General features: G+C 37.9%; 1 protein-coding gene across 1 annotated transcript; it reads right to left on the reverse strand.

The window, feature by feature from the left end:
- Nucleotides 1–33,362: 33,362 nt before the first annotated feature.
- Nucleotides 33,363–35,701, reverse strand: LOC132006434 (cytochrome c oxidase assembly factor 8-like). Its single transcript, XM_059384208.1, has 2 exons — nucleotides 35,679–35,701; nucleotides 33,363–34,259 (listed from the first exon to the last, which is right to left on the reverse strand). Exons 1-2 carry the CDS (start codon nucleotides 35,699–35,701, stop codon nucleotides 33,641–33,643), a joined length of 642 nt encoding a protein of 213 aa, XP_059240191.1. The 3' UTR covers nucleotides 33,363–33,640.
- Nucleotides 35,702–64,026: the final 28,325 nt, after the last annotated feature.

Raw genomic sequence — 64,026 nt, forward strand, 5'->3', positions numbered from 1 at the left:
GCTCTGGTCATGATCTCAGGGTCCTGGGATCGAGTCCCACATCGGGCTCTCTGCTCAGCAGGGAGCCTGCTTCCTCCTCTCTCTCTGCCTGCCTCTCTGCCTACTTGTGGTCTCTGTCTGTCAAATAAATAAATAAAATCTTTAAAAAAAAAAAGAATATAAAAGTAGGTTTTCACAACTGACATTAGGTCCCATTTGTTTATGTGATGGCCAAGTGCATTGCTCACAGCTTCCTAACATGACAAGGAAGGAATGTGGACGGTGGTGTGGGTGATCAGCAATCTCTCCTTGTTTCGCCTGTGTTTCACAGTTACCAGTATCCTTGTAATCGTTTGTTGACACAAGGGAAGCTCTCAGAAGCTTCTGAGTCTGATTTGACTGTCTGATTCTTTGTGCTATCTCACTACCAAACAATATTCTACATGACTGCTCCAGTTATGCTTCCGGCAGCAGTGTAGGAGAATTCCTGTTGGTTCCATTCTTGCTAACACATGACACTGTCTTTTTATTTTAAACATTCTGGAGTGTGTAAGTCCTTTGACTTTTTTTTTTTTTTCCAAATTGCCTCTACTCTTCTTTCATATCTGTCTTAATTATAAAAGCACCTTGTCATTTCTACAACAAATTTGCCTAAATTTTGACTGAGATAGTATTAAATTCATACACAAATGTGGAAGAAAGGTCATGTTTTCAATATTTAGTCTTGTGGGTTGAATTGTATGCCCCTAAAAGTTATGTCGAAGTCCTAACCCCAATACCTATGAATATGACCTCATTTGGAAATGAGACTTTGTGGATGTCATCAACTTAAAGTGAGGCCAGACTTGATCAGGGTGGGCCCTAAGTTCAATGACTGTATCCTTACAATGGTATCATAGTTGATTTTTAGACCTCTTTCTTTCCAGATATATATTCACTAAAGACTATAAATTCCCTTCTAAGTACAGATTTTGGCTGTACTGCATATTTTTCAGTATGTTTGCATCTTCATTTTCATTGGCTGATTTGCCATTTCTTCTTTGACCCACATAATTTTGAAATATTTTATTTGAAGAATATCAATAATTTCTTGTTGTAGCTCTAAGTTGAGTGCTAGTTGAATTTTGCTGTGGTAAGAGAACATATTCTAAGTGGATCATTTATTTATTTATTTTTTAAAAGTGATTTTGGTCCTTTGGAATTTATTGATACTTGCTCTGTGACCCAACATGTGGTTTAATTTGGTAAATATTCTCTATACACTTGGAAAGCATGTCATTGCAGCCACTAGGGTCAGTGTTTTATATAGGTAGATCAACTTGTGTTTTTCAAGTTTTTTTGATCTTTAACTAATTTGTTGTTGTTGTTGTTCTGCTTGTTCTATCAACTATTGAGAAAGGTATGTTAAACTCTCTTAGTATCTTTGTGAGTTTGCCTATTTCTTCTTTTAGTTCTGCCAATGTTTCCTTTATTTCTAGGTTATATTATCATGTGTGCACAGATTTAAAATTGTTATAGATTCCTGCTAAAATGGAACTTTTATCATTATGAAATATCATTCCTCTTCTAGGATAATGCTTCTTGCCAAAAAGTTTACTTTGTGTGATACTAGTGTATGCACACAACCTCTTTGGGTTAGTAATTGCATAGTACATCTTTTCTCAGTTTTTATTTCTAGGCCCTTTATATTTAAGGTGTGCCTTTTATAAAGAATACAGAATTAAGTTTAAGTTTTGTTTTTTAGATCTACCAATGTCTGTCTCTTAATTGGACTGTATAGTCAGACCAAACTTACTGTAATTACTTAAATATTTTTCTTTAAATCTATAATAGGATTGTTCTACATTTTTCCAATCCATTCTCAGTTCTTTTCTCTCTCTCAGTCTCTCTTCCTCTTTTGTAGACCTGCTAGTACTAAGGTTTCTTGGTTTTTGTTTGTTTGGAAATGGGTTTATATAATTTTTACCTTTAAAGGTATTTTTACTGTGTATAGAATTTTAAAGTATTTTGAGGGTATTAGTCCATCATCTTTTGGCTTTCATTATTTCCTTTGAGAAGTTTTTGCAAGTCTTATTGTTTGTATTTTGAAAGTAATCTTTAATTTTTTTCTGTTGGATGCTTTGCAAATTTTTTTATACCTTTGATTTTTAGCAGTTTAGTTCAGTAAGTAAACCAGATGCATTATACTCTGATGTACTCAGATATGATTTTTAAAAAATATTTTATTTATTTATTCATTCACTTATTTATTTAGAGAGAGCAAGTAGGGGGAAGGGCTAAGGAAGAGGGAAAGGGAGCATCTCCAATGGTCTCCCCACTGAGCATGGAGACTGACATAGGGCTTAATCTTAGAACCCTGAGATCACGACCTGAGCTGAAGTTGAGTTATATGTTCAATGGACTGAGCCACCCCAGCACATCCAGATATTATTTTCTTAGTATTTATCCAACTTGGAGTTTGTAGTACCTTTTTGATCTGGGGATTGATATCTTTCATTATTTTTGGAAAATTTATAGCAGTATTACTCCAATGATTCCTTTATTCCCATTCTCTTTTTCCTTCTTTTTTTTTTTTTTTTTCTAGAAGCCCAATTACATGTGCAACATATTTTTTTATTGTACTCCTTTGGCTTCTTAAACATTTTAGATTTTCCTTTTTTTCCCCTCTCTTGTGATTCATTCTAGATATTCTCTTTTTACAAAAATCTATTTTTTTAAGATTTTATTTATTTATTTGACAGACAGAGATCACAAGCAGGCAGAGAGGCAGGCAGAGAGAAAGGAAGTGAAGCAGGCTCCCCACTGAACAGAGAGCCAAATGCGGGGCTTGATCCCAGGACCCCAAAATCATGACCTGAGCTAAAGGCAGAAGCTTTAACCCACTGAGCCACCTAGGTGCCCCACAAAAGCTTATTTTTAAGGGCAGTTTTAGGTTCACAGAAAAATTGAATGGAAGGCAAGAGATTTCCCATATATCCCTTTGCACCTGGGAATGCATTGGCCACCCCCATGACCAGCATCTCCCTTAGAGTGGTATATTCGTTGCAGTTGATGAACTTCCAATGACCCTTCATTATCACCTGAAATCTGTAGTTCACCTTGGGGTTCACTCTTGACGTGTGGGTTTGGACAAATGTATAATGATGTATGTTCATCCTTATAGTATCATGAAAAGTATTTTTATTGCCCTAAAAATCCTGTGTACCACCCATTATTCTTTACTCTCATCCCATTCTCTAGCAGCCACTAATCATTTTCCTGTCTCCACAGTTTTGCCTCTTCCAGAATGTCCTATAGTTTGCATAGTGTATATATATGCAGCCTTTTTAGATTGTCATCTTTCACTAGGTAATATGCATTTAAGTTACCTGCATGTTTTTACATGGCTTGATAGCTAACTTCTTTGTACCACTGAATATTCCATTGTCTGTTTGTGCCAAATTTTATCTGTTCTCCTACTGGAGAACATTTTGTTGCTTCCAAGTTTTGGCAATTATGAATGAACTGCTGTAAACATACATGAGCAGGTTTTTATGTGTACATAAGTTTTTAATTCCTTCAAACAAATACCCAGGAGCACAATTGCTGGATTGTATGGTAAGAGTATGTTTGGTTTTTAAGAAACCACCAAATGGTCTTCCAAAGTGGCTGTACCATTTTGCGTTCCCATCTGTTGTTCCACATCCTTGCCAGCATTTGATGTTGTCAGTGATTCAGATTTTAGCCATTTTGTTAAAGTGTGTAGTCATACCTCATTGTTTTAATTTGCATTTCCCTGGTGGTATATGTGGATTATTTTTTCATATGCTTATTTGCTATCTGTGTATGTGTGAATATAAATAAACAAACAGATGAATAAATAAAATTTGTGAGGTGCTGTTAAGCTCTTTGGCCCATTTTTAAATTGAGTTGTTGTTTTCTTACTGTTAAGTTTTAAAAATTCTTTCTGCATTTTGGATAGGAGTCCTTTATCAGATGTATCTTTTGTAAATGTTTTCTCCCAGTCTGTGGCTTCTCATTTTCTTGCCAGTGTCTTTCATGGAGCACAAGTTATTTGTTTTGTTTTGTTCTTTTTAAAATTTTAATGTTGTTCAGCTCATTAATTACTTCTTTCATGGATCATACCTTTGGTGTTATATCAAAGTCCTTAACCCCATATCCAAGGTTATCTAGGTTTTCTCCTATGTTATCTTCTAGGAGTTTGTAGTTTTGAATTTAACATTTAGGTACACAATCCATTTTAAGTAAATTTTTATGAAGGGTATAAAGTCTATGTATAGATTCATTTATTTGTATGTGGATGACTAGTTGTTCCAGCACTTTCTTTTCCCCATTGTATTGCCTTTGCTAGGTTCTAAAAAGATCAGTTGATTATATTTTTGTGGGTCGACTTCTGGGCTCTCTATTCTATTCCATTGATCAATTTAAAAAATTCTTTTGTTAATACCACACTTTCGTGATTATTGTAGCTTTATAGTAAATTTTGACATTGGGTAACATCAGTTCTTCAGTTTTGTTCTTCTCCATTATTGACTCTTCTGGGCCTTTTTTCTCTCCATATAAACCTTAAAATCAGTTTGTCTACTCCACAAAATAACTTGTTGAGATTTTGTTTGGGATTGTGTTGAATCTGTGGACAAAGCTGGGAAGAACTGATGATACTGAGTCTTCCCATCTACTGGGTATTTTATTTTGAATTATCTTTTTGTCATTACTTCTATAATAAGTTGATTAAAACTGTGTTTTCCAGTTTCTGAATTTCTATTGGATTTTTAAAAATCATTTTTAGATGTTAAATTTTCCCTCTTGATTTTTATATTGACAGTATGAGTCAAAGCTGTTTTAAATTTTGTGTCTGACAAGTTTAATATCTGGATTTCCTATGGGTCTTTTTTTTTTGTCTGTTTTTTTCCTTTAATTTTCAGGCAATTATTACCTTTTTGATGTCTGATAATTTTTTATTGAATGTTGTACATAGTATATGAAAAAGTATAAAAAGAAGTTGAGGCTGTGGACAATGTTCTCTTTCTCCAGTGATGATTTTCTTTTGCTTCAAAGGCAATTAGGCCAAGGACTGATTACCTAAATTCAGTCAGATACTGAGATGTTTTTAAGCTAAGCATCAGTCTTTGTGAGGACAGGCTTCTTCTGACCCAGAAGAGTGAGGGGTCTTCATTTGAAGTAAAGTTCCATTCAAGACTAAATAGCCTGAATATTCTCATTTCTGAATCATTCACTTTTGACTTAAGGAATACTATTCACAAAGTGATTTAGGTCTGGTTGACCTTAATCAATTAACTGTGGCAAAGGTAAGGGGACCATGCTGATTAGGTTAAGACAATCAGGTCCCATCCCTGGAAGTGGGCTGAAACCACTTCTCCAACTGTCGCCTGGTAGGTGGAAAGGATTCAGGGAGAGATCTACAGTCTGTTATGCATGCTGGCTACAAAGAACATTCAATCAAGACTTGGGAAATCTGAGTTCTAGGCTTGACTTTACTACTGATGCTAATATATAGACTTGGAGGAGGCATATTCTGTCTTTAAACTTGAAAGTTTCAGAAAAATAAGGAAGTGGGATTATGTTTCTTACAGATGTGCTTTTATTTGTATTGGGGGCGCAGTGGGACCTCATTTCACTTCAGCAGGGTAGCCTCAGTGTTATTTGAGGTTCTGTGTAAGATTTCACTTGATTTAAGAGCTTCTCAATTAGGGTTTTAGAAGGGAGGGGGATGGGGGAATGGGTGAGCCTGGTGGTGGTATTAAGGAGGGCATGAATTGCATGGAGCCCTGGGTATTTTACGCAAACAATGGATCATGGAATGCTACATCAGAAACTAAAGATGTACTGTATGGTGACTAACAACATTAAAAAAAAAAGGAATACTGAAAAACCAGTGGACTAAACAATTTTAAAGTCTTTAGTTTTATTCTTCTATAGATGAAACATAGTAGTCTAAATGTATTTTTTTGTGTATTTTTAAGTTTTAAAAACAAACTTTAATCACAACTCTATTTAAACAAAAATGACAGTAATCACAAATTCCTTTTTTTAGGGGAAAATCATAAATGCAGAAACTTTATGATGGTACAGTGTAATGTGTCCAGGTTTGCCAGGAACATGACACTGTTAATGAATTTATATATTATATATAATAAAATATGTAATGAAATTTATTTATATAGTGAAAAATATATATATACACACATATATAATGAAATTTCCTATAAGAAGTATATATAATGAAATTTATATATTTTATGTAATGAAATTTATGTATAATGAAAATATATATAAGAAATATATATCATGAAATTTATATAGAGAAGGTATATATTTATATATACTTATCATATATATATAATATACATGCTCATAAAATATAATGAGTAAATAAACCTATCTTCACATAATAAAATTATAAAACATTAGTCCTTAGCTGGCATGGAGGGCATGTGGTAGATAGAATTCTGATGCCCCCAAGATTCCTGGACCCGGGTATACATACAACTTATCACAATTGTTGAATCAAGCACTAATGTTGGTAGCACTTGAAGAAATTTTTCCAGATGTAATTAAGGTCCCAAATCAAGTGACCTTAAAACGGACAGTTTATCTATGTGGAGATGATATAATCACATAATCAGTTAGCAAGCTTTTATAATCTGAGTCTATAGGTTAGAGACAGAGGTAGTCAAAGGTTTGAAGCATGAGGGAGATTCAGTGTGCAAGAATTTCTCCACTGCTGACTTGAAGATGCAAGGGACCGCATGACAAGGAAGGCAGGTGGCCTGTAGAACATTCCCTGGCTGAAAGCCAACAAGGAAACAAGGACTTCAGTTTTACAACCACAAGAAATGGAATTCTGCTACAGCCACTGGGCTCGAAAGATGTATTACTTTGCCAGGGCTGCCAGGACAAGATGCCAGAGATGGGGTGGTTCAGACAACAGAAATTTATGTTCTCACAGTGTTGGCAGGGTTAGTTTCTGGTGAGGCCTCTTGATTTCAGCCTGGTGAGACGCTGAGCAGAGAATCTAGCTCTGGGCTTTTAGCTTCCAGAACTGTGAGATAGTAAACCTGTGTTGTTTAAAGCCACTGAGTTTGTGGTCATTTGTTATAACGCAATAGAAAACTAAAGAGGGTCACCTAGAAATTCTAGGCTAATCTCATTTTATTCATGAAGAAAATCGTATCCAAAGAAGCACAGAGTAAAGCAGTTGTGGAAGTTTACTCTGCCAGTTAGAGTTGTTGGGGGCAAGGACTCCCCAGTAAGCACAGTCTAGACCCCTTCCACTCTAGTGTTTACTTCTTGACTTCCTGCTGATGTGGCCAATGAGGTTCTGTTCTAAAAAGAACATTTTTGCCTCAGATTCCCCTTTCATCTGCTTTCTGGAACTATGCACAGGAAAAATATAATTTTCCCCTCTTCTTAGTGATTAGGAAAGAAGGATTTCCATTCTAGAAATTTCTGTTCTCTTCATCATTCCTTATTACCACCTCACTCCAGAGATTTAACTCCCAACTTCTAGAACAGTCTTCATTCTGTTTCACTTCATGTGCAGAATATATGTAAGTGAAGTCTGTAGACCCTCTCTGAATCACCTCTGGTACTTGCCAGAAATGCAAAATCTTGACCCTGTTCCCAGAGAGATTTGGATTCAGTAGGTGACACAGATGCACACTGAGTTGTAGAAACACAGTGACATCCTTTGTGCTGCAGTGTGTGCCCTTTCCTACTTGTTGGCTCCTCAGAGGAGAGAGAAAACATCTGTTCATCATTCTATGCATAATAAGCCATAGCATAATTTTGATTACCTCATTCCCACAAGACTCTTGTGAGATGGATTTATCTTATCATTGGAAAGTGTCCAATGCTAGGAACCTCATATTCTTACCTCAGCATTCTGCTTGTTTTCCCCAGGCTGTCACCATTACCTCCTTCCCTTTGTTCTGCTTGCTGTAGCCAAACCCATTACTACTGAAGAAGAATGATTATTAGGAATCCCCTTCATGACCCCCATGCTCCCCCTGCCTTGATTGAGGATCTTCTGTTTGGGGGTTGCCCAGAGATGGCTTGCCTTTTGAGTGCGTTAATGTCAAGAGCTTTGTGTTTCAAACCATAATCAAGGTTTTAGACTGGATCCCTTTCTCGGATGTTGAGGGGAAAGACCATACAATACTTTGTTAGAAATAAAAGTTACTACCATTTCCTCCCTGTCAGCATTATGGAGGTTCATTCTCAGTCCTTTCTGAGTGACAGGAGTCTTCTGCTGTCATTTCCTTCTTTGGTTCCTCAGTCATCGAGGTGTGCTTGCTCTTAACATTTATATTTCCCTGTGTCAGGCTGTTTGCTATCTTTAGGGCAGATGGTCACACAAAGTTCTATGGTCCATTCGACATATTATGCAAGAAATTTATGGTGTTTGGGGATCTGAATGTCATAACATTTTAGGAACCAGTGAGCAGGAGGATTATTCTATCATGGGCTATTCTTTTCATAAAGATGTACACTTTAAAGTGGAAAAGTCCTTACAAAATAGCTTTTAATACTGAATGGAAGGGTGGGAGGTAATTTGGGGGAAACTTAAAAGTAATTAATCTGGAAGCCAGCATTATGGGTCATAGCATAGTTCATTTCTGTTTATAAGTACATTTAGAAGTGGATCTTTTGGGCTGTTTAAGAAGTTACAGGGCCCTTGGGGCACTGGGTGGCTCAGTGGGTTGGGCCTCTGTCCTCAGCTCAGGTCATGATTCCAGGGTCCTGGGATCGAGCCCCTCGTTGGGCTCTCTGCTCAGCAGGGAGCCTGCTTCCTCCCCTCTCTCTCTGCCTGCCTCTCTGCCTACTTGTGATCTCTGTCTGTCAAATAAATAAATAAAATTTAAAAAAAAAATCTTAAAAAAAAAAAAAAAAGAAGTTACAGGGCCCTCTTTTTCACTGTTGACATAGTTGTCCCAAACTCTGTCTGTTCACATGGTTGACCTTTGGAGATTAAGGGTCTTGAAGAGCTAAGTGGATTGAAGTGCAAATTCTATGAGTGATTCTCTGAAACTGTAGGGAATAAAAAATATAGATATATTCCAGGCTCTCGGCTGCTCAGTGGTGCAAACTTGCTGCACCTGAACCTTTGCCAACTTAGTATCGTTATGCCACAGGTGATGGAAAGTGCTTTTACCAGAAGATGGGCCAGGTTAGCTGGGGTCCCAGCCATTGAGTATGACAAGGGGAAGTCTACTCTTGAGAACATACTCCTGTTAGACCAATGTTTCTGGATCTTTTTTTTTTTTTTTTTCAAGAGATGATGAAATGTGATTTTATTGTGAGATTGACTGGTTTTACCTATTGGCACATCATTTGACTTTTAAAGATTGTATTTATTTATTTGACAGAGAGAGACACAGTGAGAGAGGGAACACAAGCACGGGGAGTGGGAGAGGGAGAAGCAGGCTTCCCACTGAGCAGGGAGCCCCATGCGGGGCTTGATGTGGAGCTTGATCCCAGGACCCTGGGATCAGGACCTAAACCGAAGGCAGATGCTTAATGACTGAGCCACCAGGCATCCCACGCCTCGTTTGACTTTTAGAAAGCACTGAGTGCCAAGCAAAATACCTCTGTGAATAGCCTTTGGACTTTTAGGCCACCAGTGTGCAATCCAAATACCCTAGTTCTTCATAAAGCTAAAGGAAGTATCTGGAGACGATGTCCTGCCTTGGGAGCTATTCATTGATGACTTTGAAACTTTGTGTCTAATCATCTGAGTTTATTTTTATTAACTCTATGGAAATGGCTTCAACTGATTTGACCTAGAGTGATATTAAGTCAATTAAAAAAATTCGCTCCTCTACTCCCCCATCTTCTGAAAACCCTTTATCTTATTAATCATTCCTTGCATGTATTTTATGTTGAGGGATGCTGTGATGTATCTTCCAGATCCCTGTTCTGGATGGAAGCCCTCAGTCCCCTAGCTGCCAGGAGTGCTGGCTTGTCACAACTTCTAGTGGCATCTCTCTTTGGGAGTTTTGGGCTAAAGGGAGCTGCTCATTCACCAAAAGTTAAACTTTCTCCTGCATGTAGGGGGCAGGGGAGCAGTGTATGCATTCAGTGACTGGGGTGCAAAGGCCTGGACAATGTGTGTCAATATGGACCAACTCTGAAGATCCACCCCAGGTCAAGAGCTTGTCACAGGATTGGCAAGGCCCCCCTTGAGAAGTTTTGTATGTCCGACCTGGTGCTAGGCGATGCTGTTACAGAATTGTCCCTAGGGGGGCTAGGTGGCACTGCTTAACCATCTGAAACAAGGTGAGTGCCATTACAGTAATGAACAGCAGGGTTGGACAGGTGGTGAGGGGGGCCTGAACTTGAGAGAGCTATGGAAACTGTTACTAGCATGAAGTGTTATTAGGATCCAGATAGATGGCAATTAACAAGAGTATTGCATAATTTATACTATCAGGAGAAATTAGGGATGGATGATCAGGAGGCTTATATCAATTAGCTCAATAAAATCTCACTGTCCTTGCCCAGTTTTTGGACTGAGTCAATTCTCACACACAGAAGCCATTGACTGAAGGAGAAGGCGGTTCCCATGAGGAAAAATGCTGAAGGATTATGAAAAGTATAAGCATTAAGGAACTTCTCAGTTTTCTTGCAAAGGGATCATGGCCATAACCCTATACTAGGGAAATCCTATGCTGCGGAAAGAAGATTTTGAAGACTATTCAATGTAGGGTCCAAATTGATACTGATATCAGGGGACCTAAAAGATTTATGCCTTTCATGGAGAAAGACAGTAAGTAGGTGGGGTCCAGGTAATAAATGGAGTCCTGGCTGGGTCCACCTCACAAAGGGTCCTGAATGCACTCTAGTGGGCATTTCCCCAATCCCAAATATGTAATTCGAATGGACACTCTTCTAATCAGTCCTTGGGTCAGAAACAAATCCATAAGGGAACTTAGGAAATATTTAAAATTGAATGAAAATGAGAATATAATACATTTGAAATTTAAGATGCAGCTCATGTCACGTGTAGAGGGAACTTATATTTGAAAAAGAAGAAAGGTGTTCTGTTGTCTTATTGGAAGTCGGTAGCGCTCTCACATTGTTTCTTGGTCTATGGTGAAGAATGGTCATATGGGAAGCCTCAGAAGCTGTCCTTCACCCTGGCCAAGAGACTCCAAAATATTGCAGTCTAGGGTTATTTCAGATATGGATGCCCCCCTCTAAACTTAGAAAAGGCAGAAGTGGTCCTTTGTGGTATATATACACAATGGAATACTATGCAGCCATCAAAAGAAATGAAATCTTGCCTTTTGCGACAACATGGATGGAACTAGAGCGTATCATGCTTAGCGAAATAAGTCAAGAAGTGGTCCTTTAAATCCCTGTTTGTTTTACCAATCTTGACTCTACAAAAATGAAATGGTTTCTGGAAGATTAAAATAAACTACCATAAATGTAGTCAAGTAGTAGCCCGTTGTGGTGACTATGCCAGGCATATCAACAGATAAACCCAGAGCAGATTAAACACAGCCTCAGAGAAATGATAGGTATGCAGTCATCAATACAGTGAATGCCTTCTTTTCAGCCTTAGCAAGAAAAAGGGTCAGAATCAGTTTTCATCTGTGTGGACTGGACAACAGTGCACATTTATGATCTTGCCACAGGTCTATGCTAACTGTCCTTCCACCTGTTGTAATACAGTCTGAAGGGACTGAGATCATCTGGACACTATGCAAAACTTCACTTTGGTTCATTATGATGAGATGTTTATTAGGGAGAATGAGAAATAGGTAGTAAATACATGGGAAAGCCTAACAGTTCCGGGGGTGGAGATAAATGCTATTTATCACCACTGGGAATGAAGTCAGTATGCAAAGAGAAGCCTAGAAAAGCAGAACCAAAAGAAGATAAGGTAGAGGAAGAGGGGGGGGGTTGTAGAGGAAACCTTGAATATACCTTTCTACTCTTGGACTTTCTAATTATGTGAGTCAAGGACTCAATTTTGGTCTAGGGATGGATTGAGTTGAAGTGATGTCTGCAAAAGTTCATTTTCATCGCATTAAATTAAGGAAACATTTTGACCTTTTTTCTTTAGGGCAAATGCAGTTTAGAGACTTCCAATGCATTTTCAAATGAGCTGGACCCGTTTGCTGTTCCCTCTATTTCACTCCATTACTGAGAAGAGAAAATTAAGCAGTCTCCTTTATACAGATCTCATGTGCATGCGTGTGTGTGTTTTATAGAGTAGGAGAAATATTAGTAGACAACTGGCTCTGTTATCTAATTATTAGCAAAAATTATTTCAGAGAAGTCATTCTAACCAATAATATTTTAGTAAGCATTATCCTATAGCTAAAAAATATATGGCTTAAGATTGAGCAAATCAACTTATTTATGCACAGTTTATTTTAGAGGGTTCATCAGAATGACAGAATTCTTAAAGGTAGATGCATTTTGAGTACTTTACAGAGATTTATTTCTCTTTTGTAGAAATGAGCACTTGGTAATACTTGCTTTAAAAGTTTTCTGGGTTAATATTATTGTGGCTAATCTCTATGGCAATAACCAGTTAGCAGTAACAATGAAAAAAAGATTTGTTCACAATAATAATAAGAGGGAGAAAAATGTCTATGAATAACACGAAAATGAAATGTGTGAACCTCTGTGGAGAACGTTGCAAAACTCAACTGAGAGATATAAAAGAATTGGAATAATGTAGACATAAAATGTTCTTGAAAGGGATGAGGATTTTTGTGAAAATGTCAGGGTTTTTTTCCAAATTAACTTATAGTATTAATGCAATAAAAAGTCCAACAGGATATTTTTCCCTTGAAAATTGAGATTTTTTTTTCTTTTACTATCACTTGGAAGAGCAAACAGGTGAGAACAGCACTAAAAATGCTGAGAAAGAAATAAAATATTATAGAAGCAATCTTACTGGAGTGTATTTAAAATATTTGTTATCACTTATAAAACTATAGCTATTATATCTGTATGGTACTAATAGTAAGTGAATAGATAATTTAGAAAAATAACTTGATGTGAATAAGACTTAATGCCTGAAAAGGAGGCAAAGCAAATCAGTAATAAAGAGTAGGATTATTTAATCATTACTTCTAAAATTACTAGAAAATTGTTTAGAATTTTCTCTTACCAAATGATCATCTATTTTCTGATGGATTAAAACACTAAATGTCAATAAAACATGAAAATGATAGAAACATGGTTGAATGTTATCTGATCTAAGAATAGGAAAGAATTTTTCTTTTTTTTAGCTTGCAGGCAATGAAAGAGGACTGATAGACTTGACTTCTCACGTAAAGATAATTTTAAAAAACCCTTTTTCTATTTAAAAAATACAAAAATAATACTCTGAAATACTGTATTTACCAGAACTGACATGGAAAGATCCTTTATTTTTTTTTAAGATTTTATTTATTTATTTGTGAGAGAGAGAGAGAGCCCAAGCAAGGGGAGTGGCAAGCAGAGGGAGAAGCAGGCTCCCAGCTGAGCAAGGAGCCTGATGTAGGACTTGATCCCAGGACCCTTCCTTTAACTACTAACAGCCTACTGTTGACCAGAAGACTTACTGATAACATAAAAAACTGACTGGCACACATTTGGCATATGAATTATGTACTATATTTAGCTAAAGGTAGTTGCTTAACCAACTGAGCCACCCAAGCATCCCTGACATGGAAAGACCCTGAAGATACATTGTTAAATACAAAGTTAAAAAGCAAACAAAAACAAAACAAACAATACAAAGTAAAATGCATGTAATACGTTGGGAAAGTCTTTCTTTCTTTTTTTTAGGGGAGGAGGGAAGTATTTCTAACAGCTACAAAATCCCTTTACTTTCAAAAAAATCAAATTAATATAAAAAAGAATGAGGTACTCTTTTATGTTTATACAGTTGACCCTTGAACAACAGGAGTTTGAACTATGAGGGCCCATTTATATGCAGATTTTAACAAATAAATGCAGTACAGAGGTGCCTGGGTGGCTTAGTCTATTAAGAGTCTGTCTTCAGTTCAGGACATGATCCTGGAGCTGCTCATCACGGAGTCTGCTTCTCCCTCTCCCCCTCTCCCTGCTCATTCTCTTTCTCTCAAAAAAAAATCTTAATAAAAAATATATATTATATAATATAAAATATAAATATATATATAAAATATATATAATATAATAAATACAGGACAGTGTTGTAAATATATTTTCACTAGTATTTTATTATAAAAATATAGTATATAATTTATATGGCGTACAGAATGTGTGGCAGTCAGTTGTTTATGTTATTAATAAGTCTTCTGGTCAACAGTAGGCTGTTAGTAGTTAAATTTTTGCAGAGTCCAAAGTTATACATGGATTTTTTGACTGCATGGGGGTTTGGTGCCCCTAACCCTGGCATTGTTTAAGGGTCAGCTGTAGTTATCAAAGAGCAAATGTCTAATGCTTGAGCATACTTGCATACTTGCTCTGAGTATAAATTGTAATTATACTTGCTCTGAGTATAATTGTAATTGTAATTACATGCCTATATTATATTTAGATAACATATATCGAAAGCCCCCAAACTATTAATATTATTTGACTTGGCATCTCCCATTCTCAGGATCTTTCCTAAGGAAATGATACAAGATACAGATTTTCATAAAATAATTTTAGCATCATTTCTAATTGGACAATTCTATATATCCAGCAAAACGATTTAAGTGTCCAATGAATGGGAAATGATTAAGGTAAATTGTGTTGTGTCCATATAATGAGATGATGAGCAGCCATTTAAAATTATGCTTATAGAGAAGTTTTATTGCTTATGTTACAATGGAAAGTAAAAAAAATTAATATACACATTTAAATATATGGTTTCAATGGTATAATCATGGAAATGCGCCCTAGCTTTAGTTCAGCAAGCTTTTCGTGGTTGGATTAAGAATGAGTTTAAAAATTTCTTTTATCTGTTTGTAACATGGGCATTTGAGAAAGAAGCGAGTTGTTTGTTTGTTTGTTTTAGCTATAAACTCATCAGCTATCTATTTCACGGAAATATCTAGGGCTTTTTGTTTTGGAGGTCTGGCCTTTTATGACTCTATGGTAGATTTAAGGGGCTTTTTTTTTTTTTTAAACCACAAACTACTACTAATAAAAACAGGTTTCTGAAGGCATGGTTGGAAATGGAGAGGACTTTAAGAATGGGGTATGAGGAAAGAAGGGATGGCCTGACCTAGAGAGAAGTGGATGGGATAGAAGAGTGGGGTGCGCCTGTGCTGCCTCTGAGCACATTGGCGATGAAGGATCCTGGGGGGAGGAGGCCGACCGAAAAGGGAAGTTGATACACGTGAGAGCCATACAGTAAGGAAGGTCCTGTACCTCTTGGGACAAATTTTATGCTTGGTGAACAGAAGGTAGATTCAGATATATTTTTAGGCTAGGACCATTCCCTAGTGAGTGGATATGATGCTTTCTGGTAATGACATTCCTCTACTTTTCTGTTGTTATAGTCACTGCAAATCCTTGCATGGTCTTTAGAATGGGCCATGATTAGGTAGAGTATATTCCTCCAGGGAGAAGACTGGTGAGCAGTGGGGCGGTAGGTGAGTACTTAACTTCATTGATCTATGGAGGAGATGGATCACTTAAGTCTGGGGAAAGTTCTCATTGTAGATACCCATTTCATTACTTAAAGAAATCATTTATTGTTTTTAGTCCACAGTTATAAAAAGCAAAACATCAGAGAACTCCTGATGACTTAAAAGCCATAGATTGAATATATGTACAGAATGAGATAATTCAAATAATATATTAAGGCATGAAATAGGAACAAAATATCACTTCCCATTTCACCCTGCATCTTTCTCTCTCTCTAAAGGTTACGGCTTAGCCTTTTCTGTATCCCTTCAGGGAAAAAAAAAATTATGCAGATACTGGCATGTGTTTATGTATTTTTCAATAAGTATTTATTGAATGACTTCTCTGTACCGGCATCATTTCATTTAATTATTATTTTTTTAATTTGAGTGTAGCTGACATGCAATGTTACATTAGTTTTGGGTATACAGCTTAGTCAATTGACAAGTTTTTATGTTATGCTATGTTCACCAGAAATATAGCTACCCTCTGTCCTATTATGTTGCCTTTACAATATTGTTGACAGTACTCCTGATTCTCTGCTTTTTATGCCCATGATTTACTCACCTCATAACTGGGAAGCTCAAATCTCCCTTTCCCCTTCATCCATTTTGTGCAATTTCCCATCTTTGATCCTTTGGCAACCATCAGTTTATTCTCTGTATTTGTGTGTGTGTGTGTGTGTGTGTGTGTGTGTGTGCGCTTTAAATTTTTTTTTAATTAACATATAATATATTATTTGTCCCAGGGCACAGGTCTGTGAATCATTGGGCTGACACATTTTGCAGCACTCCCCATAGCACATACCTTCCCCAGTGTCCGTAACCCAGCCACTCACCCCAGTGAGTACTCCTACTCACTCCCCCAGCAACCCTCAGTTTGTTTCATGAGATTAAGAGTCTGTTCTGGTTTGGTTCCCTCCCGATCCCATCTTGTTTCCTTTTTTTCCCCTCCCTGCCCCCATGACCCTCTGCCCTGCCACTGAAATTCTTCATATCAGAGAGATCATATGATAATTGTCTTTGTCTTACTGACTTATTTCGCTTAGCATAATACCCTTTAGTTCCATCCACATTGCAGATGGCAAGATTTCGTTTCTTTAGATGGCTGCATAGTATTCCATTGTATATCTGTACCGCATCTTCTTTATCCAATCATGGACATCTAGGTTCATGGGATATTCATAGGACATCTTTATCATATTGATGGACATCTAGGTTCTTTCCATAGTTTGGCTATTGTGGACATTGCTGCTATAAACATTTGGGTACATGTGCCTCTTTGGATCACTACATTTGTATCTTTAGATAAATACCCAGTAGTGTGATTGCTGGTCATAGGCTAGCTCTTTTTTCAACTTTTTTGAGGAACCTCCATACTGTTTTCCAGAGTGGTTGCTCCAGCTTGCATTCCCACCAACAGTGTAGGAGGGTTCACTTTTCTCTGTATCCTCATCAACATCTGTTTTTTCCTGACTTGTCAATTTTATCCATTCTAACTGTTGTGAGGTGGTATGTCACTGTGGTTTTGATTTGTATTTCCCTGATGCTGAGTGATGTACAGCACTTTTTCATGTGTCTCTTGGCCAATTGGATGTTGTCTTTGCAGAGATGTCTGTTCATGTCCTCTGTCCATTTCTTGATTGGATTATTTGTTCTTTGGGTGTTGAGTTTGAGAGGTTCTTTATAGATTTTGGATATTAGCCCTTTATCTGTTATGTCATTTGCAACTGTCTTCTCCCATTCTGTCAGTTGTCTTTTGATTTTGTTGACTGTTTTGCTGCGCAAAACCTTTTGATCTTGATAAAGTCCCAATAGTTCCTTTATGCCCTTGCTTCCCTTGCCTTTGGTGATGTTTCTGGGAAGATGTTGCTGTGGCTGACATCGAAGAGGTTGCTGTGATAGTGAACATTTCTGCCATGTTCCTGACCACAGCAGAGGTTGCTGTGTTTTCCTCAAGGATTTTTATGGATTCCTTTCTCACATTGAGGTCTTTCATCCATTTGGAGTCTCTTTTTGTGTGTGGTATAAGGAAACGGTCCATTTTCATTCTTCTGCATGTGGCTGTCCAATTTTCCCAACACCATTGGTTGAAGAGACTTTTTTCCATTAGACATTCTTTTCTGCTTTGATGAAGATTAGTTGACTCTAGAGTTGAGGGTCCATTTCCAGGCTCTCTATTCTATTCCCATGATCTATGTATCTGTTTTTGTGCTAGTACCAAACTGTCTTGATGGTTGCAGCTTTGTAATAGAGCTTGAAGTCTGGAATTGTGATGCTACCAACTCTGGTTTTCTTCTTCAACATTCCTCTGACTATTTGGGGTCTTTTCTGGTTCCATATAAATTTTAGGATTATTTGTTCCATTTCTTTGAAAAAAAAAATGACGGTATTTTGATAGGGTTTGCGTTAAATGTGTAGATTGCTTTAGGTAGCATAGATGTTTTCACAATATTTGTACTTCCAATCCATGAGCATGGAACATTTTTCCATTTCTTTATGTCCTCCTCAGTTTCTTTCATGAGTACTTAATAGTTTTTTGAGTATAGATTCTGTGCCTCTTTGGTTAGGTTTTTACCTAGGTATCTTATGGTTTTGGGTGCAATGGTAAATGGGATTGACTCCTTAATTTCTCTTTTCTTCTGTCTTGCTGTTGGTGTATAGAAATGCAACTGATTTCTATGCATTGATTTTTCTATCCTGACACTTTACTGAATTCCTGTATGAGTTCTAGCAGGTTTGGAGTGGAGTCTTTTGGGTTTTCCACATAAAGTATCATGTCATCCGAAAAGAGTGATAGTTTGACTTCTTCTTTGCCCATTGGGATGCCTTTAATTTTTGTTGTTGTTGTTGTCTGATTGCTGAGGCTAGGACTTCTAGTTCTATGTTGAATAGCAGTGGTGATAGTGAACGTTTCTGCCATGTTCCTGACCTTAGCAGAAAAAGTCTCAGTTTTTCCCCATTGAGAATGATAATTGCTGAGGGTTTTTCAGAGATGGCTTTGATGATATTGAGGTATATATCCTCTATCCCTATACTTTGAAGAGTTTTGATCAAGAAGGGATGCTGTACTATGTCAAATGCTTTTTCAGCATCTATTGAAAGTATCATATGGTTCTTGTTCTTTTTTTTAAATTAATGTATTGTATCACATTAATTGATTCACAGATGTTGAACCACCCTTGCATCCCAGGAATAAATCCCACTTGGTTGTGGGGAATATTCCTTTTAATGTACAGTTGGATCCTATTGGCTAGTATTTTGCTGAGAATTTTTGCATCCATTTCATCAAGGATATTGATCTGTACTTCTTTTTGATGGGGTCTTTGTCTGGTTTGGGGATCAAGATAATTTTATCCTCATAAAAAGGGTTTGGGTGTTTTTCTGCAATTTCTGTTTTTTGTAATAGTTTCAGGAGAATAGGTATTAATTCTTCTTTAAATGTTTGGTAGAAATCCCCTGGGAAGACGTCTGGCTCTGGGCTCTTACTTGTTGGGAGAATTTTGATGACTACTTCAATCTTCTTACTGGTTATGGGTCTATTCAGATTTTCTATTTCTTCCTGGTTGCGTTTTGGTAGTTTATACATTTTTAGGAATGCATTCATTTCTTCCAAATTGTCAAATTTGCTGGCGTATAGTTGCTTATAATATGTTCTTAAAATTGTTTGTATTTCTTTAGTGTTGGTTGTGATCTGTCCTCTTTCATTCATGATTTTATTTATTTGGGTCCTTTCTCTTTTCTTTTTGATAAGTCTGGCCAGGGGTTTACCAATCTTACTAATTCCTTTAAAGAACCAGCTCCTAGTTTCATTGATTTGCTCTACCATTGTTTCAGTTTCTATTTATTTGATTTCTGCTCTGATCTTTATGATTTCGCTTCTCCTGCTGGGTTTAGGCTTTCTTTGTTGTTCTTTCTCCAGCTTCTTTATGTGTAGGGTTAGGTTGTGTACTTGAGACCTTTCATATTTCTTGAGAAAGGCTTGTATTGCTATATACTTTCTTCCCGGGACCACCTTTGCTGAATCCTACAGATTTTGAAAGTTTTGTTTTCATTTTCATTTGTTTCCATGACTTTTTAAAAAATCTTCTTTAATTTCCTGGTTGACCTATTCATTCTTTAGTGGGATGCTCTTTAGCCTCAATGTATTTGAGTTCTTTCCAACTTTCCTCTTGTGATTGAGTTCTAGCTTCAGAGCATTGTGGTCTGAAAATATGTAGGGAATGATCCCAATCTTTTGGTACTGGTTGAGACCTGATTTGTGACCCAAGATGTGATCTGTTCTGGAGAATGTTTCATGTGCACTAGAGAAGAATGTGTATTCTGTTGCTTTGGGAAGGAATGTTCTAAATATATCTGTGATGTCTATCTGGTCCAGTGTGTCATTTAAGGTCTTTATTTCCTTGTTTATCTTTTCCTTAGATGATCTGTCCATTTCAGTAAGGGGGGTGTTAAAGTCCCCTATTATGATTATATTATTGTTGATGTGTTTCTTTGATTTTGTTATTAATTGGTGTATATAATTGGCTGCTCCCATGTTAGGGACATAGATGTTTAAAATTGTTTGATGTTCTTGTTTGACAGACACTTTAAGTATGATATAGTGTCCTTTCTCATCTCTTGTTATAATCTTTGGCTTAAAATCTAATTTATCTGATAGAAGGATTGCCATCCTTGCTTTCTTTTGATGTCCATTAGTGTGGTAAGTTGTTTTCCACACCCTCACTTTAAATATGGAAGTGTCTTTGGGTCTAAAACAAGTTTCTTGTAGACATCATATTGATGGATCTTGTTTTTTTATCCATTCTGATATCCTGTGTCTTTTGATTGGGGAATTTAGCCCATTTACATTCAGGGTAACTATTGAAAGATATGAATTTAGTGCCATTGTATTGCTTGTAAGGTGACTGTTACTGTATAGTGTCCGTGTTCCTCTCTGGCTGTTACTTTTAGGCTCTCTCTTTGCTTAGATGACTCCTCTCAATATTTCCTGTAGGGCTCATTTGGTGTTTGCAAATTCTTTTAATTTTTGTTTGTCCTGGAAGCTTTTTACCTCTCCTTCTATTTTCAATGACAGTCTAGCTGGATATAGTATTCTTGGCTGCATATTTTCTTGTTTAGTGCTCTGAATATATCATACCAGTCCTTTCTGGCCTGCGAGGTCTCTGTGGATAGGTCTGCTGCCAATCTAATATTTCTACCATTGTATGTTACAGACCTCTTATCCTGAGCTGCTTTCTGGATTTTCTCTTTGTCACTAGACTTGTAAGTTTTACTATTAGATGTTGGGGTGTGGAGCTATTTTTATTGATTTTGAGGGGGTTCTCTGTGCCTCCTGGGTTTTGATGCTTGTTCCCTTCGCCAAGTTAGGGAAATTCTCTACTATAATTTGCTCCAGTATACCTTCTGCCCCCATCTCTCTCCTTCTTCTTCTTCTGGGATCCCAGTTATTCTAATATTGTTTTGTCTTATGGTATCACTTATATCTCAATTTCTCCCTTTTGGTCTAGTAGTTTTTTGTCTCTCTTTTGTTCAGCTTCTTTATTTTCCATCATTTGGTCTTCTATATCACTAATTCTCTCTTCTGCCTTATTTATCCTAGCAGTAAGAGCCTCCATTTTTTTTTGCACCTCATTAATAGCTTTTTTTGATTTCAACTTGGTTAAATTTTAGTTCTTTCTAAAGTTCTAAAGTTCTCTGATACCTTCCATGCTTTTTTTGAGCCCAGCTGGCACCTTGATAATTGTCATTCTGAACTTTATTTCTGACATATTACTAATGTCCGTATTACTTAGGTCCCTAGCCATTGGAACTGCCTCTTGTTTTTTTTTTTTTTTTTTGCAATGAGTTTTTCTGACTTGTCATTTTATCTGGATAAGAATAGATGAATGAGAGAACAAAACACTAAAGGGGTAGCAACAACTGGTGAAGACATACACTAACAAAATCAGAAGACAGCTGAAACCAGGGGGAAAAGTAAGGGGGGGGGAGAAAAAAATATATGTATTGGACTAGTGAATACAACAGAGCCACACATTTGATTTTGGGTGTATTTGGTCTGTTAGAACAAACTACCTCCCAATATTTTAAAGAAAGAAAAGCTTATATATATATGCACAAAAATAAGGGTAAACATGATGAAGGGATGGAATATGACAAAATTAAAGAAGATTCTAAGAAAGGAGGAGGTTGGTTGAAAAGAAGTTAGTTGAAAAAAGAAGAAAAAAGAGGAAAGAATGTGATCAAGCTGGAGAGTAGAACAAAGCCATGTTCTAGGTTTAGGCTATATTTTTAATCTATTAGAAGAAATTGTATCCCAAAATTTTAAAGAAAAAAACACCTGTATGTATACAAATGATAAGGCTAAATATAATGAAGGGATAAAATATAACTATAACAATGAAAATTTGAAAATATTTTAAAGAGATATTGATAAGATAAAATAGTCAAAAAAGTTAAAATAGAGGAAAAATTTAAAAAGTAGAATAAGAAAAAATTTTTTAAAAAATTTAACATTGAAAGACTAAAGAAACATGGGATAAAAGCCAGGAATACTGTGTGTTGCCTTCCCCTAGCATTGGAGACCCACAGTTCTCATTGATTGGTGAACGTGCTCTTGGCTGGATATTATTGCTGATCTTCTGGGGCAGGGGCCTATTGCAGTGATTCTGAGGTAGAATCACTGAGGCCTGGGGTGGAATTGCTCTGCCCTTACCAGAGGCCAGGCTAAGTAATCTGCTTGGTTCACTCTCAGTAGCTTTTGTTCCCTGAAAGCTTTCTGTATAGTTTTGGAGGATGGGAATGAAAGTGGCGGCCTTCCAGTCTTGGCCCTGTAGGAGTCGAAAGCTCAGGGCCCTACTCCTCAGTGCACCCTCAAGAGAAAAGTAGTCAATCTCTCCCATTTTCGTGGTCTCCGGCCACAGTCCGAGCTGACCCAGCCTATGACCAAGCATTTCTGTCTCTGGTGCACAGCCCCATTTGGAGTCTCCAAACCCAGCAGATTCCTGCTGTGTGTCCCATGCTGCTCCTCCCAGAGGAGGAAGGAAGGGATACCTCTGGATCTGCCACTTGTGGAGTCCCAGCTCTAAGAGCAGTGGCTTGATTGTGCCTTGGAATACAGTTTAAGGTAACCCCGAGCTGAGAGCCCACTCCTTGCCTTCGTCTCTGTAGCTGGCTTCCCCACTCTAGTACCTGGGAGCTCTGCTGCAGTCAGACACCCCTGGTCTTTCTGTGACCCCATGGGTCCTGAGAACACACTGTCCCCAAGAGGGCTGTACCCATGCTTAGCCTCTGCAGTGATGTTCCTCTGGAGTGACATCCCTCAGTGGAGTGACTTCTAAAAGTTCCAATTTTGTGCTCTACTGCTCTCTCACTTGCAGGGATCTGGCCCCTCCTCCCATGGTCTGTCTTCCCATGGCTTCAGATTCACTTCTCTGCACACCCTACCTTCTGGAAAATTGTCACTTTTCTGTTCCTGGAATTGCTGCTCTTTTTCTCTTCTATCTCCTGTTGAGTTTGTAGGTGTTCAGAATGGTTTGAGAACAACCTAATTGAACCTAATTGAACTCCTGGGACCTGATGATATTTCAGTCTCCTACTCTTCTGCCATTTTGTTCCACTCTGTGTGTGTGTGTGTGTGTGTGTGTGTGTGTGTGTGTGTGTGTTGTTAGCCACTGTATAATACCTCATTAATTTTTGATGTAGTGTTCATTGATTCATTAGTTGCATATAACACCCAGTGCTCATCACAGTACCTTAATACCCATCACTCCGTTACCCTATCCCCTTACCCCTCTCCCCTCTGGAATCCTCAGTTTGTTTCCCAGAGTCCATAGTCTCTCATAGTTCATCTCCTTCTCTGATTTCTCCCCTTTTGGATTTCCCTCCCTTCCCCTGTGTCCTCTGTGCTTTTGCTTATTCTCCACATATGATTGAAACCATATGATGATTGTCTTTCTCTGCTTGACTTACTTTACTTAGCATTATCCCCTCCAATTCTATCCATGTTGGGACAAATAGTGGGTATTCATCATTTCTGATGTCTGAATAATATTCCATTGTATATATGTACCATATCTTCTTTATCCATTCATCTGTTGAAGGGCATCTTGGATCCTTACACAGTTTGGCTATTGTGGACATTGCTGCCATGAATATTGGGTGCATGTGCCTCTTCTTTTCACTACAGCTGTATCTTTTGGGTAAATACCTAGTAGTGTTATTGCTGGGTTGTAGGGTAGCTCTATTTTTAACAGCTTGAACCTCCATACTGTTTTCCAGAGTGCCTGTACCAGCTTGCATTCTCACCAATAGTGTAAGACAGTTCCCCTTTCTCTACATCCTTGCCAACATTTCTTGTGTCCTGTTTTGTAATTTTTGCTATTCTAACTGGTGTAATGTGGTATCTCTTCATAGTTTTGATTTGTGTTTCCCTGGTGAGTAGTGATGTTGAGCACTTTTTCATGTGTCTGTTGGCCATTTGGATGTCTTCTTTACAGAAGTGTCTGTTCATGTCTTCTGCCCATTTTTTGACTAGGTTGTTTTTTGAGTATTCAGTTAGAGAAGTTCTTTATAGATTCTGGATATCAGCCCTTTATCTGTAATGTCATTTGCAAATATTTTCTCCCATTCTGTGGGTTGCCTCTTAGTTTTGCTGACTGTTTCCTTTGTTGTGCATAAGCTTTTTAGCTTGATGAAGTCACAAAAATTCATTTTTGCTTTTGCTTCCCTTGCCTTTGGAGATGTATCTTGAAAGAAGTTGCTGAGGCCAATGTTGAAGAGGTTACTGCCTGTGTTCTTCCCTAGGATTCTGATGGATTCCTGTCTCACATTGAGGTCTTTTATCTGTAGATCAATGGAACAGAATAGAGACACCAAAAATGGACCCTCTATGGTCACTGATCTTTGACAAATCAGAAAGAAAATATCCAGTGGAAAAAAGACAGTCTCTTCAGTAAACAGTGCTGGGATAATTGGACAGCTTCCTATAGAAGGATGAAACTGGACCATCCTCTTAGGTGTAAGAGGATGTTTCATTCTTCTATATGAAGAATGCAAAGATATGCAAATACAAACTCAAAATGGATGTTCTCTGTATTTGTAGTTCTGACTATGCTTTTTTTTTCTCTTAAGAGTTTATTTATTTATTTGTGCAAGTGCACACATGTATGCCCGCACAAGAGAAAGAAAGTTAGCAAGAGCTTGGGGGGGGCAGAAGAAGAGTGAGAGAAACAGAGTCCCTGTTGAGTGGGGAGCTTGATTTGGGCTTGATCCCAGGACCCTAAGTCAAGACTTGAGTAGAAGTCAGATGCTTAACAGACTGAGCCACCCAGGTGCCCAGATTCTGCTGTTTGCTTAATTCATTTTTTTCAATTCCACTTACAAGTAGAATCATATGATATTTGTTTTTCTCAGTCCAACTTATTTCACTTAGGATAATGCTGTCCAGGTCCATCAGTGTCATCTCAAATGGCATAATTTCATCCTTTTTAATAACTGTATAATACTTCATTTAATTTCTTTATCCATTTGCCTGTTGATAAACATTTAGGTTACTTCCATGTCTTAATTATTGTAAATGACAATAGTGATACACACATACACACACACACACACACACACACACACACAATAAACAGAGGGGTGCATATATCTTTTGGAGTTAGTATTTTAGTTTTCCCTGGGTAAATACCCAATAGGGGAATTACTGGATCATATGGTATTTACTGGATCATATGGTATTCCTAATTTTAATTTTTTGAGGAAACTCCATACTTTTTTCCACAGTGGTTATGCCAATTTACACCTTTTCCTTCACATCCTTCCCACCACTTGTTTCTCATCTTCTTGATTTTAGACATTCTAATAGGTATGAGGTGGTATCTCATTGTGGTTTTGACTTGCAGTTCCCTGATGATCAGTGATGTTGAACATCTTTTCATGTGTCTATTAGCCATCTGTATGTCTTCTTTGGAAAAAATGTCTATTTAGGTCCTCTGTCCATTTTTTAATTGGGCTTTCTTTCTTTCTTTCTCTTTTTGATGTTCAGTTGTATGAGTTCTTTGTATATTTTGGATGTTAACCCCTTATCATATATGTCATTTGCAAGTATCTTCTCCCATTCAGCAGATTTTTTTTTTGATGACTTCCTCTGCTGTGTTAAAGCTTTCTGCTTTGATGTAGTCTGAATAGTTTATTTTTGCTTTTGTTTCCTTTGCCTTTAGAGTTGTATCTAGAAAAATGTTGTTACAGTTGATGTTAGAGAAACTACTGCCTATGTTATCTTCTGGGATTTTTATGGTTTCAGGTCTCATGTTTAGGTCCTTAATCTATCTTGAGTATATTTATATATGGTGTTAAAAAAAAGTAGGCCAGTTTCATTCTTTTATGTAAAGTTGTCCAGTTTTCCTAGCACCATTTATTGAAAAGACTTTCCCCAAGTGTTTATTATTGTTTCCTTTTTGTACATTGACCATATAAATGTGGGTTTATTTCTGAGGCCTTTATTTTGTTCTATTGATCTATGTGTCTATTTTTGTACTAGTACCATACTGTTTTGATTACTACAACTTTGTAGTATATCTTGAAATCTGGAATTGTGATACCTCCAGCTTTTTTCTTTCTCAGGATTGCTTTGGCTCTTCAGGGTCTTCTGTGGTTCCATACAAATTTTAACACTATTTGTTCTAGCTTTGTAAAAAAGAAAAATTCTATTGGTATTTTGATAGAGATTGCATTGAATCTATAAATTGCTTTGGGTAATTAGACATTTTAGCAATGTTAATTTTTCCAAAGCATGAACATGGACTATCTTACCTTTTGTTTGTGTCATTTTTAATTTTTCATCAATGTTTTATAGTTTTCAGAGTCAGGTCTTTCATCTCTTTTTGATTAAGTTTATTCCTAGATATTTTAGTCTTTTTGGTGTAATTATAAATGGTGGTTTTAAAATTTCTCTGAGACTTCCTTGTTACTATACAGAAATACTACTTGTTTCTGGGACTTAATTTTGTATCCTGCCATTTTACTGAAAATTTTAATTACTTCTAGTAATTTTTTATGTGAAATCTTTATGCTTTTCCATGTATAGTATCATGTCATCTCTGAATTGTTACAGTTTAACTTTTTTTTTTAATTCAATATGGAAGCCTCTTATTTCTTTTTCTTGTCTGATTGCTGTGGCTTGCATTTCTAGTTTTATGTTGAATAAAAGTGGTAAAACCCGACATCTTTATTTTGTTCCTGACCTTAGAGGGAAACTCTCTGTTTTTTTTCCATTGAGGATAATGTTAGCTGTGGGTTTTTCAAATATGCCCCGTATTATGTTGAGGGATATTCTCTCTAACACTATTTTGTTGATAGATTTCCTTTTTTTTCCCCTTTTTTAACCATGAGTGGATGTTGAATCTTGTCAAATTCTTTTTCTGTATTTATTGAGATGATCGTAGGAGTTTTATCCTTTATTTTATTGATGTGGTATATGATATTCATGGATTTGTGAATCTTGAACCATCTCTGCATTCCAAGGAATAAATCTCACCTGGTTTGGTGTATAAACTTTTTAAAGTGTTATTGTATGTGGTTTGCTAATATATTTTTTAAAGATTTTATTTATTTATTTATTTGACAGAAAGAGAGATCATAAGTAGGCAGAGAGGCAGGCAGAGAGAGAGGGGGAAGCAGGTTCCCTGCTGAGCAGAGAGCCTGATGTGGGGCTTGATCCCAGGACCCTGAGACCATGACCTGAGCTGAAGGCAGATGCTTAACCCACCGAGCCACCCAGGGACCCTGGTTCGCTAATATTTTGTTGAGGATTTCTTTATGTTCATTGGGGAATTGGCCTATAGTTTTTTTGTAGTGTTTGTCTAGTACTGGTGTTGTGTTAATGCTGGCCTTGTGCTATGTGTTTGGAAACTGTACTTCTGCTTCTATTTTTTGTAAGAGTTTGAAGACAACAGGTATTAACTATTATTTAAATGTCTGGTAGAATTCACTTATGAATCCATCTGGTCCTGGACTTTTATTTTTTGGTAGTTTTTCGACTACTAGTTCAATTTGTTACTTGTAATTGATCTATTCAGATTCTTCCTGGTTCAGTTTTGGAAGATTTTATGTTTCTAGTAATTTATCTTTTTCTTCTAGGATATCCAGTTTGTTGGCATATAATTTTTCATTATATGCCATTAATCTGGTGAAGAGTTTGTCATTTTTATCTTTTCAAAGAACCAGCTTTTTTTTTCTTTCTTTTTTTTTTTTTTTAGTCGCTATGTCATTTATTTCTGCTCTGATCTTTATTATTTTCTTCTACTCACCTTGTACTTTGTTTTTCTTTTCCTAATTCCTGTAACCATAAGGTTAGACCTTCTTTCTTTAAGCTTCTTCTTGTTTCTTGAGTGGGCCTCTATTGCTACATACATCCCTCTTAGAACTGCTTTTGCTGTGTTCCAGAGATTTTGGACCATTGTTTTTCATTTTCATTTGTCTCTATGTAGTTTGTATTTCTTCTTTGATTCCTTCATTGAACGATTAATTGTTTAGTATCATTCTGTTTAGTCTCCGCATGTATTTCCAGTTTTTTTCTTGTGATATATTTCTAGTTTTGTACCACTGTGGTCTGAAAAGATGCATAGTATAATTTCAGTCTTCTTAAATTATTGAGGCTTGTTTTATGGTCTAAATGTGGTCCCTAAATAATGTTACCTGTACATGTGAGAAGAATGCATATTTTGTTGATTTTGGATACAATGTTCTGTCTATATCTGTTTTGTCCTTCCGGTCCAATGTGTCATTCAAAGACATGTTTTTTTTTTTTTTTAAGATTTTATCTATTTATTTGACAGAGAGAGATCACAAGTAGGCAGAAAGGCAGGCAGAGAGAGAGAGAGGAGGAAGCAGACTCCCCGCTGAGCAGAGATCTCCCCTGAGATCATGACCTGAGCCCGAAGGCAGCGGCCTAACCCACTGAGCCACCCAGGCGCCCCAAAGACGTGTTTTTTTATTGATTTTCTTTGTGGATGATCCTGTCCATTGATGTAAGTGGGATGTTGAGGTTTCCTAGTTTTTTTTTTTTTTTTTTACCATTTTTTTATATTTATTGAGATATTATTAAAGTATAAAATTGGGTCATGATGAGTTAATATACATATATATGGTGAAATGATCAACACAATGTAAAGTTTTACTATTATTATATTACCAGCCATTTCTTTATTTCCATTAATATTTGCTTTAGTTACTTAGATGCTCTAACGTTGGGTGTGTACATATTTACAGTTGTTAAATCCTCTTGTTGGATTGGTCCTTTTGTCATTATATAATGCCTTTCTTTGTCTTTTCTTACAATCTTCTGTTTTAAAGTCTATTTTGTATGATATAAGCATCACTACTCTGGATTTTTTTCACTTTCATTTGCGTGGTGAATATTTTCCTAATTCTTCACTTTTCAGTCTGTATGTGTCTTTAGGTCTGAGGTCAGTCTCCTGCAGGCAGCATATAGCTGGCTCTTCTTCTTCTTTTTAATCTGTTCCAGCACCTTATGTTTTTTGATTGGAGGCCGTTTACGTTTAAAGTAATTATTGACATGTATGTATATATCACCATTTTTAAAATGTGTTTTCTGAAAAAAAAATGTGTTTTCTGATTTTTTTCTAGTTCTTCTTGCTCTCTTTCTTTGTGATCAGTGGGTATCTATAGTTCTATAGTGTTATGTTTGGCTTTTTTTTTGCCCCTCTTTGTTTTTTGTGTATCTATCATAGGTTTTGGGTGTGTGGCTACTATGAGGTTCACATATAACCTCACATATAACATCCTAAGTTAATAAGAGTCCATATTCATTCAATGGTTCAGACAGGTTCTGGGGGAAAAAAAGAAAAACAGAAAAGGGATTCTTTTCCTTTTTTCCTTTTCTTCCCTTTTCACTCCCTTCTCCACATTTCATGTATATCCTGTCATATTTTACCTCTTTTTGTTCATATTTTTCTTATGTCTGGCTATGGCCATTTCTTTTCTGGTCAAGTCCCTATAACATTTGTTGTAGGCCTGGTTTAGTGGCAATAAACCCATTTATCTTTTTTCTGAGAAACTCTGTATCTCTTCTTCAAATCTAAATGATAACCTTGCTGTCTAATTTACTCAGATAGGAAGCGTAGGAGAGGAACAGGTTGGAGGAAATGTGCTGGAATTGGGGACTTTGGTTTGGGTCACTTTGAGATCCCTATTAATGGGGAGTAGAGAGTCAGCAGCATAGATAGGGCTTGAAAGGCATAAATTGGTTGAGCAGCTGGGCAGTGAATATAGGATATATGTGTATATATGTATATAAATATATATAGTAGGTACTGTGTAGTATACATGTGCAAAGGACCTTTTTGAAATTTAAGTTTGAAATGTGACGAGATTAGCATAATGTTCAAAAGAAACAAGAAATTTCAGAAAGAATTACAGAAAATTTTCTGGCCTCAATACTTTTATTAAATGGCTAAACTAGAAAAAGGAGTAAGAACCTTTGGATGTGGTTACTATGGAGACTTCAACATTCCAGGAATGGTAAGCTGAGTGGACCCAATTGTGACCTGGAGCCCTATAGAAAAGACGGGATGGCAACGAAAGCAGATGAGGTCTCCTGTAAAGGAAAGGAATCTGATATCTTTTCAGGAACCACCACCAAATTCAAAATACAGTCAACTTTCCTTTTGTCTGGTCTGTTCTTTTTCTGAATCTGATGTCTGGGATGTTTCTCACAGAAAAATGTTAATAGGAGACCAAGATTGATGGGATGAGGGAAGAACAGAGGTGGAGATTTGGCTCCATGGGCTAGAAGGGGAACAAACAGGACCTTGGTTGCTGAGAAAGAACTGCATAGAGGAAAAAGGTACCTTTGGTAAAAGGAGGTGATCAAAAAGGTAAGAACAGAGTGCTATCAAATGATAGCTTGAAAACATAAATTGATAGCTTGAAGACATAAATTTGTCTTTCTGCTTTTCCCAATTCCCACTAAACTATAAACTAAGTAGAACCATAAGATTATTTTAGAGAATGGGAGAAGAGGCAACAATGTATGGGAGATGCCGGCATATTGAAAGATTGAAAACAGAAGAAGATGGAAACCAGCTGCTGCTGGAAATTTAGACCTGTTCAGGATTTAGCAGCTACAGGTACCATGGAGGATGAAGTTAAGTCATGGGGCTAAGAACAGCATGGGAGGGTTACCTGATTTTTTTATGTCATATAGTCTGACTGCCTCCCCAGTCCCCCATCTCCTGCCTCACCAGAAAAGCCAGACTTATATTCCAGAGAATTTAAAATGGAGAGGGTCTTGTTTAATGGACAGCAAGTAACTAAATATATAATATGTGTATATATATATATATAGTTACAGTTATATATAATATATGGTATATATATAGTTACTATTGTCTTATATATTTTTTATATATTAGAGCATACAATATATACAACATACACAGTAATTAATTTTGTCTTTTTTTAAAATTTATTTTCAGCATAACAGTATTCATTATTTTTGCACCACACCCATTGCTCCATGCAATCCGTGCTCTCCAGAATACCCACTACCTGGTATCCTGACCTCCCACCCCCCGCCCCTTCAAAACCCTCATTGTTTTTCAGAGTCTCTCATGGTTCACCTCCCCTTCCAATTTCCCCCAACTCCCTTCTCCTCTCTAACTCCCCATGTCCTCCATGCTATTTGTTATGCTCCACAAATAAGTGAAACCATATGATAATTGACTGACTCTGCTTGACTTTTGTCTTTCCTGTACTGTTACCATGTTCTCAAAATTAAAAAAAAAACATTTATATTTAATTTTCTTTACTTTTATCCTTTCTATACTTTGTTTTCCTTACTAAGCTTTTTATAGGAACTATTTTTATTAGGCTTCTGCCTTGAGAGACAACTTTACAAAAAGGGTCTCTTGATTAGCATTTTCATGGGATACAAATAATCCATACTCTGTATCCATAGACTTCTCTCCAAATTTCCTTTCACATTAGTTTTTCCCATCTAGTTGTTTACAAGTCCCTTACCGTCTGGCCAAACCATCAGCCATTACCCATGAATTGGGAAAGTTTCATACCTCAGGCCATCATCCCATGTTTGTATGTATAGTATTACTTATAGTTTATTATTTTGGTAGGGATTGGAGGATCCAGGAACTTCCACTTGTCCTTTTTTAGTACAGTAATTCTTACTGAATGGGTTAGGAAGCCAGTGTGGGTGTTCTGTCAGTTGCTTGAGTATATCTATTCCAACCATATACCTAGAAACTAGAAAAGTATCTCTGGAATAGATCCAGAATTCAATTGGACTGACTATGTGGGGATTTAAGTCATAAATCTATTTGCCACATGGCTTCCATAATTTCCCACCATGATCTAAATACAAGGACTAGCCTTAGGTCAGAACAAGTGGATAGAAAGACTCAACTTCATAAAGCAGTTAATTATGACACACACATAGGTGACCATGTTGATGGTCAAAGATCCTCCCTTGCAGTGCCAATAAATACTCTTGATTAAATTGGATATCAATATGGAAAAATGGATCTTGACCCTTACCTAATATGCACAAAAGTAAGTTCTAGATGCATCCACAGATCTTGAAATGAAAGATAAAACAACAATGCTCTTAGAAAAAAAATAGAATTTTTATAATTTGAACAGAGGAGATCTAGGAAAGATTTCATAAAGATTTTTAAAGAAATTTATTCATTTGAGAAAGAGTGAGAGCACTAGAAGAGGGGATGGTCAGAGGGAGAGGGAGAAGCAGACTCCCTGCTGAGCAGGGAGCTCAACATAAGGCTCAATCCTAGGACCTCAGGATCATGACTTGAACTGAAGGCAGACGCTTAACCAAGTGAGCCACCCAGGTCTTCCTAGGACAGATTTCTTAATGGTACACAAGATAGTGTACAGAAAGGGCCAATCATAAAGGAAAAAATGATAACGACCATATTAAAATTAAGAAAGCGTTCAAAAGAAGGATTGAGAAAGTGAAAGGGAAAGCCTCAAATAGGACTTGTGTCCATAAAAGAACATCTACAAATTAATAAGAAAAAGGTGGGCCACCTGGGTGGCTCAGTTGGTTAAGTGTCTGCCTTTGGCTCAGGTAGTGATCTCAGGGTTCTGGATCAAGTCTCACATCAGGCTCCCTGCTTAGCTAACCCCCCTTTCTCTGTCTGCCTCTCTGCCTACTTGTGATCTCTTTCTGTCAAATAAATAAATAAAAATCTTAAAAAAAAAAAAAAAGAAAAGAAAAAGGCAAGATGACCAAAGAAAATGGGTAAAAGATGTGAACCCAAAAGAGCACATCTAAATTATAAGGAACGTTGGTCAGATTCACTAGGCATCAGGGACATGCAAATTAAAATCATAGTGTGATATACACCTATACACACACATATCAGAATGACTAAATTGGAAAAGACTAAAGGCCAAGTGTTGTCAAGATGTGAGGCAATTTGAATTGTCATGTATTTTCTGATGGGATTGTAAATTGGTAAGACCACTTAGGAGATTGTTTGACTGTAGATACTAATATTTAAATACACACGTACTTTATGGCCCAGTAGTTGGCATGTGCCCCCAAAAGGCACACATGTTTTCATTAAAAAACAGGAAAATATTAGTAATAAAAATAATGAAAACTGATGAGCAGAAAACATCCCAGTGAATTCTCAGAAGTGGAAACCTAACTCTGCATTGGTCCATCTCCTCATCTCAACCTGTTACTTTTTTTTTTTTTTTTCCCACGATGCTTGGGTTTTATTTAACATCATGTCCATGACCCAGGGCCAGCTTGGAATCCAGAGTCAGGGCAGGCACACAGCCCGTGGCTCACCAGGCCCCCTGTTCTGCAGTCCACCCTGTGCTGACAGAAGCCAAGGGGCCCCCATAAAGCAGGCGTGGGACTCAGCTCACTTACAGGTTTCTAGAGCCCTTGTGAACAGATTCCCAAAGCAGCCGCTTCTCCCAGAAACTCGGCCCCCGATGGTGGGTGGGTCAGAGTGGTCAGGTTAGGGTGGGCTCCTCCGTGCTGTCTCCTTTGGTTTTGGCCTAAGCTTGTTCCAAACCCTCTCCAGGGCCACTTTTCCCATGCAGAAGGTGATGGCAAAATTACGCTGGTACCAGTCTCTGTTATAATACATGTGCTTCAGAAAATTTTTACTTAAAAATTCCTTGTAGAAGTCAGCCATTTCTTCTGCATCTAATGTTGCTTTTTGGCCTGATCCAGCTCTGGGTTCCAGGCCTCTAGCTTTCAGTCTCGAGCGAATAAATTCTTCTTTCTCCTTACGAAATGTCAAATTCTGGTTTGCCCAGAACTGTTGGTTCCATTCTTGTGTTTCTTGTCTTAATTGTCTTAGCTTCTGTTCCAACGGTGATTCGTTTTTGGGGACGTAGAAGTGAACGGGTCGAAGGTTTGAATGTTTATCTGGGGGTCCTATCCAATCATGGCAAGATTTTCTTGGAGGGCAGAATCCTGAGACCGGGCCGGACGCAGTATCCCTGCGCTCCGCGCCGCGCTCTGGGGCGAGCTGACAGCCGGACCCCGCGAAGGCGCGGCAGAGCGGAGGGACAAGTACCCTCCTCGAGGGCCGCAGAGCACGGCAGAGCCGCGACGGCGCGAGGCTCAACCTGTTACATTTTATCACATTTTAAATTTCTTATTCTGACCTGCTCCCTCCATATAGCAATACTCCTAGAGTGGAAATTAAAAATATTTTATTGAGAATGCTAAATAGTTGCTGAAAGTTTCCTGCCAGATTCTGTAGTGACTAACTTCTCAATATTTGCTGTTCATTTGATCTTTCAGAAAGACAATTTCTTTTGCTGCCTTGCTGTATAGCCCCATCTAGTCTTCATGTTATTTCTTGTTGTTGTTGACTGTCAGGCCAAATCCTTTCAGATTTCACTGTATATCAGCACACGGTACGTAGAGATTGCACTTGCCCCCAGTCAGTGCACTAAATTTATGGTTAATTTCCCCTGAAGGATCTAACAGATAATCACGCATATGTTCTCCTTTACCATGAAGGCATCCAAAACCCACTGCTCAGGTTTTTGATGCTTTGAACCAATGTATCCATGATATGCTACAAGTCCCAGAGTACACAGTACCACCACTAAAGTTCTTCTTGTCTTCATACCCGTCCTTTCCTGCTTTTTCCCTTGACACAAGCATGAAGTGTAGCTAGTAGAACTCTACTTTCGTGATTATCATCACTGTAGAGCGTGTACTCATAAGCCTTCTGTTTTGTGGCTTTAGAACTCTCTTTTTTTAGCCTTCTTTACTTTTTCCTCCATCTTGAGCCCTAGCAGGTAGTTTTCCTTGGGGCACCATTTTTCTAATCACTTTATGAATGCTGCTTCATGGAGAAGGTGAACAGAGAACTGTAAAGCTATTTTGAGATGTGGGAGCTGGGGCATCAGCTGTGCTCACTCATTACTTAAATGACTCATTTCAGTTCACCAGTTTTACGAAGCATGCGATACAAATTTGTGCTTCAGTAAACTTGTAAGTTTCAGCATTTCAAGAGTCTGCTGTTTTGAAGTTGAAATATTAATTAGGTTTTCCCTTAGTGATCTATCACTCTGATTCATGTTGGTATTTAGTGGAATCCCAAGATCATTCATGAACAAAAGAGACAGGTACTTTGAAATATAGGAGTCCAAAGGAAGACTAGAGCCCCAGTAGAAAATGAGAACCATTATTTCTCTTAGGATCTGCTTTACTTATGTTACGTGCTATTTCTTTGGTTCACATTTATTAAGTGCTATTTCCTTGAAGCTGTCTCCCATTTCTACTTAGACCAAAGGATCAGTCATGTTTGCTTTTCTTCACTTTTAGGGCTTGATCTTAGGCTCCAGAGGAGACTGGGTTTACATGACCTCCTATTGTGACATACTTTGTAAGAGGTTAATATAGCCAGACATAGGTATAGCTGTGAAATAATTGAAGTATGTCATCCATGTCCACAATTATGTTCCTTGTGCCTGGCAGTGTTTCTTTCTCTTCCCATTTTTTTTCAGTAAGTACAGTTTATCAGGACATACCTCTGTTCAGAGTACTGAGTCATTTTGACGGTCAAGTATTTTGTTATGGGGAGAGCACAGTTATCATCTGCTAACGGAACTGATATAAAAGGGGTTGATTCTGCATTACTAGGTCATGGTTTCATATGTGAGACAAAATGGGTAGTAGGATCAGAGCATTTCTGCTTTTTCATTTATATATTCTAAGAAAATTCCAAAAATGTAAGTACATTAAGATTTCCAACTCACCATGTTTTAAGCCAGAGGTCAGTAAACTTTTTCTATGAAGAGCCAGATAATACATCTTTTAGTACATGTCCTGTGGCCTCTGCTGAAACTGCTCAGCAGCGGTAGCCCGAAAGCTGCAGACACAGCGTGTAAACAGATGGATGTAGCTGACTTCCAGTAAAACTTTATTTACAAAAACAGATGGCAGGGATATTGGCCAACAGACTGTGATTTGCCAACCCCTCCTTTAAGCCCAAGATAACCTATTCTCTTGGGTGGTTCTAGTTTTATTTCTCCCAGATTGCTCTAGTTGCCCTAAAGGGAAGTAGTGTGAAAGGAAATAGAGTGAGTGTTCCACAGCATAGGGACGTAATGACATGCAACACTGTGACATTTTAGGCCTCATCGGAAGTTAGTCATCTGCTACCGAGTCTCCATCTTAACTTTTGAATGAAAGTGATGTCTAGGGCTACATTTCTAGTCCCTGTATATGACTTCTGGAACTGAAGACAGTACGTACCCAAGGGAAGACAGATGCCCCCAAATTGTACTCACCATCTGGTCAAACACAGTGGGAGCCAATTGTCTTTGAGGGCAAGGTGTGAACACCTGTTCTTTCTTGCAGATGGAGGATTTACTGCTTCAGGTCTCCGAAGGTGTGTTTGCCTACAGCGATGCAGCTAAGCCTATTTTTATAGCTTGAGCAAATACGTCCTCAAGTTGGGCTATGGTCGCTGGATTGATGACTCAAGAATGCTGAATTCCCATGTTGGAGTCTGACCAGCAGTTACATTGTTCTGTATCCTGCCTGCTGCTCCCTTTACAGATAATTACCAGAGGCTAATTTACAGATGCCAGTGGGAATGGAAATAGAGTGAATGGCTGCCCACAGAGCTAGGAATTGGATTTTATCAGGAGTCATGAAGAAGCACATTGCTTCTTGGTAAAAAAAAAAAAAAAAAAATCCAGAAAAGTGACTAGTTAAGAAATACAACAGCAAAAGAGTTATCTAAAGGGCAGTGCAGTTTTGAAGCATTGCTTTAGTGTTAGACAACCTGAGCTGAAACCCTTACTGCTCCACCTAAAAGGTGAAACCTTGGCTGAGTTCCTTAAATTCTTTACATCTCAATTCTTTCCATGCAATATCAGTATGGTGGTAGAATCAGTTCCAGGTTGTGAGGATTACATAAAATAAATGCATACAGAACATTTAGGTAACTATTTGAAACATGGTAAATGATCAATAAATTTTAGCTATTCTAATTCATATCTCCAATCAAGTGTTTACTCTTAAGATTTTTTTTTATGTATTTAATGATCAGGAGTAAGTATTTTTTCTTTCCTCACTTATTTAAGGAGATTTCAAGAGTAATTGATTGCTTACCTTACAGAATAGAAAACAGATTCATGAATTTTTTTTTAAAAGATTTTATTTATTTGACGGAGAGAGATCACAAGTAGGCAGAGAGGCAGGTGGAGAGAGAGGGAAGCAGGGTCCCTGCTGGGCAGAGAGCCCGATGTGGGGCTCAATCCCAGGACCCTGAGATCATGACTGGAGCCAAAGGCAGAGGCTTTAACCCACTGAGCCACCCAGGCGCCCCTCATGAATTTTTTAAAAAAGATTTTATTTACTTATTCATGAGAGACAGAGAGAGGGAGGCAGAGGCAGAGGGAGAAGCAGGATCCCCAAGGAGCATGAAGCCTGATGTGGGACTTGATCCCAGGATTCTGGGATCAGGACCTGAGCTGAAGGTGGACACCTAACCCACTGAGCCACCCAGGTGCCCTGAGATTTATAACTTTAAGTGAATTGCACAAGGTTAGAGACTGATGGAACCAGAATTAAAATCTACCCACTGATCCTCTTATAAAACTTCCCAAATTTGAGTTGGCTTAGAACTGATTGTTTTTGCTTCAGTTTAGTTCTTCTACTATTCCACCAATCTTAGCATCAAAATATATATATATATATATATTTTAAAGATTTTATTTATTTATTTGACAGACAGAGATCACAAGTAGGCAGAGACACAGGCAGAGAGGCAGGCAGAGAAGGGGAAGCAGGCCCCCTGCTGAGCAGAGAGCCTGATGTGGGGCTCGATCCCAGGACCCTGAGATCATGACCTGAGCCGAAGGCAGAGGATTAACCCACTGAGCCACCCAGGCGCCCCTCAAAATATATTTATAAATGGAATGCACATAGGGAAATTCTATCCCTCTTAGTTTTTGTTTTTGTTTTTTTATAAAATGAGCAGGTTGGTATACAGAGATGATCCCTATGATATTTTCTAGTTCTGGAATCCTAAACTAAAGGTTTTAATAGAGAAACTCATCACTGAGGTGGAGTTATGGTAATAGGTAGGCCGTGGTTGACCAATGTCATCGTTTTCAGGAGGGCTCTGGCAATGAGAATTCAAGATGGATTCAGGATTGCAACTATCATCAGAACAGAGGTTTCCTTTTTGTATTTGATGGTTAAGACGGACTACCCTGGAATTTGTATCATGCTGGTATAAGGGATGGACCAGGGATTTTAGAACTTGAGGGAAACTTAAAGCATCTAATGAATCCGCTATGCGGATAAGTGCTTTTTAAAAAGCGAACAATTGCTTAGATTTATTTTTATCTTAGAAATTTTGTCACATTGGTTCTCCAATTAACAATGAAAATGATATGATTTAAAATTCACTTTAAATACACACAGACCCAGGGCACCTGGTGGTTCAGTTGGATAAGTGTCTGACTTGGGGTCAGGTTGTGATCTCCCCATCCTGGGAGGGAGAGTCAGGCTCTTTGAGCCATGGGGAGTGTGCTTGTCCCTCTGCCCTTGCCCCTGCTCTCTCTCTCTCTCTCTCTTGCTCTCTCTCAGATAAATAAATACATAAAACACACACACACACACACACACACACACACACACACCTTATTTTACCAGTTACATATCTCAGTGTCCAGGGTTTTTAAACAGAAACTACTTCATGTTTTAGGAGGAATTTAGTGATTGAGCTGAACAGAACTACTCAGTTTCCTAACTTCTAATGTGATACTCAAATCACTAAATTAAGATAATCTTTTTAAAAATAGCATGGGGAAAACAGCACAAATATTTAGCAAGACACTTATAGAGCTGTTTAGAATTATTAGAGCTGGATACTCATGAATTTAAATAACTGAATAATCTAATATGTAAGTTATGTTGCTACTGCTTATAAGAGTAATCAAAGCTTGGGATAAACATTATTCCTTGATAGATCTCAAAACCACCAGATTTTCAGAGATTTATTTTTGGGGTAATTATCTCAAAAGATGAGTAATGCTCTATAATGTGACATACACTAGACTATAAAATAAGATGCATAAGTAACCCAAATTAGGCAGTTGATACCCAGATGATAATGTTCTATGTTGGAGCTTGTCACATTCAGGCAATACAGTGTTAAGTGTTAATATAGCATTAAATGGTTAAGAAAGTGGGCTCTGGAATCAGACTTCCATTTTTAAAAAAATTAATTTATTAATTAAAAAAATTTTTTTTATAAACATATAATATATTTTTATCCCCAGGGGTACAGGTCTGTGAATCGCCAGGTTTACACACTTCACAGCACTCACCATAGCATATACCCTCCCCAATGTCCATAACCCCACCCCCTTTCTCCAAACCCCCCTGCCCCCAGCAACCTTCATTTTGTTTTGTGAGATTAAGAGTCACTTATGGTTTGTCTCCCTCCCAATCCCATCTTGTTTCATTGATTCTTCTCCTACCCACTTAAGCCCCCATGTTGCATCACCACTTCGTCATATCACGGAGATCATATGATAGTTGTCTTTCTCTGCTTGACTTATTTCACTAAGCATGATACGCTCTAGTTCCATCCACTTTGTCGCAAATGGCAAGATTTCATTTCTTTTGATGGCTGCATAGTATTCCGTTGTGTATATATACCACATCTTCTTGATCCATTCATCTGTTGATGGACATCTAGGTTCTTTCCATAGTTTGGTTATTGTGGACATTGCTACTATAAACATTCGGGTGCACGTGCCCCTTCTCAGACTTTCATTTGATTTTGTTCTTGCCCCTTACTGTGTGACCTTCAGTAAAGTATTTGACCCATCTAAGCCTCAACTTCCTCATTGTGAGATACAGAGTACCTGTGCCTGTTTTGTAGATGGTACTGAAACAATTGATGTAATTATGTGGAATCTGCTAAGCACACTGTCTACTAAGTGCTTTGTGGCTTTCTTAATGGCTCCTTAGCTTTTGGAGAAAGATTTACAGCTCCCTGTTTATAGCAGCCTTCATGCACGGAGCGGCAGGGGGCTGCAGCATATCTCTGCCCATTCTATTGATTGTGACAGTCAGAAACCTGGTGAGCAGTGAGTAGGGGATTGTCCTTAAATGCACTGATCAAAACTTCTCAAGTTTGCACCTTGAAATAAGATGCCTTTTTTTGCTTTTTGTAAAGTTTAGCATTCACTCCTTGGCTTTGGTGGGTATTTTAAATCATCTACATTTGCCCATCTTTTTTTTTTAATTACTCTGAATCTCTGACTAATCTCAGTAGAGATATGTATTAGCAAATTAAATCTGATGGAAATGATTTATCTTTTTGGAATTTAAGCTATAGAGAATTCCTCATAGATTATTAACTTTCTGGGAGAGAAACTGTAATATGAACCATTAGAAATTGAATGTATTTTTGTCTATTTATATAAAGAAAGATAATCGTTTTTTAAACTTTTCTACTTAGGAAATTTGGATTAAAATTATGCATTATTAACTAATTTACATACTATAGTAGGGATAAATTATTGTTTTAGTTTTTATAGAAAATCTGAGATAAACTTGTAGTCCTTTAGAGTTGATCTAAATATGTCATCTCATTGTACTGGGTTGGAATTCCATTTCGGGAGTAGATGAGAACTTCTCTCATTCATCTTCAGAACTGGCAACAACGTTTATAAAACAAAATATAGGTGATAAAGAGAAAATTTTTTGAGTTAATTAAAATAGATGTGAAAGCTGTTTACAGTTAATATATACAATACAGGGGCGCCTGGTGGCTCAGTGGGTTAAAGCCTCTGCCATCAGCTCAGGTCATGATCCTGGGGTCCTGGGATGGAGCCCCATATTGGGTTCTCTGCTCAGCAGGGAGCCTGCTTCCTCCCCTCTCTCTGCCTGCCTCTCTGCCTACTTGTGATCTCTCTCTGTCAAATAAATATATATATATATATATACACACACACAATACAAATGGGTTAATATGTGAGGGAAATTAGAACAATGTCTGGCATGTAATAGGTCCTTTATATATCCTGGTGATACTGTTATTATACTAAAGGAAAATGCAGTTAAATAGTAGAATAAGAAAAAGAAGGTTTTCTAAAATTTAGTGGGTAAATTTTGACTTGGTCTTTGATAACACTTAGCAAAAGTTGCTATTAGAATAAAAAAAAATGTAGGGTCCTAATTACTGATTGTAAGTGCTGGTTTACTTACCGAGTTTGATATTTTTTATATGATTGAGGAAATGAGCATGTACCATTTATCTTTCAAAGAATTAACAACCCATGGGGACCCCAAAAGATAGCAAGTATATTCTGCTCTTCACTGTGATAGGTTATTTTATTTGTTAAGTGTGGGATTTCTGGCTGGCTCAGTTAGTAGAGCATATGACTTTTGATCTCAGGGTTGTGAGTTGGGCATGAAGCCTACTTAATCAAAAGGAAAAAAACACAACACATTGTTTGTTCAGTGTAACCATAGTTGACAAACTTACTGAATCCATACACCAGGAATGTGTAACATGTTTGAGAATTTTGGCAGCTAGACCTGTAGGGATTTGACGTTCTGTCTAGTACGTGGTCAATATAAAATAGTTTGTTTTCCTAACACAACTTTACAATTGCTATTTATTTATTAATTTATTTTAAAAAATGATTTTATTTATTTGAGAGAGAGAGAGAGAGTACTAACAGGAGGGAGGTTCAGAGGGAGAGGAAGAAGCAGATTCCCCACTGAGCAGGGAGACATGGGGCTCCATCCAGGACCCTGGGATCATGACCTGAGCCAAAGGCAGATGCTTAACCGACGAGCTGCCTAGGTGCCCTTTGATTGCTATTTAATATGCAAGAGGCAACAAACCTGGTAGAAGTGATTCTCAGCATTTAGGTAGTGCTTTAGAGTACACAAAGTGCCATCACTCACATTGCCTCGTTTTCAAGAGACAGGCTGTACAATTTCCGTTTCAGCTGTGATTCAGAGAAGTTGCTCACCCCACATCCAGCTCGTGGGAGAAGCCCGAGATGACTGCTCTTTTTACCTCATTACAACTTGTGAGCCACCGTGCTTAGATGCCTGGCAGCCACACCTACAAACAGTAACAGCTTTAAATAGTCTCATGTCACTCAGTGACTTTTTCTGTGCTTGCTTTCCACTTGAAACCACAGGGCAGATACTTGAACTTCCTCCCTTAGTATCATCGGAGGATGGAGGACTGAAAGCCTGGGGAAGTGGAGAGCAGTGCCCACTCCCTGCCCCCTCCTCCCCCATTTTAAAAGAATGCATTGGCGTCCAGGTAGAACATGGGAACGTTAAGGAAGGAAGTGGCAGACTGTTAATATCTATAAAGTACAGGAAGCTGCCAATAAGGCAGATATTGCATTTTTTAATAGGATGGTCATTTAATGGGAACCTTTTTGTGGAGTCCTCTGCAGCCACCATTTATGTGTGTTTTTTGAACTTCCCAGTCACACAGGCAAGTCAGGAGAGCTGTTCTTGGCTTCCTAGCAGTGACTTTGGCCACTACCTCATTTACTCTAAGAATGACGCTAGAGTTGTCACTCGTGTTGAGGACCAGTTGGATACACTGAGAAGCTTGCTCTCCTCTTATTCGGCTAGCTGTGGTTGCACTCTCAGTTTTGCAGAAAATCAAACCGCAGTGCAGATAGTTCGGTAGGACCATCGGAGATAAGTGGCAGAGTCTGGAAAAACTTAATGATTATATATTACTTTGCTCTTACAGAAGCCACAACTCGGGAAAGCAGGGTCTCTGAGTCAAGGAGTTCTAGAAATGTTCTTCTTCTGTAGCTTCTTAGACCCTTTTCACTACAGGCAGCTCCTTCCAGAGTCTCTATTTTTTTTTCCTTCTTTTTTTGACACTGCTTTCTATCTTCTTGCTGTTGTTTGTTTTAATTTTAATTTTTAAAAAAAATTGTTATTTAAATTCTAGTTAGTTAACATATAGTGTAATATTGGTTTCAGGAGTAGAATTTAGTGATTCATCACTTACAACACCCAGGGCTCCTCACAAGTGCGCGCTCTCACCCATCTCACCCATCCCCAACCCACCCCCATCAACCCTCAGTTTGTTCTCTGTAAGGGCCTACTTAGCCAGAGGGAGCCATTTTGTTGTTTATGCAATAAACTTAGATTGACCCTGCCCCTCCCAGGGGAACTTATTTGCAAAGCCCAGATACAAGGGTGGGTCAGGCCAGGTGGGGCCAGGTGCTCCACGTCTCTCACTTTAAATCGAAAGCTAGATATTTTTAAGCTTAGTGAGGAAGGCAAGAGAAAATCTTAGATAGGTTGGAAGTGAGGTGGTGTAAAACAGGTTAACACCTGTTAACCAAGCTATGATTGCAAAGAAAAGTTCTTAAGGGAAATTGAAAGGGTTATGCCAGTGAATACATGAATGATAAGAAAGCAAAAATGCCTTATTGCTGATATGGAGAAGGTTGGAGTCATTTGGATAGAAGATCAAATCAGCCACAACATTTCCTTATGCCAAACCCTAATCCAGAGCAAGTCCCTCTTCTGCTTCAATTCTGTGATGGCTGAGAAAGGTGAGGAGGCTGCTGAAGAAAAATTAGAAGCTGGTAGAGGTTGGTTCATGAAGCTTAAGGAGAGAAACCATCTCCATAACAGAAGTGCAGCGCAAAGCCGCAAATGCTGATGTAGAAGGTGCAACATGTTCTCCAGAAGATGGAGCTCAGATCATTCATGAAGGTGACTACACTAAGATAATTCAGTGTAGGTTAAACAGCCTAATCTTGGAAGGAGATGCCATTTAGGACTTTTGTAGCTAGAGAGGAGAAGTTAATGGCTGGCTTCAAAACCTCAAAAGACAGCCTGATTCCCTTATTAGGGGCTAATGCAGCTGGTGATTTTAAGAAATAAGGCAGTGCTTATTTGCCATCCCCAAAATCCTAGGAGCCTTAAGAATTATGTGAAATCGGGCGCCTGGGTGCCTCAGTGGGTTAAGCCACTGCCTTCGGCTCAGGTCATGATCTCAGGGTCCTGGGATCGAGTCCCGCATCGGGCTCTCTGCTCAGCAGGGAGCCTGCTTCCTCCTCTCTCTCTCTGCCTGCCTCTCTGCCTACTTGTGATCTCTCTCTGTCAAATAAATAAATAAAATCTTAAAAAACAAAAGAATTATGTGAAATCTACTCTGCCTGTGCTCCATCAATGAAACAACAAAGCTTGGATGACATCACATCTGTTTACAACATGGTTTACTGGGTATTTTCGGCCCACTTTGAGACCTACCACTTGAAGGAAAAAATTCCTTTCAAAATATTCCTCCTCACTTGGCAGTGTGTACCTGGTCACCCAAGAGCTCTGATGGAGATGCACAGTGAGATTAATGCTTTCTTCATGCCTGCTTACACAACATCCATTCTGCAGCCTGTGATCACAGGGTCATTCTGACTTTCAAGTTGTATTATTTAAGAAATGCATTTCATTAGGTAAAGCTGGCACAGATTGTGAGTACTCTGATGGATCTGGGCAAAGTAAACTGAAAAATTTCTGGAAAGGATTCACCATTCTAGATGTCATTAAGAATGTTCATAATTCATGGGTAAAGGTCAAAATAGCAATGCTAACAAGAATTTGGAAGAAGTTGGTTCCAGCCCTCGTGGGTGACTTTGAGGGGTTTCAGAATGCAATGGAGGAAGTAACTGCAGATGTGATGGAAATAGCAAGAGGACTAGAATTAGAAGTGGTGCCTGATGTCATGATTGAATTATTGTAATCTTAGGATAAAATTTCAACAGATGAGGGGTTGCTTCTTATGGAAAAGCAAAGAAGTGAAGATGCAGTGAAGATTATTGAAATGACAGTCAAGGATTTAGAATACTACGTAAACAGGTGACAAGGCAGTGGCAAGATATGAGAGGCTTGCCTCTAATTTTCAAGTTCTACTTTGAGTAAGATGCTGTCAAACAGCATCACATGCTACAGAGAAATCATTCTTGAAAGGAAGAGTCAATGGATGAGGCAAACGTCACTGTTTGTGTAAGTGCCACAGACACCCCAGCCTTTAGCAACCACCATTCTGATCAGTCAGCAGCCATCAACATGAAGGCAAGATTTTTTACTAGCAAAAAGATCACAACTCTCTGAAAGCTCAGATGATGATTAGCATTTTTTAACAATCAAGTGTATTTTAATTGAAGTATGTACATTTGTATACATAATGCCATTGCACACTCAGTAGACTACAGGATAGCATAAACATAACTTTTATATCCACTGGAAAAGCAAAAAAATTCATTCAACTCGACTTATTGCAATGTGTGCTTTATAGCCATGGCCTGGAATTGAACCTACAGTAAATACTTCAAGGTACATCAGCACATGGAAATGAAGCTTAAAAATGTAGAAAAACAACTTAAAAAGGAGCTGGAGGACCAGATTGAGAATAATTTTAAAAGCTTAAAATTAAGGAGCTTAAAATTAATTCCTGTGGCTAATTAGAATTAATCAATTAATTAATGATGCATCTATTTTACAGAGAGTTGGAGGGGAAGGGCAGAGGGAGAGAGAGAATCTCAAGCAGTGTTGCTGTTGAGCTTGGAGATCAATGTGGGGCTTTATCTCACCACCCTGAGATCATGGCCTGAGCTAAAATCAAGAGTTGGATGCTTGACCGTGCCACCCAGGCACCCCTGGAACATTTTTGAAGAAGAAACATTATAAGATTTATATTTTATGAAAGGTAACTTTGTTGGTAGCCTAGAGAATCAGTAACAGCAAGTAGAGAATGACCCATTAGAGGCCAAGTTAAATGTTTAGGACTTTGAGAAGGGAAGGGAAGATATGAACTCAAGACATTTAGTGGTAAAATGGAAAAGCCTGAGAAGTAATTGAATATGAATTTGAGAAGGGAGAAGTTGAAGATGACCCTCATATTTTTAACCACAAGGTAGACGGTTATGCCATTTGGCAAAAACAGAATTTAGGTTGAGGAAAACTTTTGGTAAAGGAAGAAAACAAGATGAAATTAACACCATTGAGTCTGACTCATTTGTGGCATATTAATTTATTTAATGACAATGACATACTTTATTCTAGGTTCTTGGAATACAGAGCTTAAAAAAAAAAAAAAAAGAAAACACAGATAAGGCTCTCACTCTCATGGAACATGCTTTCCAATAGGGACATATTGATAAAAACCAGGTACAAAAAAATTCAGGTTCTAATAAGCCCCAAATAGCCAGTAAAAGAAGATAACGGAAAGGGAGTAACCAGACAGGGGGAGCTGTTCAGTGGTCAGGAAGGGTCTCTCTGATGAGAGGACTTTGAAACAGACACCTGAGTTGGAAGAAGTCTGTCACAGAAGGACCGAGAGGTAGAATTCCAGGCAGAGGAAATAGCAGGTGGAAAGGCTTCAAGGCAAAACCCAGCAATGCATGCTCAAGGATGAGCAAGTCTGTAACAGTTCGGCACAGAGAGGTAGATGATGAGTCACATGCGGCAGCAGGGATGCCAGTGGTGTGGCTCTGGTGACATAATGTGTTTTCATTCTGAGCATACAGGAAGAGTAGTCCCCAAAGAAAAGAGATTCTGTTACCTACATTTAAAAAAGATGGCTTTGATTGCTAAGAATGGACTCAATGGAAGTGGAAAGACAAGTAAAGAAGCTCTTGGAAGTGATGGGTGGTGGCGTGGGCCAGGGAGACAATGATGGGGTTGTATGAAGTGTCACCATCTAGGTGTGATTTAAAAGCAGAGCCACTGGGGGTGGTATTATGGACATTGGGGAGGGTATGTGCTTTGGTGAGTGCTGTGAAGTGTGTAAACCTGGTGATTCACAGACCTGTACCCCTAGGGATAAAAATATATGTTTATAAAAAATAAAAAATTATATTAAAAAAAAAAAGGCAGAGCCACTGGGACTTGGTCATGGGAGCAGGTGAGGTAGTGCTGGGGTGAGTGAGATGTCTGAAGCCAGGCAAGTGAGGAAAAGTGGTGTCATTTGTTGAGAGGATTGGGACTAATGGCGGATGGGGAAAAATTTGGTGGTAGAGTCTCGGGTATGTGGCAGGGACTTGACCATTTAGGGCTGGAATGCAGGCTGGAATGTCAAGTCTAAGATGGATTTGAGAGTCCTCTCCCATGTGATCAGAATCACTTGGGATTATTTTCTAAAAAAGGATGGGAAAATTGGCCACTGGGCCAATGGGGATTCCCCATGGGAAAGATGGGACACAAATAAAAGCAAAGGCAGAAAACAAGAAAAAAAAGACAGTTTTTGTTTCCCACCCAGCAGGAGTTCCTATGCCTACAACAGGAATCCAGCTAAAGAAATCATGGTGCTGCCTGGTCAGTGGCTTTTCTGAAGGATTGAGTCAGGAAACACAGCAAGAAGGCAGATGGAGCCAGTGCTGATAGAGATTCCAGTTTGAAGTAGAGGTGAAAAGGAGTTTCAGGCCAGTTATGGGATTAAATGCCCACAGTGGTGTCCAAGAAAATGCTTGCAAGTTTAACCTGGTAGCACGCTCCCACAAGGGCCTTTTGTTGTGGCAAAGGAGTAAAGAATTGTTCTAAATTCAGTAATTAGGCTTTGCAGATCAGGTGTCTAAATGGAGTCTACTCATGTAATATGTGATATTAATATTTTATGTTAACTAAACTTTTATGTTAACTAAATGCTTTTTTCATGTGTTTCCTGCTGTGCTGAGAAAATTGTGTGTGTGTGGGCACCCGCGCACCACCTATAAAATTAATTACCCGAGGGAGTTCATAAAAAACTGTGGGGATGATACTGTTACACCATAAATGGTGTCTGAAGCCTAAGGCTGGGCGATAGTATAAAGAGAAAAGGGCTGGAAATAAAATTCTGAGTGATGTCCACAGTTACAGGTTGATAGAGAAGACCTTGAGACAGGATCTGAGTGAGAACAAATATCCTAGGACTCATCCCAGTAAAATCTGACATTAACATTATAGTCCTGGATGTTAACTAAAATGACTGTGGTGACCATTTTGCCATGTGTAAAAATACTGAATCATTCTGTTGCATACCTGACACCAATATAATGCTGTATGTCAATTATAGCTCAGAAAAATTGAGTAAAATCTAAGTATTTAATAAAATTTATTCCCCTTTCTCTTTTTACACTTCATTGTTTCTCTTTCCCTCAAAATACCAAGAGTAATGAATAGAATATAAAAATAAGTAAGAAAAAGTAACATTAGGACCCCCAACTTTTTGTTTTTAACAAACTTCTTTATTTTGATGCATTGCAGACATCTCAAATTCAAAATCAACATGAAAAGATTAATTAAATGCCCTATTTTTTCAATACGCCAAATCCTCGTTCTCATCTTACTAATTAACTCAATAGATGGCGCCATGCCGTTGCTCATGGTTTAAACCCGGTGGTCAAACTTCCTTTCCCTCTAGTAGCAACCCTGTCCTATCTGCCTGTGCATTTCCGGTGCTTTTCCCTTGAAATACTTCTCCTCAGCCTGCTCTAGTCTTCTCCATCCATGCTGTCACTCCTGCAGTCCAGGCCACCTACTGCAGCTACTGCGTCGCACTCCTGACTGGTTCAAGGCAGTGTTCTCAAAAACCAGGGGGTATTTGGCTATGTCTGAGGCCAGTTGTGATTGTCCCAACTGGGGACGGGTGCTACTGGCATTTGGTAGGTAGAGACCTGGGATGCTGGTAAGCATTTTACAACGCACAAGACAGCCCCCACCAAACAAAGAATTACCTGGTTCAAATTGTCAGAAGTGCTGCTCTTGAGAAAGCATGATAAAGGGATGTCCATGCTTAACCACCTGCTTTTTCCCTGGTCACATTTCTCCAAAGTGTCTGCGTAATCTCAAAAATAAACATATACAGTTATTGTTATTTTAACATGAGACCTCTCTATCCATCTCTGAAACCCCAGATGGACAACCCGAATGACAAATATTATTAAATAAATGCAATATACCAGTAATGAATGATTGTTCCAATAGTTAATGTTGGAAAATGTTGGTTTTCTTAACTTACATTTGGAAGAATATTTCTCTGCACTAATTTCTCTATAGTGTGGCTGTGTACCTGCTCTTGTTAACTTATTTTATAACTATGATGTTTTTTACATTTAAGAATATGCTTACTACCAGAATTTGTATATATGATATTAGTGTTTAGTAATCAGTTTCTTAAAAAGATTTTTTTGAAAGAGAGGGCATGAGTCGGGGGGTGGTGGGAGTGTGGCAAATGGAGACGGAGAAACAGACTTCTTGCTCAACAGGAAGCCCTATGTGGGGCTCAATCCCAGGACCCCAGGATCGTGACCTGAGCCTAAGGCAGATGCCTAACCAATTGAGCCACCCAGGTGACCCTTTACTAATAGGTTTAATGTAAAAACTCCAACAAAACAGCCAAGGAAATAAAAACACTGGAAACGATATTGCATTCACTAAACAAATTGACGGCATGGACGGAACAATAAATGAAATTATCACTGTTACAAACTACTGCTGAAACTAGCTAAACACAAATACTCCAAAAAAAAAAAAAAAAAAGGAGCATTGAAAAAAACATGGTGAGTTGTGTAATTGCAAGGTTAACTGCATCATGGCTCTCCTCTTTTGATAAGATAGTGTGTACTTGAGCTCCCAGTAGATGGGGGAAAAATACCTCTTTATCTGACATAGGATTTCAAATGGAACTCCAAATATAGTTTCCCCTAACTAAAATGGACATAGTAAGGTAAGATCATATGAAATTTATGTTGTTTTTATATTAAACACCATCCTAACAGTGAACTTGATCATGCCATGTCTTCTTAACATCCTTCAGTGGTTTTCTTTGTCCTTTGTATTAAGTTGAAATTCCTGAATACAGCTTCAAAAACTATGCAAGATCTGATCTCCACACATGCCATCTTTCCTACCTCTCTAGAATTTGGCCTTTTTGAACTTCTTTCAGAACCTTGCCCATGTAATGCTCATTCATCCTTTAATCTCTGCTACTTTGCATGAGCTATTTGCTCTTTCTGGAACATTCTTCTCCACCCCAACCCTCAACTTTCCTGGTAGGCTTTTCTAATCCCCTTACCCCACTTACTTTCAGATTTAGAGTATGAATTATTCTGTGGGAAGTGCTGAAAATTCTAAATGTTTCAGTGAGTGTCATTTTTTTTTAAAGATTTTTAAAATTTATTTCACACACAGAGAGAGATCACAAGTAGGCAGAGAGGCAGGCAGAGAGAGAGGGGGAAGCAGAGAGCCCGATGTGGGGCTCAATCCCAGGCACTGGGATCATGACCCAAGCCGAAGGTAGAAGCTTTAACCCACTGAGCCACCCAGGTGCCCCACAGTGAGTGTCATTTAAATTCCCAAGAGAGTACAACCTCTCTCCCCCAAATTAAAAAGAAAAAAAGAAAAGAAAAGAAAAGAAAACTATTAGAAGTAAAACAAGTATTTTGTCAGTATTTCTAAGTGTTGTGCTCTAGGAATACTGATTTGTGACCAGGATGTAGTACTCCTCCTCTGTTATCCATTGACTTTCATTTACATTTTAAGTTTTTCTTAGCATGATTTGCTATGCTGGTATATACCTGAATGGAGCTCTCACAAACTATCATTAATAGTAAAATAAAAGGAATCAGTAAGAAATGAAAACAGAAGAGCGCATCACTAGGAAGGTAGAATCCAGAATAGAGTTCAAATTCCTTGAACACTCCATTCCATATAATATTCTCTAAAATGTCCATAAAATTATGTAGGGATGATCACTTATTTTGTATGACACTAGATTCCATAGTTTGAGTCTAGTTATGCTATTATCATCTCGAAGATACATCATTTTAAAAACTAACTTTTCTGAGGTGGAATATAATTTTCATCCTGAGGATAATGTTTTGACCTTCTCTTTAGAAGAGAAAATGTAAAAATCATCTTAATGCTTAGTGATGGGGAGACTGTGTGTCGACTCACCCTGGGATATCAGGAAGTCCATTTTGGCTCAGTTTGAAGTCTGATTTCCAACAGGGCTGTGCCCTTGCTCTCTAAGTCCTCTGAAGTTTTAGCTGATACTATTAGGGAGTAAAATATGATAATCTGTCAAACTGTCAATGAATGCTTTCCTTAAATATAATAGGAGTTTTATGACCAAATGGCAACATAGTTTGAATTTTATTTTATTTGAACAGCAAGTTCATATTTATGCATGGGACATTATACTGTATATATAAATTATGGTGTTCATATAGGCACAGAGGCATTCTAGAGGTTAGCAGTTTAAAGATTTTATTTATTTGACAGACAGAGATCACAAGTAGGCAGAGAGGCAGGTGGGGGGTCATGGGGTGGGGGAACAGTCTTCCTGCTGAGCAGAGAGCCTGATATGGGCCTAGATCCCAGGACCCTGGGATCATGACCTGAGCTGAAGGCAGAGGCTTTAACCCACTGAGCCACCCAGGCACCCTGAGGTTAGCAGTTTAGAAAGCAAATCCTTTCTGTGTTAGAGAGAAGCATCTCAAGATTCTTAAGATTCTGAAACATGTAGGTATTTGAAAGTGAAAAAGACACAGTATTAGAGATGTGTACATTACTCTATGTGGAAGGTAATTTTAACTGGAAAATGACAGTTGTTGAGCAATAATCCTTCCTACTCTCCAAGCACACTCCAAGCACTTAACTTAGACACAGATACAAGATCTGACTCAGCCAATGGAAAAAGTGTAGAAGCGAGGAGAATCTTTTCTAGGCAGAAGACTTTTAGAACCAGGGTAGGATTTTTCAGCTGCCTTTATCCATGTTTCACTGACTGGTGATATTCAAGATGATGGAGACTCCATCAGTTTGCATCCCTTAGTGAGGATGGTGAGTGTGTGTAGAAATATACCTCTGTCATTTTGAGTCACATGATTTTGGGGCTTTTTGTAACAACAGCATAATGTAGCCTATCCTGATCCATACAGTAGGCTCTTGTTACCTTACTTAGGTTGAGAAAAAGTCAGAATATCAGAGTACATTTAAGTTTTCTGGAATTGATACCATTTTATTAGGAGGCCATAGGGAAAGTGTACGAAGGAGAAGGTAATCAAATATCAAAGAGCTATAATTTTATATATGACAGCTAGCTGTAACTAAGTTGAATAAAAAGAGTTGAATTTTCTTTTGTAATTTATTCTACTAGATAAATATATTAATTGCTTAACATAATCATGTATTTATTATCTGCCTACAAATTATAATCTCTCTCCATGTGTTTGACTCATAAGTCTTGAAACTCCCAGGCTATTTGGTTGTATATATTCAAACTCCTGAAATATGTTAGCCCATCGGAGACAGATTACGGAATGACTATGGTGGAAATGACAAAAAATTAGTTAAAAAAAAAGTGTACAAATTACTGAATTTTCTCTAATCTTAAAGTATGCTGCTTAGGGATTTTTTATGTCCTGATTTATATTATCCACTGGGAAAAAAATACTTGGTTACTTAGTTAGATGGTCAGTGTTTTTGAGGGCAGACTTTTCTTAGATGTTTAAGAGTTTCTAGCCCGTGGAATATACTCTGAACTGTTTTGAATATTTGAATACTTAGAACTAAATGAACTGGCAAGTAATAACAGCCATGCCATGTGAATGGTGACCCACAAAACTGTATTAAAATTAATGTTGACAAACTAATGATTTCTCTTTCTATAATAGAGGTATAGCATGACTCACATTTAGGGAGTAGCTGGTTGTTGGGAGCTCATTGGAGTAAGCTCTCATTTTGATCACAGAGAACACATTTCTGCTTAATACTGTGATTAGAAATGGTAGATTTGTTAATTAAGGGCCTTGTATTCCACTAAGGTGTGGGTATGCCACACAAACTAGATTAATTGCAGTGTCTTCTGGGAATTTGAATCTTGGCTGGTATATCTGCTAAAATACTATTTTTGGCAGCAAACTGGATGTTTATAGTACCCTTTTCTGATATAAATTTGTTAGGTAAAAGCAAAAAAAATACTGCATGTCTGTGCTGTCAGGAAAGTATAGGAATTAATCTGAGGCAGAAAATTAGGAGAAAGACAGAGTCAAAGGGCTGAGCCAGTATTGAAGCCTGTATTTGCTCTAGGTTTTTTATTTATTCTTGATGGTCTAGCATGCTCTTTTAATGATCATATTTGTGAAAAACAAAAGATAGAGTTTAGGACTAATGTGTGAGGTCTGATTGGAGATCCTTTTTCTATATGTGCTGTAACACACACACAATAGAGCTGAGTTTCTAGAGTTGACAGCTTTAGTCACCAAAGCAGAGAAACAAAACTCAACCCACAAAGGGAGAGAATGGGTATATATACCTGCCTTAGTTTTGGCTCTAAGCAAGTGAGAAAAAGTGAAAAATCTCATGGGAGCTCAGGGCTAGAATTCATACTATCTATATGGTCTCAAAAACTTAAACTGGAAATCTAGTTTAAAGTTGATCCTGTGTTGTTAGTATTCTATGTACTAGCTAGAAGTAAATACAAATCTACTTAAAGCAATAGAACACCAGATGAGACCTCAAAGGATTTCTGTAGAGGGGATTCCATGAAATATATGCTCATGCAAAAAATTACCAAATAAAATAGGAAACAAGACCCCTTGTCACTAGAAGGAGAAAACCACTGAAACAAGCTTGCAATGTCTGGATCTTACAATTTTAAAATAGTATTTTTAATGTTTATAGAAATGGATTGTATGGACATATAGTATGGGGAACAATACCATCCAGTTTTCCCAAGTAAATTGGAAAAAGATAAAACTTAAGAAATATGGAAAATGTAATAACTAAAATTAGAAACTCATTGGTTAGATAATAGAGTATATTATACAAAGTTAAAGAATGAAACTGGAAAGAGAGGACTGAAAAAATTATATGAATTCAGTTATATGAGACAGATGTAAAATGATATATTAAGAGAACTTCAGTATGGGGCGCCTGGTTGGTTTAGTGGGTTAAACCTCTGCCTTTGGGTTAGGTCATGATCTCAGGGTCCTGGGATTGAGCCCCACATTGGGCTCTCTGCTCAGCAGGGAGCCTGATTCCCTCCTCCACCCCCACCTGCCTCTCTGCCTACTTGTGATCTCTCAGTGTCAAACAAATAAATAAAATCTTAAAAAAGGAAAAAAATAGAATTTAAGTATAAAAGGGGAGGGTCCAACATGGAATATAATGAGTTATAAAAGAAGAGAATAGAGAGGATAAGGGACTGGTAATATAAAAAGGTATACTGGTCTAATATTTTCTAGAATTGAAGAAGGCCTTAAATCCATGTAGTCAGGGAGCCCTAAAAATTTAAGCAGGATAAATATAATGAAATTCACATCTAGATACATCATGATAAATCTGAAGTATAACACTAAAGATAAGATAAAAAAGAAAGCAACTAGAAAGAAATAGAAGTTATTTACAAAGGAACAAGTGGATTGAGACAGAATTATAACTTGAAAGTATTGAGAGAACAAACTGTCAACCTAGAATTTGATACCTATCAAAAATATCTTTCAAAAAAGTGGGAGAAATAAAGACTAATAACAGACTTTTAGTAGAAGAACTTCTGAAGACTACATGTCAGAAAGAAGAAAGATAATTCTGGAAGAAAGCTCAGAACAGACTTTGGCTATAAGGAATGGGATGTGTTTCACCCAGTCTTAATTATCTCTTCATATTCCCTTGGCTCCACCTCCTTCCTAGACCCTCAGTCACTTGCTCTGCTTTACAACTACTGCATCCCATGGATTTGTCTTTGACTTGTGCAGTTCTACTACTTGAGGATAGCTAATGATTAAGCTTCCCTGTCTGCTGTTGGGCCACCGGGCTAAGCAACTATATACCTTGTATCTCTGGATATTTTTCCACTTTCAGACTTGGATGCAAGTCCACATGGCAGGGTGTAGGATCTCCATCCTAGGGGCCTGCTTGGGGGCCAAATGAGAATCTTGGAATTGTAGGAAGAGTTAATTTCCTATATGGCAAATTTTAATTACTTTAATTAGTAGGTATAAGGTATAAGGCAGGAGGTATAAGGCAGGCAAGTATATACATTTTCTATTCTCCTTTTTTTCCGTGTACTTCTCCAAGAGATGATTACTTTTTACAGCCCGGTAGATGGTCAATCTATGCAAAGACTGCACAAAATAAGGGGCACATGGATGGCTCAGTTGATAAAGCATGTGACTCTTAATCTTGGGGTCATGATTTTGAGATTCATATTGCATGTAGGGCTTACTTAAATAAAAATTCAAAAACAATTGCACAAAGTAAAATGAAAATTATTTAAACAAATTAGAAAAAATAATTAGAAATATTAGAGCTTATGGGGTTAAAAATGGAAATAATACTAAAATCCTAGACAGCAACCAAAATTCTTGTTGGGGTTAAAAAAGTTATAAAATTCTGGTCTTGTTTAATCTTGGTTAACTTTGGACTTTGTAAATTTAATCAGGAATATTAAAATTTCCAGAGTAAATAATAAAAACATATGATGGAGTGATTTCTAAAGAGGTAGAGAAAAAAAAAATAAGGGGAAACAAGTAATATTAGTACCCCCAGTCTAAAATCCACAGCTAATATCATCCTCAATGAGAAAAAAACAGAGCTTTTCCTCTATGGTCAGAAATAAGGCAACAATGTCCACTGTCACTATGTTATATAACATAATCCTAGAAGTCCTAGCCATAGCAATCAAGCAACATTAAGAAATAAAAGGCATAAAAATCAACAAGGAAAGAGGTCAAGCTTTTTTTTTTTTTTTTGTAAATGACAAGGTACCCTATATAGAAAACCCAAAAGACTCCATGCTGAAACTGCTAGATCTGATAATGGATTCATTAAAGTCACAGGACACAAAATCAATGTACAGAAATCTGTTGTATTTCTATATACCAATATTGAATCAGCAGAAAGAGAAGTCAAGAATCAATCCCATTTACAATTGCACGAAAACTAATAAAATACCTAGGAACAAACATAACGAAAGAGGTAAAAGACTGGTACTCTGAAAACTATAAAACACTCTTGAAAGAAATTGAAAATGACAAAGAAATGGAAAGACATTCCATTCTCATGGATTTCAAGACAAATATTGTTAAATGTCTTTGTTACAAAAAGCAGTCTATACATTTAATGCAATCCCTATCAAAATATGAATAGGATTTTTCACAGAGCTGGAAGAAAAAATCTTAAAATTTGTATGGAACCACAAAAGACCCCAAATAGCCAAAGCAATCTTGAGAAAGAAAAGCAAAGCTGAGGGCTTCACAATTCTGGACTTCATGTTATATTGTAAAGCTGTAATGATCAAGACAGTTTGGCACTAGCACAAAAATAGACACAGAGATCAGTGGAACAGAATAGAAAACCCAGAAATGAACCCAAAATTGTATGGTCAATTAATATTTGACAGAGCAGGAAAGAATATCTAATGGGAAAAAGATAGTCTCTACAACAAATGGTGTTGGGAAAACTGGACTAATTTCTTACACTATACACAAAAATAAACTCAAAATGGATGACAGACCTAAATGTGAGACCTGAAACCATAAAAATCCTAAAAGAGAGCACAGGCAGTAACCCCTTTGACATTAGCTGTAGCACCTTCTTACTAGATATGTCTCCTGAGGCAAGGGAATCAAAAGCAAAAATAAATCACTGGGACTTCATCAAAATAAAAAGCTTCTGCACAGTGAAGGAAACAATCAACAAAATTAAAAGGCAGCCTATGGAATGGGAAAAGTTACTTGCAAATGACCCAGCTGACAAAGGGTTAGTATCCAAAATATGTAAAGAACGTACCAAATTCGACATCTGAAAAACAAGTAATCCAGTTTAAAAATGGGCAGAAGACATGAATAGACATTTTTCCAAAGAAGACATCCAGATAGCTAACAGATACATGAAAAGATGCTCAACATCACTCATCATCAGGGAAATGCAAGTCAAAACTACAATGAGATTCATCTCACACTGGTGAGAATGGCTTGAATCAACAACAGAGGAGATAGCAGTTGCTGACCAGGGTTTAGAGAAAGGGGAACCTTCTTGCACTGTTGGTGGGAATGCAAAGTGGTGCAACCACTGTGGAAAACAATATGACAGTTCCTCATAAAGTTGAAAATAGAGCTACCCTATGATCCAGCAGTTGTACTACTAGGTATTTACCCAAAGAATACAAAAATACTAATTCATAGGGATACATGCACCCCTATGTTTTTAGCAGCATTATATACAATAGCCAAATTATGGAAAGAGCTCAAATGTCCACTGACTGATGAATGGATAAAAAGATGTGGTGTATATTTACACAGTGCAATATTACTCAGCTACACGAAAGAATGAAATCTTGCCATTTGCAATGATGTGGATGGAGCTAGAAACTATTATGCTAAGTGAAAAAAGACAAATACCATATGATTTCACTCATGTGGAATTTAAGAAACAAAATAGATGCCCATAGGGGAGGAAAAGAAAGAGGCAAACCAAGAAACTGACTCTTAATTATAGAGAACAAGCTGATGGTTACCAGAGAGGAGGTAGGTGGGGGTGGGGTGGGGGTGGGGATAGGTCAAATGGGTCATGGGAATTAAGAAGGGCACTTATGATGAGCCCTGAGTGTTGTATGTGTTGAATCACTTAATTTTACACCTGAAATTAATAATTCACTATGTTAATGAACTGTACTTTAAATAAAAGCTTAAAAAAATAAAAAGATGATGAACATTTTTTCATGTGTCTGATAGCCATTTGTCTTTATGGGAGAAGTGTCTGTCCATATCTTCTGCCCATTTTTTGATATGATTGTCTGTTTTTTGTATGTTGAGTTTTTGGAGTTCATTATAGATCCTGGATATCAACCTTTGTCTGTACTGTCATTTGCAAATATCTTCTCCCATTCTGTGGGTAGCCTTTTTGTTTTCTTGACTGTTTTCTTTGCTGTGCAGAAGCTTTTGATTTTGTTGAAGTCCCAAAAGTTCATCTTCGCCTTTGTTTCCTTTGCCTTTGGAGACATATCTTGAAAGAAGTTGCTGTGGTTGATATCAAAGAGATTACTGCCTATGTTCTCCTCTAGGATTCTGATGGATTCCTGTCTCACATTGAGGTCTTTTAAACATTTTGAGTTTATCTTTGAAAAAATTTTCATCATCACTAGCCATCAGGAAGATTCAAATTAAAACTACATTGAGATATCACCTTACACCAGTTAGAATGGCCAAAATTAACAAGACAGGAAACAACCTGTGTTGGAGAGGATGTGGAGAAAGCGGAACCCTCTTACACTGTTGGTGGGAATGTAAGTTGGTGCAGCCTCTTTGGAGAACAGTGTGGAGATTCCTCAAGAAATTAAAAATAGAACTTCCCTATGACCTTGCCATTGCACTCCTGGGTATTTACCCCAAAGATACAGATGTCGTGAAAAGAAGGGGCATCTGTACCCCAATGTTTATAGCAGCAATGGCCACGGTCGCCAAACTGTGGAAAGAACCAAGATGCCCTTCAACGGATGAATGGATAAGGAAGATGTGGTCCATATACACTTTGGAGTATTATGCCTCCATCAGAAAGGACGAATACCCAACTTTTGTAGCATCATGGACAGGACTGGAAGAGATTATGCTGAGTGAAATAAGTCAAGCAGAGAGAGTCAATTATCATATGATTTCACTTATTTGTGGAGCATAACAAAAAGCATGGAGGACATGGGGAGTTAGAGAGAAGGGGATTGAGTTAAATTGGAAGGGGAGGTGAATCATGAGAGACTATGGACTCTGAAAAACAATCTGAGGGGTTTGAAGTGGCAGGGGGGTGGGAAGTCAGGGTACCAGATGGTGGGTATTATAGAGGGCACGGATTGCATGGAGCACTGGGTGTGGTGAAAAAATAATGATACTGTTATGCTGAAAAAAAAATTTTTTAAAGTTAAAAAAAAAAAAAAAAACCCCTCCTATTCTATCCAAAAAGGAAAGGCAAGAAGGGGGAGGAAGAAAAAATAAAAAGTACAAAATAAGATGTGTTATCTGTAATCACCATCAATATAAATGGAAAATCTACACTTAGGAAAAAAGACCTTGGACTTGGTGAAAACACTGAAAACTGAAGTATAGGCTACTTATGAAAACATAGCAAAAACATAAAGCCTCAGGTGAAAGTCAGAGTTAGGAAAAGACCGTGCCACTCAAGTATTGCACACACACCTTCCCTCTGACGCTACTGTTTTAATGTCTGAAGAAGTAAATTTTTAATGTGTAAAATATTTTTAGAGACAAAGAGGATCACCATTAATAAAAGTTTCAAATTATCAGGAAGATACAACATTATTAGCTTAAGTACTTCTAATAGTTTTGAAATATATAAAACAAATGTACACACTATAAACAGAGATTGACAAGCCCACATCATAGTGAGAGATCTTTTAACAGATCTCTTTTAACAAATGTTGAGCAGACAATTTGAACAGCATTAATTGTTATAAACTTAATATTTCAGTAGCTTAAAACAATATAAATTTATTTCTAATAAATAGTCTAACTAGGTGTTCCTAGTTGGGAGGAAGGTATCTGTGGCATGTGGGGGCCTTGTGCAAGTGTGGTCATTTAGGCACCCAGGACAACAGATGGTCTCAACTCATCATCTCCAAGATCACGTCAAGTATCAAACTTTAACCAGAAAGAAAGCATGGAAGATCACATGGGAAATTTATAAGATAGCCTAAAAGTGGCTTATTTTGCTTCCATCCTTATTCCGTTTGCCAGAACTTGAACATACCTAACTGCGAGAAAGACTGAGCAAATAAGTTCATTTGAATATAAGATCAATATTTTATTTATTTTTTTTAAAAAATATTTATTTAGGGAGAGAGAGCAGTGGGGTGAGCAGAAGGAGAGAATCTCAGGCAGACTCCCTGCTGAACATAGAGCCTGAAAGGGGGCTTGATCTCATGACCATGAGATTATGACCTGAGCCAGAACCACGAGTCAAATGCTTAACTTACTGAGCCACCCAGATTCCTCTAAGATCAGTATTCTAAAAAGTAAGTTGCACTTTCAAACAAAACACTAAAGAGTCAGAAAATTTTAACATAAATAGAGACAAGAATATGTAGTATTAGGAACAATTCCTACAAAAGATAAGCAATTTATGGGAATACTTACAGAAGACCAGAATAAATGGAAAGATATTCATGGATAGGAAGATTAAGCATCATAAAGATGTCATTTCTCTCCAAATTGATCTAGAAATTTAGAACAAGTAACTCAAAATCCCAACAGGAATTTTTGTGGAATTCAGCACAGTGGTCCTCATGTTTGTATAAAAGAGCAAAAACCCTCCATAAGAAGATGAATCAGGTGGTTGGGGTGGTGTGGTAGGGGGGAAACTGGTCTGGCAGAGAGTAAGGATTGACAAAGCTTCACTGATTAAAATAGTGTGGTATTGGCACAGGACATACAGCAGACGGATGGAGTGAAATAGAAGGTCTGGAAACATGATTTATGGAAGAGTTGGTACTGCATAATATTTAGCAAAGATGAACTTTGCAATAACTGGTGCTTGAAGCGTTACATGTGAGGGAAGACCATGATATATGAGATCCATATCCATGATATGGATTTATATATTCTCCCATGAATACACAGAGATCAATCCCATTAGATCAAATACACAATCGGTAAAAACAAATCTTTAAGATGTTTAGAAGAATATAGAGGAGAGTATCTCTATGATCTCAGAGTAGGAAAGGCTTGGTTTTTTTTTGTTTGTTTCTTTGTTTATATATAATGTATTATTTGCCCCAGGAGTACAGGTCTGTGAATCATCAGGCTTAAACATTTCACAGCACTCACCATAGCACATACCCTCACCAATGTCCATAACCTAGCCACCCTATTCCTACCTCCCCCACCCCCAGCAACCCTGTGTTTTGAGAGATTGAGTCTCTTACGGGTTGTCTCCCTCCTGATCCCATCTTGTTTCATTTTTTAAAAGCAATAAATAAAAGTGCTAAATATTAAGGTTAAATTATGTAAAATTAACCAATTAAAGAACTCCTGTCCATCAAAAGATGCCTCATGGAGATTCAAATAATGAATAATAAATCAAAAGAAGATATTTGCTGCACACATAACTATTTTGTTAATACCCACAGTTTATAGATGTTATCTATGATACAATAAGAAAAGATGGTCTGTTAGAAAAATGGGCAAAAGACCTATTGAGGCATTTCATAGAAGAGTAAGTACAGACAACATGAGAAAAATTTAATCTCATGTTTATACCAGTAGTTAGAACCCAGGAGAAAGCAGAAATATGAGATTTTAACTTCGTTTTTATAAATGAGTTTATTTTTTCAGGCCTGTACACCATCACTCTCAATTCTCCTTTCATTCTTCTTCTTTAACCATTTTCATCTTTCTGATCTACTGCATAGTAGGACAGGCTGGTAAGTAAAATGTAATTTTGAAAATTTCCAGTGGGTTTGCTTCCTTTCTTGGGGTATAGTGCTGCTTCAGACACTATTTGGGTGAGTCTCCGGGTTTTGCCTTTATCTCAATTGAATGAGTCATATTTTTTAGTTCAATGGGGAGAAAAGAAGAAATTGATCCCTTTGTTTAAAAACCATCAAGTTTAGAATGGTACATTTTGAGCTACCTGATTTTTAACAATAGAGAGACTTAGGTTAAGAGAATTATTTGTCTTAGTCTATTAACTCATGCCTCTGGCTTTTAATATGCTCAAGTTATATTATTACTCCCAGAAACTATTTCTGTGCTACTATTTGTCATTTTCTATATGTGAATAATCTGTTCACTTTTCCCCCAATACTTAAAGTTTTGACATAAGCCCAACACCATCACAGCCATGTAAACTTTATTGCTAAGGGCAACAATTCTGACTTAGCTATGAGGAGAAATATTTCTATATTTGCTTATTCGGGGAGTTCAAGTTCACTGGAGTACCTCATCTTTTTTGCTTGAGGACCCTGGAATAGAGGAAATACCCTACATCCCAGACAGATTTATTAGTTTCAGAGAGTATAGGTGTATGTTGTCACCTACATGCTCAAAAGGATTACTGCTAATGTTTATTTTCAAGGGGAAAGTGCAATGAGGTCATGGAGAAGTTGGCAAAAGGAGAAAAACACTTGTAATGCATGATTTATAGTCAAAGTTGGACATAGGTTAGTTTTTCTTTGTGTTTTATATCCTGTGACTTCTGCCTTTCACAAATTCTGTATTCTGGCTCTTATCCTGATTCACCATTCATTCAGTTTTCAACACACTTTTGAGCACCAATTATGTGCCAAGTCCCCCCTGGGTGTTTGTGGAACATGAGTGAACAAAACTAACAAAAATCCTTGTCTTCATGGGGCTTGAATTCCAATGGTGGAAGGTTGGCAGTAAACAGTCCACATAATGAATAAGTGAATTAAATGGAGTGTTGGAAATTGCTGTGTACCATAGAGGAGAGGAATAGACCGGATCAAGGGCACAAGATTGTTGACAGGAGGTGGTTGAAATCTTGAATAGGGTTTTCAGGCTAGGCTTTCACAGGAAGGGGACATCTGAGCGGAAATTGCAGGCAGCAAGGGAGTATGTCAGGCTGATATTTGGAAGGAGTGTTTTAGACAGAGAGAATAATAGTCATTGCAAAGGCTCAGGGCAAGGGCATACTTGGTGCACAGAGGGACAGGAAAGAGGCCAGAGTGACTGGAGTGGAGTGAGCACAGGGGAAAGAGATAGGACCTGAATTCTGAGAGTGAGTGGCAGGGAGTGGAGGGAGGGTCAAGTGTTGGAGGAAGGCAGGCTCTTAAAGCTTTGTAGGCCATTAAGAGATGGCCTACAAAGGGATAACTTTGTAGGTAGGTAGAAGGGATACCTCCGGGTGCCCTAAATGGTTGAGCACAGACTACTAGGGAGCAAGTGAACAAGGAGAGAGCCCAGTTGGGACACTGTTGTATTGCCAAGTAGAGCTGTTCCTGACTGAGGTTGGGGGCAGAGAGTAGAAAGATGGAGGTGGGCAGCATTTCCTGACAGACTGGATGTAGGATTTAAAAGAAAGACAGAAGTCCAGCATGGCAGCCAGGTGTTGAGTCTGAGCAGCGCAAGAACATTGTCATGGACAGAAAGAGTGACGACTGCATGCAGAGCAGGTGTTGGGGGATGGGAGAAGACCAAGCGTTTGGTTTTAGATCTTTAAATCTTGTACTATTAGAGATAGAGACGCAGTTGAAGGGAGAGGCATAGGTTGGAGGCACATATGGAAGACCAGACTCTCTTTAAAAGCCGAGAGTCTGATTGAGATGGCCAAGGGAGTGGGTGAGGAGGGAAACGAGGTGATAGAGTGCCTGGGGTGCTCCATGCTTAGGAGGTCACGGATAGAGGGCAACCAGCAGAGGAGATGGAGACTAAGGGGCCAAACTGATAGGACAGAGTTCAAGAGAATGTGGGGACCTGGTAGCCCAGTGAAGGAAGTATATCATGGTGGAGGGGGATCGCCATTGTTTTAAAAGCTGCTGAGACACTTCTCCAATGAAGACATACAAATGGCTATCAGACACATGAAAAAATGTTCATCATCACTAGCCATCAGGGAGATTCAAATCAAAACCACATTGAGATATCACCTTACACCAGTTAGAATGGCCAAAATTAGCAAGACAGGAAACAACGTGTGTTGGAGAAGATGTGGAGAAAGGGGAACCCTCTTACACTCTTGGTGGGAATTCAAGTTGGTGCAGCCAGTTTGGAGAACAGTGTGGAGATTCCTCAAGAAATTAAAAATAGAGCTTCCCTATGACCCTGCAATTGCACTACTGGGTATTTACCCCAAAGATACAGATGTTGTGAAAAGAAGGGCCATCTGTACCCCGATGTT

The sequence above is a fragment of the Mustela nigripes genome, chromosome 18 (genome assembly GCF_022355385.1).
Source record: "Mustela nigripes isolate SB6536 chromosome 18, MUSNIG.SB6536, whole genome shotgun sequence".
Lineage (NCBI taxonomy): Eukaryota > Metazoa > Chordata > Mammalia > Carnivora > Mustelidae > Mustela > Mustela nigripes.

Excerpts from the sequence above, each read along its gene's own strand:
- LOC132006434 (XM_059384208.1), bottom strand. The coding sequence starts at position 35,701 with ATGACTCAGTACTCTGAACAGAG. Across the intron at positions 34,260-35,678 it reads ACTCAGTACTCTGAACAGAG|GTTGAGCCTCGCGCCGTCGC; the intron begins GTATGTCCTGAT and ends AAAATGTAACAG.